General features: G+C 48.5%; 1 protein-coding gene across 1 annotated transcript; it reads left to right on the forward strand.

Annotated features, from left to right (window-relative positions):
* Positions 1-4,088: 4,088 nt before the first annotated feature.
* Positions 4,089-42,526, forward strand: LOC100674203 (actin). The gene is made up of 7 exons (XM_064288944.1): positions 4,089-4,812; positions 13,687-13,797; positions 22,668-22,752; positions 26,266-26,427; positions 33,393-33,581; positions 34,491-34,672; positions 42,383-42,526. Exons 1-7 carry the CDS (start codon positions 4,696-4,698, stop codon positions 42,524-42,526), a joined length of 990 nt encoding a protein of 329 aa, XP_064145014.1. The 5' UTR covers positions 4,089-4,695.
* Positions 42,527-71,680: the final 29,154 nt, after the last annotated feature.

Consider the following 71,680-nt stretch of genomic DNA (forward strand, 5'->3'; position numbering starts at 1 on the left):
TGCCATCGTGTTCATTCTGATTCGTGGCAACCCCATGTGTCTCAGAGAACTGTGCTCCATAGGGTTTCCTCGGCTATAATCTTTCCGGAAGCAGATTGACAGGGCTTTCTTCCACGGTTCTGCCGGGTGTGTTTGAACCACTAATCTTTAGGTTAGTAGCCCAGTGTCAACTGTTTATGCCACCCAGGGACCTTGAGCTCCAAGACAGGGCATGCTACCTCTCTCTTGGCAGCAAGAGTCACTTCCTGCCTGTAGCCCAAGCTGACAGTGACCCCCCTTGAACAGCTCCACAGCATTTCCTGTGTGACAGCGTTCAACAAACTGGCTAGTGGGCGTTATTATTTAGAACCTTCATACGTAGTCACTTGTTGTTGTTTTAGGTGCTGTTGAGTCAGTTCTGACTCATAGCGACCCTGTGCACAACAGAACGAAACACTGCCTGGTCCTGCACCATCCTCACAATCGTTGTTATGCTTAAGCCCATTGTTGCAGCCACTGTGTCGATCTCCTTGAGAGTCTTCCTCTTTTTCTCTATTAATATTGCTTTTCTCTAATCATATTGTTATTATTTAATTAATTATGATTCGTAAATAAAATAAATGCCACTTGTAGGTGACATTTATTTTATTTACGCATCATAATTAATTAAATGATAACAATAATTGTTATTGTTTAGTGAACATGAGCTATGTGCCAGGCGTGCTGCTTACTTAATCCAAAACTCCTCGAGGTATGTGTCGTTATTCACATTTTATAGAGGAGAAAACTAAGGTCTGTGAGGTTCAGCAGCTGCCGCGGAAGTTAACCCTCATCTGCCTGCCTATCAGACCTGGGCTCTTAATGATAACCCTGGGCTCGCTTTCAGAGTAACGTGTTTTTCTCGGTTAAAAAATTCTGCATCTGTGTACAAATTATAACTAGCTTGAGTATTATTGATTGCCCAGTTATCATGACTGTCACTTAATACTGTGCCAGGAATGATGTCATGTGTGTATATATATATATATATATATATATATACACACACGTGTGTGTGTATACACACATATATATAGATGTATGCATATATATATATGCATGTGTGTGTATATATATGAGCCCTGGTGGCTCAGTGGTTAAGGCGCTTGGCTGCTAACTAAAAGCTCTGTGGTTTGAACCCACCAGCTGCTCTACGTGAGAAAGGACCTGCTGATCTGCTTCCATAAATATTATAGCCTAGGAAACCCTATGGCCAGTACTACTCTGTCACATGGGGTTGCTATGAGTTGGAATCGACTCTACAGCGACAGGTTTAGTTTATACACAGAGAGAGAGACAGAGACAGAGAGAGTCCCCTGTGTGATGCACTGGCCGAAAGGAACTGTGATTTTTAAGGGTGCGTGTCAACTTGGCTAGACTGTGATTCTCAGGGTTTGGCAGTTATGTAATGATGTAGTTATCCTCTGTGTTGTGATATGATGTAACCACCTCCATAATGTCATCTGATACAATCAGCCAATCAGTTGTAAGAGGAGTTTCCTCGGGAGAGTGGCCTGCATTCAATATATATGAATGTTCTGGCAAAGCTTGCTGGCTTTTGGCCAGCCTGGATCCTGCATCAGGCTCATCATCATCTGACCTCCGGATCCTGGGACTTGAGCGAGTGGCCTGCCACGTTGCCTGTCAGTTTTGGGATTTGTTGGCTTCCTCAGACTGTGAGGCAACAGCTTGCCATCTGACCTGACGATCTTGGGTGCATCAGCCCCTGCAGCTGTGTGAGTCAGGAGAAGCCTCCTGACTCATGGACTCAGGGCTTGCCAGCCTCTCCAATGGCATGAGCCATTTCCTTGAGATAAGTCTCTCTCTCTGTCTCTCTTTATACATATATATATATACGTATATTTGTACATACACTTCACTGATTTTGCTTCTCTAGAGAACCCTGCCTAAGACAGGAATCTTGGAGGGTGTCTTAGTTTCTTAATGCTGCTGTAACAGAAATGCCGTAAGTGGGTGACTGTAAAGAACAGAAATTGATTCCCTCATACTTCTAGAGGCTAGAAGTCTGAATTTAGGGCACTGGCTCTAGGGGAAGTCTCTCTCTCTGTCAGCTCTGGGGGGAAGATTCTGGTCTCAGCTTCTGTAGTCCAGCATTACTCGGTTCCTTGGCGATCTCCACGTGGCACCTGTCTTCCCTCGTTTATGTCCTCTTCTGCATCTGATCTGCTCTGTTTATAACTCAGAGATGATCAGGGTTAGGACACACCCTAATATGGCCCCAGTGATATAACAAAGAAAACTCTATTCTCAAGTGGGACCATATCCACAGGTACAGGGGTCAGAACTTCAGCTCGTATTTTGGGGGGCACAATTCCACCTGTAATGGAGGGATCCCACCTGGGTTGCAGCCCACCACCAGGTGTCTCCCTGGCTTTAGGACTGTACCCAGCATAGTACCTGAAATGTGCAGTCGATTCAGTCTTTCTCTTCCTTTTGCACACGAGTGGATGTCCTTAAACAATTTCCTCTCTTAATTCACTGCTTTCCTTTTGATACCCTTCACGCTTACCTTAGATTTTTATTTCTGTGCACAGAAGCCAAATATTTTGACCAGTAAGTCAATCCCAGATCAATAATCAATCGGATTAACTAGGAAATCACCCTTTGTCCAATGCGGCCATCCTGGTGCCAGCTGTCTGCTCTGTTCTGAAGGTCAGGCAAGTTCGGGGCGCAGCACATTGCAGGCAACTGCCGCCCCTGCTCTGAACTAGTTTTTAATCCACTCAAGGTGACCAGATGAACACATTCTGGCTCAGGGAGGGTGGTGCAATTACTCATGGCCTCATTTTCCTCCTTTTGCTAAAGAAATTGAAATAGAAGCCAACATTAGATGATGTTCAACAAAGCAAAGGAGAAGCCACGTTTTTTTTTTTTGTCACCAGGGCTAATTTCCCTTAATTCAAATGCTACTGCATGAAACGATGGGTAAAAGGAGCCTGGTAAGCCCCAGCACGAATTCATCTCTGCACCACAAATGAACTGGGCGGTGGTGGAAAGGGAGTCTCCAGGTGGTGCAAATGGCTAAGCGCTCAGCTGCTAACTGGAGGCTTGATGGTTTGAGTCTACCCAGAGGCACCTCAGAAGAAAGGCCTGGCAATCTACTTCTGAAAAATCAGCTGCTGAAAGCCCTATGCAGAGCAGTTTACTCTGACACATATGCGGTCGCCAGGAGCCGGGGTCCACTTTACGGCAGCGGGTTTTGGCTTGATGGCAATAGCACAGGCTTGGATTCCCAGTCCCAGGCCTGCCATTTGCTAACAGGAGACTCAAGGCGAACTTCTTGCCCATCAAGAGGCTATTAGTCTGTGAATGAGCTTCCTGGGGCGGCCATACGAAGTACCACAACCTGTCTGGCTTAAAACAAGACAAACTTATTCTCTCACGTTCTGGTGGCTAGAAGCCTGAATCCAGGGTGTGTGCAGGGCTGTGCTCTCTCTGAAGGCTCTAGGAGAGGGTCCTTTCTTGCCTTCAGCTTCTGTGGCCCCAGGACTCCCTGGCTTATAGGTGCGTCTCCCTGCACATCTTCTCCTTTATAAGGACACCACTCAGATGGGATGGTTGGTGGTGTGTGCCGTTAAGTCTATTCCCACTCAAAGCGGCCCTGCAGGACTCAGTAGGACGGAGCAGAGGTGCCCCCTAGGGTTTCCTAGGCTGTAATCTTTAGAGGAGCAGATCACCAGATCTCTTCTCCTGCAGAGGCACTGGTGAGTTTGAGTGCTTAATCACTGCACCACCAGGGCTCCTTTGGATGTGATTAGGGCCCACCTTAATCCAGTATAAGGAGCCCTGGTGGTGCAGTTTTTAAAAGCTCAGCTGCTAACCAAACGGTCGGTGGCTCGAACCCACCAGCCACTTTGTGGGAGAAGGATGCGGCGGGCTGCTGCTCTAAGGATTACAGCTTTGGAGACCCAGTGAGACAGCTGTGCCCTATCTACGGGGCCGTTTTGAGTTTGGAGACCCAGTGAGACAGCTGTGCCCTATCTACGGGGCCGTTTTGAGTTTGGAGACCCAGTGAGACAGCTGTGCCCTATCTACGGGGCCGTTTTGAGTTTGGAGACCCAGTGAGACAGCTGTGCCCTATCTACGGGGCCGTTTTGAGTTTGGAGACCCAGTGAGACAGCTGTGCCCTATCTACGGGGCCGTTTTGAGTTTGGAGACCCAGTGAGACAGCTGTACCCTATCTACGGGGCCGTTATGAGTCAGAATCGACTGAACAGCAGTGGGTTTGGTTTTGATTTTGACTCAATTAACCTAATAGATAACATCTTCGAAGACTCTATTTCCAAACGAGGTCACATTCACAGGGTTAGGTCTTCAACTTATCCCTTGGAGGGGGGCACCATTTACCCATCACACTGTGACACAGCCTAAACATTGGCCCAAGCCCTTCTCCAGGATGGAGCCATGTGTAACTAGAGGTCTGAACGCCCCATCGCTCCAGGAAACTGCTGGCAGCATCCCCAAAGTGGGCCCAGCTCTGGGTGTGGGTGGCTCCCACTCCACCTGGAGCCAAGCCCACACCCTCCCTCCCAGCAGGAGCACATCCGGGGCCCCTGAGCCCAGCCACATGGCCATGCCCAGCACGGTGCCCATCTTGCAAATGCAACCAGTAACCCTGCCTTCTCTTCTCACAGCCTCCAGGCCCCATTCAGCAGGATGGAGAACACACCCCTCGTAGCTGACTACGGCTCCGGTGTCAGCAAGGTGGGCTTTTCGGGAACGGAAGCCCCGCTGGTGGTGTTCCCAACTATCCTGGGGAAACTGCGGCATGACGTGAGTGATGGGGTGTGCAGCTCAGCCCTGAGGCAGCCAGGGGGCCCAGACAGCCCGCCCCTCTCCCACAGAGCTCCCCAAGTCAGACCGCTGGAGCAGGGGTCCCCAAGCTGACCATGCATTAGGACATGGGGGCACTTGATAAAATGCAGATGGCCAGGCCATAGCCCCAGTTTCTGCTTCAGCGGGTCTGCGGTGGGGCCCAGCAATCTGCATTTGTAGCCGCTTCCCAGGTGATGCTGATGGTGCGGGCTGGAACACAGTGAGAACTACCAGCTTAGATAGGGGTCCTGGGTGGTGCAAACGGTAAGTGCAAGGGGAGAGGTTCAAGTCCACCCAGGGGTGCCTCGGAAGAAAGGGCTGGCAATCTACTCCTGAAAACCCAGCCACTGTAAACCCCATGGAGCACAGTTCTTCTCTGACACACGTGGTTGGGGGGAGGGGTGCCATGAGCCAGAATCGACTTTGGAGAAGGAGGCCTTGGACGAAGCAGGCCGCTTACATAAGTGAGTGCCGTGAGCCAGGTGTGGAGAGTGAATCACATGGAGACCACATACTACATGCATGATTCCATGTACGTCGAGAACGGGCAACTCCGTAGAGACAGAACGGACATTGGTTACTAGGGGCTGGGGGAGGCAGGAACGGGGAGGGACTGCTAATGGGTGTGGGGTTTTCTCTTGGGGGGGGCTGGACATGTTCTAGAATCAGACGGGGCTGGTGGTTGCATAACTTGTGGCCACTTCAGGTGAAAATTTACAGAGCAGTTAGTTTCTCATTAAACAACGAATACGCGGATGGTTTGGTGACATTGGCTGCCAACCCAGCAATGTGTCAACGCTCTCCCCTTTTCCGCCCCAGGTTCCCTGTCGCCATCCGTCCAGTTTTCCTGTCCCTCACTGCCGTCTCATCTTTACCCTTGGGCTGGCGTGCCCATTCAGTCATGTATACGTGCTTGAACTATGAAGCACGTCCCTCACGTGTGTTATTCTTGGCCCTATAGACCTGTCTAATCTTTGGCTAACGGGTGAACCTCAGGAGTGACTTTAGTACTGAGTTAAAAGGGCATCTAGGGGCCATACTCTTGGGGTTTCTTCAGTCTCTGTCAGACCAGCAAGTATGATCTTTTTTTTGTGAATTTGAATTTTGTTCTACATTTTTCTCCCACTCTGTCCAGGACCCTCTACTGTGACCTGTCACAGCAATCCATGGTGGTAGTCAGGCACTATCTAGTTCTTCTGGGCTGGTCTCATGGAGGTTGTGGTAGTTGTGACCCGTTAGTCCTTTGGACTCATCTTTTCCTGTGCCTTTGGTTTTCTTCGTTCTCCTTTGCTCCAGCCAGGGTGGGACCAGTCTGTGTATCCCAGATGGCCACTCACAGCCTTTTAAGACCCCAGACGCTGCTCAGCACGGTTGGATATGGAGCATTTTCTTTATAAACTGTGTTATGCCAGTTGAGCTAGATGTTCCCCGAGACCATGGGCCCCATCCTTCAGCCCAGTAACTTAGCCTCTCAGGGAGTTTGGATGTGTCCGTTGAGCTTCTATGACTTTGCCTTGGTCGAGTTGTGCTGGCTTCTCCAGTATTGTGTACTGTCTTATCCTTCACCAAAGTTACCACTTATCCACCGTCTAGTTAGTGTTTTTCTCTCCACGGGAATAATTTTCAAGTAAACTGATAATCACACTTCAAAAAGGGGCGAGGGGAATGACGTTCCGATACAGCTACAGCGTGGATGACCCTTGAAACCTGATGCTGAGTGAGAGAAGTCGGTCACAGAAGACCGCATTTACTGGGTCCCCTTCACATAAAATGTGCAGAACAGGCAAATCCATAGAGACAGGAAGTGGACGAGTGGTCGCTTAGGGCCCGGGAGGCTGGGGGAAAGTGGTGGGTGACTGCTAACTGGTGTGGGGTTTTCTGAGGGGATAAAATGTTCTCAGATTGGAGGTGTGGTAGTTGCACAACTCTGTGAATACGCCGTTGTGGCTGTTAGTTGCCATCGAGTTGGTTCCAATCCATGGTGACCCTATGTGTGCAGAGTAGAGCTGCTCCTCAGGGTTTTCAAGGCTGTGACCTTACAGAAGCAGATCACCAGGTTTGTCTTCCGGGGTGCCTCTGGGTAGATTTGAACCATCAACCTTTCAGCTAGTAGTCAAGCACTTAACCGTTTGTGCCATCCAGGGACTAAGAAATGTTGAGTTGTGTTTTAAGTGGGTAAATCATATAGTATGTGTATTATGTCTCAATAAAACTGTTTTAAAAAGAGAGAAGAAGTCAAACCTGTTCCATTGTAGCCTCCAGCACAATTAGTATTGGCCCGTGTCAAAGCCAGAAGTGGCCGGGCAGAACACAGATCCTGGCCTTCAATAGCCCATCTTATAGCTATAAGGAATGACAGAGATCTTACACAATGATAGACGATGGACAGATAGATAGATGACAGATAGATTAGATCGATAGATTGGATAGATAGGATAGATAGATAGATGGATGATCAAAACCAAAACCAAGTCCATTACCGTCGAGTAGATTCTGACTCACAGCGACCCTCATAGGGCAGAGTAGAACTGCCCCATAGGGTTTCCAGGACTATAAATCTTTACGGAAATAGACTATCACGTCTTTCTCCCACAGAGCAGCTGGTGGGTTTGAACCGCCAACCTTTCAGTTAACATCTGAGCACTTAACCGCTGTGCCACCGGGGCTCCTCAGATAGATGATAGACAGCTACTGTCAAGTTGACTCCAACTCAAGGCGACCCCACGTGTCACAGAATGAAACGTCGCCTGGTCCTGCGTCATCCCCACAATTGCTGGCATGTTCGAGTCCATCATTGCAGCTGTTGTGCCGATCCATCCCACCAAGGGTCTCTCGCCGTCACTGGCCCCCCACTCCACCAAACACGATGTCCTCCTGCAGCGATTGATCCCTTCGGATGACGTGTCCAACGCAAGCATGTCGGACAATGTCCCGTTGTGCTCCATAGTGTTGTCGTTGGCTGACTTTTCAGAAGTAGATTGCCAGACCTTTCTCTCTAGTCGGTCTTATTCTAGAAGTTCTGCTGAGACCTGTCCACCACGGGTGACTCTGCTGGTATTCAAAATACTGGTGGGAGCATCACAGCAACGTGCTTGCCACCACAGTAGGACAAACTGACAGATGGGTGGCGGACACGCCTATAGCATGTTTGTTATAAAAGGCGCCATGTACTACTTGTATGACCTCAGAATGAAATGCGAGGCTCTGAGTTCCGTTTCTCTCAGAAATCAGAGTGCCCTCTCCCTGCACATCGCACATAAGCACTACGGCTTTCATGTCATGTCCCCGGAAGCTGGAGACCCTAACCAGAGGGTGGTCTTACAGATAACAGCCACCGCTTCTCTGCGTACAAGACATCCGATACATTGAAATTAGGGACTCATTTGAACCAAAAATGGGGAAAAACCACTGTAAAAGAAAGAAAAAAAGATGGACGCCCCACAGGACTGAACACCCCAGGGTGAGCCCTCCTGCGAACCAGGGTTAAGTTAATAACAATGTATCCACATGGAGCCCTGAACTGTAACGAATGTACCACACCAGCGCAAGATGGCAATAACAGGAGAGACTGTGTGTGTGAGAGACGGTATGTGGGAGTTCTTTGTGTTACTCTCTGCACAATTTTTCCGTTAACCTAAAACTGTTCTAAAAAACAACATTTATTTTAAAAATATAGATAAAAAATAGATGCATATCGTAAGAGGCTCCTAACACTTTTTGTGGAATAAATTGTGCCTTTTTGAAGTTGAAAAGAAATCAGTAAGTCATGTGTCTTGTCTGCTTACCACTTTTAAGAGCAGTGTGGATGCTGAGAAGTAGACGTCCAGGGCACTTAGTCCAAGTGCAAGTCCAGTGAAAAATGGGTGTCAATAGGGCAGGGTGAGGCCTGGGGCACATGCCCTGCTCAAGAGGGCAGCTGCTGCTTCCTACAGCTGACTTCCACACAAGTGGACCCAATGTTGCCGGGTTGTCCTGCTTTTCAGAATAATTGAGAATTCATGTTTTTAAATATTAGTTCACATTGTATTAACCCTACACAGACTAAACAAAACCCATCCACAGGCTAGATGTCCCGACTCCTTCTCTGCACCTTATCCTGGTGGAGGGGAAGTGGGGGCTCAATCCAGCTGTACCTGCCTGCATGTCTTCTGCAAGCCACTCGTCTACTTTATTCACAGCTTTTCCGGCAGAAGCAGCTGGAAGGCCTTAGCTCTGCCCTCACTTAATGGCCACAGCTTGCTGGGCTAGCATGGTGGACCGGCAGCCCTATCAGGCACATACTTTGGTCCTTCTTCTCCCTGAAGAAGAACCAGCCATGCCGAGAGGTAACATGTCCACATCCACATGGTGTGGACAGTCAAGGTGAGATTGCTGAGGTCCGTCTGCGTTCCGAGCCCACGCCCTGAATCTTGATGCTTCTCCTTGGGAAGTTTTCTTTATCGATGATGAGGAACATGGTGCATGGATAATAGAGAACGTCACAGTCCCGTGGCGCTCAACCCTGTGCTTTGCAGTGCTTGTGGAAGATCAGGGTGCAAAGAAATTAGCCAACTTTTCTAGTTGTGCAGTTTAGTTTTAAGCTGGCATTTGTACCTGTGGCATGCTGCGGGGCAGAAAGAGAGAATTCCTGCCTTCCACCCCCCGACAAGTGCACGTGAATCTTTGGGAGCCGAATGAATTTGAACTCATAAAACTTTTTTATGTCAAGCAAATATATAGAAACCAAAGATTATTAGTGGTTGCTGGGGGCGGGAGGGAGGAGGAGGGAGAGTTTTTGCTTGGGGGCTTTGAGTTTAATGGTGGTGGAATGACTCAGGAAAGGGTAGCGAGGATGGTCGCACAACCTGAAGAAAGCAATCGATCTCACCGAAGAATTGTACATATAGAAATTGTTTAAAAACTTTGTGTGTCATAAAGTGTTATTCTTTTGATATTTTTGCAACTATTTAAAAACACAAAAGTCATTTTTAGTTCACTGGCTGTACAGAAGGAGGGGCTGGTCCCCATGTGGTGTGAGAGCTGGAGTTTGTGGATTTCTGCCCTGCAAGGCTATGGTTAATGAGGACCTTGAGCCCCCCTGAGCCCCCCTGCAAAGGCCCTCGCCGATGAATCTCACAAATCTCCTAGTCTCTTGCTTTAAGCAGAATACAAGGCATGTTTTCTTGAGGGAAAACACGGTATCGGGATAGGTTGTGCCCCGTTTCAACACCAGCCCATGAAGTAGGGCTCTTCCTGGGAGCTCAGCCGCTCCTGCGTTTGGTGACCCCTCCCCGCCTCCTCCAACAGGTCACATGCAGCGGCCCGCCCTGCAGACCTGACCCGCAGACCAGAAGGAGGCCAGGCCTGAGGGCTGAGAAGAGGCGGATGGGCGGGCCCAAACACACCCAGGGGAACCACTTTGGTCTGTGACCAGTTTCACTTGAAATGAAGCCATTGGCTTCCGAGAAGAAGACCAAAACTAAACCCATGGCCATCGAGTTGATCCTGACTCATAGCGACCCCACAGGACAGAGTAGAAGTGTCCCACGGGGTTTCCAAGGCTGTCGTCTTTACAGAAGCAGGCTGCCACATCTTCCTGCCATGCAGCTGCTGGTGAGTTTGAACCACTGACCCTTCGGATAGCAGCCGAGTGCTTTAACCAGTGTGCCACCAGGGCTCCTCTCTTCCCAGAAGAGCTGCCCCAAACTCCACAAAAAAGCCTCTGTTGCCAGTGGTGGCTGCTGGCTTCCAGTCCTGTGGAGGCCCGGAGTCCTGGAGCAGCGTGAGTGCCGGAGAGGAGAAGACTCTGAGGGAGCCTTAGCGCGGCCCCAGCAGAGTGAGGAGGGCCGTCTCCAGGGGCCGTTCGGTCTCCCTCCGGAGCACAACCAGGCCAGTTGACTCCAACTCGTGATGGCCCCGTGTGTGTCAAAGTAGCATGAATTCTTGCATAATTCAATCCAGCCTGGGTGTCTGTGTTTGCACTAACACATGGGCCATCTGATAAACCCGCTCTGAAGGCCAGGATGAAGAGTTTAATTTGCCATGAGAGTGGCTAGTTAGGCTCATCTTCCTAAAAACTGGCAGAAACAAAACTGAACCGCAGACCTTCCCCACCAACCTTCCAAAGCAAATGGAGAACATGGCTCCTCTTCTCCCCGCGTCCTTCTTCCAACAGCCTCTCCGTTTCCTCAGCTACAGAGCGGGCAAGTCCTTGGGGCACCTTTGACCTGCAGGTCATTTGCCAAGGACAGTCCCTCGGTGGCCCAAGATGTTCGTACTCGGTAACTAACCTGAAGTTTGGTGATTTGAAGCCACCCAGTGGCACCATGGATGAAAGGCTTGGTGATCCGCTTCCATAAAGATTACAGCCTAGAAAACCCTATGGGCCAGTGCTCCTCAGTCACACACAGGGCCTACACGAGTCAGGATCGACTTGACAGCAACTGACAACAATTTTCTAAGACCTATTAGTGACCAAAGAAGAGTTAACGTCTTTGAGTTGTGGTGTTGGCAAAGAATATTGAATACACCATGGACTGCCAGAAGAACGAACAAATCTGCCTTGGAAGAAGTACAGCCAGAATGCTCCTTAGAAGCGAGGATGGTGAGACTTCATCTACTTGGGACGTGTTATCAGGAGGGACCAGTCTCTGGAGAAGGACATCATGCTTGGTAAAGCAGGGGGGTCAGCGAAAAAGAGGAAGACCCTCAATGAGTTGGATTGACACAGTGGCTGCAGCAATGGACTCAAACATAGTAATGATTGTGACGATGGCGCAGGACCGGGCAGCATTCCCTTGTGTTGTACATAGGGTGGCTGTGATTCAGAATTGACTCTTGCACCTAACAACAACATTAGTGACCATAAGGAGTCCTGGTGGCGCAGTAGTTAAGCGCTAGGCTGCTAACTGAAAGGTCAGCGGTTTGAACCCACCAGTCTCTCCACAGGAGAAAGATGTGGCAGTTTGCTCCTATAAAGATTACAGCCTTGGAAACCCTATGGGGCAGTTCTACTCTGTTCCATAGGGTCACTATGAGTTAGAATCAACTCAGTGGTCATTGGGTGTTAGTGGCCATTGATGAAATAGCATAAAGTATTTGAGAAGGTCACAGACACGGTCACTGTCACTTGACACTTCCCCTATAGCCCATGGCTGCTCCCCAAGCCCGTCTCACGCACTGACAAATGAAGACCGAGCGGAGGTGAGTCCAGGCCTCCCCGCTCCAGCCACTTGTAAGAGCTGATGAGTCCTGTCTGGCCTGTGTTTTGTAGAATTCGCTGACAGGAATGGAAAAGAAAGACTGGTTCATAGGGGCTGAAGTGCTGACTAACCGAAGGAACCTCAACCTGCTGAACCCCATCTCCCGGGCAACTGTTACTAGCTGGGACAACATGGAAAAGGTAGGCTGCAGCTTCTGTGGGGATGAGGACTGTCCGCAGGGCCAGGAGGCGTTCCTGCTGCCTTGGTACCCAGGGAAGGAGCTATAGCCGGGCATCAAGGGTTGTACCAGCATCTCTTAGCTCCCAGTCCCTGTAGACGTTGTATCATGGTGCTAACCTTATAGGTTCTGGAGTGGGAAGACCTGGGTCTGAATCCTGTCTCCGGTGCTTATTAGCTCTGGCATTTGGGCAAGTAACTTGGCCTCTCCGACCATCAGTCTCCTCATCTGTAAGATGGGGGTGTAATTGTTCCCACCACATAGGACTGTTCTGTGAATTAAAAGGGCTGGTAGATAAAAAGCCCAACGTGGTGTGGATGTCATTTGTTGTCTTTAGCGGCAGTCGAGTCAGCACCAACTCATGGTGACCATACATACAACAGAATGTAACTTTGCCAGGTTCTGTGCCGTCTTCATGGTTGCTGGTATGTTTGAGTCCGGTGTTCTGGCTATTGTGCCAGTCCACCTCACTGAGGCTTTCCCTCGTTTCCTTGACCTCCTACTTTACCAACCGTGATGTCCTCTCCTAGTCATTGGTCTCTTCTAATGACGTGTCCAAAGTGTGAGCGCTGAAGTCTCACCACCCTCGCTTCTAAGGGACATTCTGGTTCCAGTCGCAATAATTTTTACCAGCTGCTATCAAGTTGATTCTGCCTCACGGTGAGCCCATGTGAGTCAGAGTAGAATTTTGCTCCATAGGGGTCTCAAAGCCGTGACCTTTCAGAAGCAGATCACCAGACCTTTCTTCCAAGGTGTTTTTGGGTGGATTTGAACCACCAACCTTTCAGTTAGCAGTCAAGCACCATCTGAGCCACCCAGGAACTGGGTGCATAAAATAACCCTTGTTTATTGATTACCTGCTGTGTGTCAAGCTCTGTACTAGGCACTTTACACGGGTCATGTTACTTAATCATCATCATCCTCTATGAGACAGGGAATATTTTCTATATGAAAGATGAGGCGACAGGTTGATAAAAGCAAACTGTTTCCCCGGGGTCACAGACCTGTGTAATGGTAGCACTAGGACTAATGCTGGCTCTGCAGACCCAAGCTGTTTCATGTGACACACGGTCTGCCCCGCCTGCGCTGGGACTCACCTGTCTGTACATGGCCGCTCATACCTGTCTCCCAGGCTGACCACGGAGCATGGAGGACAAGGACCATGCCTTTTCCGTCTCTGCCTGCCCCACTTTCTAACTCAAGACCTGGCATATGAATGCAGGTGGTAGGTCTTGTCCAAGGCCACACTCCATCTTTCCTGCTGGTTCATAAATCCAGGATGCCCTAACTGAATCCCCGGCCACGTGTATTACTTAAAATACTGCTTTTTGTGTGGACAGTTCCTGGCCCATTTATAGAAGACATGCTGCTGCTTGAGGAGGAAATGAACCGTGTCAAACCCTCTCTCCTCAGATTTGGCATCACAGCTTCTACCAGATGCTCCGCGTCGCCCCGGAACAGCACCCTCTGATGTTGACAGAACCACCTTTAAGCCCAAACTCCTACAAAGAGAAAGTGTCGCAGGTAATGGGGCCAGGTTGTGGGGAGGGGGCTCAGGAAGCAGGCGACAGGGGGCTCAGCTCTCGGCCCCTCCTTAGCCTCTGGGGTCACCCTCTCCTTGTTCAGCATATAAGGACACGAGGTGGGGGAACGTCCCCTTTGACGTTAACATGAAGAACGAGAGGTCCTTTGGTTAACAGTGATGGCAGAATCACGTTGATTAAGGGTAGGGTTGCACAGCTGGTTATTGTAATTGCTATCGATAACTGGTACACCTGTAAAAAGTGGAATTGGCACAAGTTGTGTGGCAGACATATCTACAACAGTAACAAAAGAATTAGCTGCTGAGGCTTCTGATGTACAGTCAAACATCACATGGGATTTGGTTCCTTGGTTTGGAGGCTCAGGGCCATGTTTTCATGGGACATTCCGGTTAATTGGCGTAATAGTGTGTCTAGTACTTTTGTTCTCCCTCCTAGTTGGTTGCATGGTGCTTGGGGTCTTCAAATCTTACAAGCAGCCATCCAAGGCGCAAAAATTGGTCTTCATTTGCCTGGAGCAACAGAGGCAAGAGGAGAGTCAGGGATAGAAGGAGGAAATGAATGTGTGGCTCGCTGCCACCATGAACAAGTGCCTCCTTTGCCATGAGACCAGAAGAGCTAGATGGTGCCCAACTACCATTACTGAGCATTTTGATCGAAGATTCTACAGAAGAATCCTGATCAAAGAGGGAAAATACAAAACAGAATTTCAAATTCTCATGGACTCCGGACTTTCTGGAGCCATGAGGGCTGGATGAACCCCTGAAACTGTTGCCAGAAGAACTGGATGGTGCTTGCCTGCCCTGAGATAACCTTTAAACCTTAAACCAAAAATATTCCTGAAGTTTTTTTTTTTTTTTTAGTTTTTTATTGTGTTTTAGGTGAAAGTTTACAGAGCAAATAAGTTTCTCGTTGACTAGTTTGAACATAAAATGTTCCATGACACTGGTTGCATTCCCCACAATGTGTCAGCACTCTCCCTATTTCCACCCTGAGTTTACCATTTCCTTTCATCTAGATTTTCTGCCCCTTTTTGCCTTCTCGTCTTAGCTTCTCAGCAGATGTTGCCCTTTTGATCTCATATAACTAATTGTTCTAAGGAGCACGTTCCTCTCACATGTTATTGTTTATTTTATGGACCTGTCTATTGTTTGGCTGAAAGGTGGTCTCTGGTAATGGTTTCAGTTCTAGGACAGAAGGGTGTCTTAGGGCCTTAGTCTTGGAGGTTCCTGCAGTCTCTGTTAGATTAATAAGTCTGGCCTTTTTTGTGAATTTGATTTTTTATTGTACCTTTTTCTCCTGCTCTTTCCGGGACCCTCTGTTGCGATCCCACTTGGAGTGGTCAGTAGTGGTAGCCAGGCACCATCTAGTTCTTCTGGTCTCAGCATTGTGTAGGCTGTGGTTCATGCGGTCTATTTGTCCTTTGGACTAATTGCTGCCTTGAGTCTTTGGTTTTCTTCACTTTCCTTTGCTCCAGATTGGAAGAGACCAATAGTTGTACGTTAGATGGCTGCTTGCAAGCTTTTAAGACCCCAGTCATTACTCATCAGAGTAGGATTCAGAACACTGTCTTTATGAACTACATTGTCCCAATTGATGTAGATGTCCCCTGAGTCTATGGTCTTTCACCTCCAAGCCTACGAACTTTGTCCTGTGAGGTGTTCGCTTATATCTGCAAAGTTTCCATGAGTGTGGCCCTTGTGTGCTCTGTTGTCTCTATTAATATACATGCAGCACCTACAATCCTGTATGTAGAAATATCCACAACCAAACCTATATCTGCAGGTGGGTGCACTCCCTTACACCCTCCCACACCTCTTTAGCATACCTATCTACTTATGCATCCTTTCATAAATTATTGTTTATTAATGCTATTGTTGCAGGATTGTCTATGTTACAGTAATTACCACAGTTGCCCTTTATTTTTGCATTCCTCTCAGTGTCTTCCCATGACCTGGTCATGTTTTGTTGACTTCCACCATATTCTGTATTTCCTTTCCCTTTACAAATACTAACATGTGTCTTCTATCTACTTAATAATTTTCCCTCCCTTCCCCTCACATCCCTAGTAACTATTGAAAAAATTTTTTATTTTTTCTGTGTGTAAACATTTTCTTATTTGTTTTTATGATAGTGGTCTCATACAATATTTGTGCTTTTGTGATGGGCTTATTTCACTCAGCATAATGTCTTCCAAATTCATCTATGTTGTGTGATGTTTCTCAGATTCATCATTACTCTTTATCATTGTGTAGTATTCCATTGTGTGCATATACCACAGTTTGTCTATCCACTCATCCACTGATGGGCACTTGGGTTGTTTCCATCTTTTTGCTGTTGTGAGTAATGCTGCAATGAACTTGAGTGTGCATTTATCTATTTGTGTCACAGCTCTTATTTCTTTAGGGTATGTACGTAGGAATGGGATTGCTGGATCATATGGTATTCCTATTTCTAGCTTTTTAAGGAAGCTCCTTATCATTTTCCATACTGGTTAGACAATTTTACATTCCCACCAGTGGTGTATAAGCATTCCAGTCTCCCCACAACCTTCACAACATTTGTTATTTTCTGTTTTTATTTTTAATGCTATTATTGTCAGAGTGAGATGGCATCACATTGTAGTTTCGATTTGCATCTCAAAAAAAATTTTTTTTTAATGGCTAATGACTCAAAATGAGAAGAAAGAGCCGCAAACATCCATTAATAATCAGAACCTGGAATGTACAAAGTATGAATCTAGGAAAATTGGAAATCGTCAAAAATGAAATGGAACACATAAACATCGATATCCTAGGCATTAGTGAGCTGAAATGGACTGGTATTGGCCATTTTGAATTGGACAATCATATAGTCTACTATGCTGGGAATGACAACTCGAAGAAGAATGGTGTTGCATTCATTGTCAAAAAGAACATTTCAAGATCTATCCTGAAGTACAACTCTGTCAGTGATAGGGTAATATCCATACGCCTACAAGGAAGACCAGTTAGTATGACTATTATTCAAATTTACTCACCAACCACTAGGGCCAAAGATGAAGAAATAAAAGATTTTTATCAGCTGCTGCAGTCTGAAATTGTGGCAGTCTGAAATTGATTGAGCATGCAGTAAAGATGCATTGATAATTACTGGCGACTGGAATGCGAAAGTTGGAAACAAAGAAGGATCAGTAGTTGGAAAATATTGCCTTCATGATAGAAACAATGCCAGAGATTGAGTGATAGAATTTTGCAAGACCAACAACTTCTTCATTGCAAGTACCTTCTTTCACCAACATAAACAGTGACTATACACATGGACCTCACCAGATGGAACACACAGAAATCAAATTAACTACATCTGTGGAAAGAGACATTGGAAAAGCTCAATATCATCAGGCAGAACAAGGCCAAGGGCAGACTGTGGAACAGACCATCAATTGCTCATATGCAAGTTCAAGCTGAAACTGAAGAAAATCAGAGCAAGTCCACGAGAGCCAAAATATGACCTTGAGTATATCCCACCTGAATTTAGAGACCATCTCAAGAATAGATTTGACAGCACTGAACACTAGTGACCACAGACCAGGCAAGTTGTGGAATGACATCAAGGACATCATCCATGAAGAAAGCAAGAGGTCACTGAAAAGACAGGAAAGAAAGAAAAGACCAAGGTGGATGTCAGAGGAGACTCTGAAACTTTCCCTTGAGTGTCGAGCAGCTAAAGCAAAAGGAAGAATCCATGAAGTAAAAGAACTGAACACAAGATTTCAAAGGGCCTCTCGAGAAGACAAAGTAAAGTATTATAATGACATGTGCAAAGAGCTGGAGATGGAAAACCAAAAGGGAAGAACATGCTCAGCATTTCTCAAGCTGAAAGAACTGAATAAAAAATTCAAGCCTCGAGTTTCAATAGTGAAGGATTCTGTGGGGGAAATATTAAACAACGCAGGAAGCATTAAAAGAAGTTGGAAGGAATACACAGAGTCATTATACCAAAAAGAATTAGTCGATATTCAACCATTTCAAGAGGTGGCATATGATCAGGAACCGATGGTACTGAAGGAAGAGTCCAAGCTGCTCTGAAGGCATTGGAGAAAAACAAGGGTCCAGGAATTGACGGAATATCAGTTGAGATGTTTCAACAAACAGATGCAGCACTGGAGGTGCTCACTCGTCTATGCCAAGAAATATGGAATACAGCTTCCTGGTCAACTGATTGGAAGAGATCCATATTTATGCCTATTCCCACGAAAGGTGATCCGACCAAATTTGGAAATTATAGAACAATATCATTAATATCACACACAAGCAAAATTTTGCTGAAGATCTTTCAAAAATGGCTGCAGCAGTATATAGACAGGAAACTGCCAGAAATTCAGGCTGGTTTCAGAAGAGGATGTGGAACCAGGAATATCATTGCTGATGTCAGATGGACCCTGGCTGAAAGCAGAGAATACCAGAAGGATGTTTACCTGTGTTTAATTGACTATGCAAAGGCATTCGACTGTGTGGATCTTAACAAACTCTGGATAACACTGTGAAGAATGGGAATTCCAGAACACTTAATCGTGCTCATGAGGAACCTTTACATAGATCAAGAGGCAGTTGTTCAGACAGAACAAGGGGATACTGACTGGTTTAAAGTCAGGAAAGGTGTGCGTCAGGGTTGTATCCTTTCACCATACCTATTCAATCTGTATGCTGAACAAATAATCCGAGAAGCTGGACTATACGAAGAAGAACGGAGCATCAGGATTGGAGAAAGACTTATTAACAACCTGCATTATGCAGATGACACAACCTTGCTTGCTGAAAGTGAAGAGGACTTGGAGCACTTACTAATGAAGATCAAAGACCACAGCCTTCAGTATGGATTACACCTCAACATAAAGAAAACAAAAATCCTCACCACTGGACCAATGAGCAACATCATGACAAATGGAGAAAAGATTGAAGTTGTCAAGGATTTCATTTTACTTGGATCCACAATCAACAGCCATGGAAGCAGCAGCCAAGAAATCAAAAGGCGCATTGCATTGGGCAAATCTGCTGCAAAGGACCCCTTCAAAGTGTTGAAGAGCAAAGATGTCACCCTGAAGACTAAGGTGTGCCTGACTCAAGCCATAGTATTTTCCATCACATCATATGCCTGTGAAAGCTGGACAATGAATAAGGAAGATCGAAGAAGAATTGATGCCTCTGAATTGTGGTGTTGGCAAAGAATATTTAATATACCATGGACTGCCAAAAGAACGAACAAATCTGTCTCGGAAGAAGTACAACCAGAATGTTCTTTAGAGGCAAGGATGGCGAGACTGCATCTTACATATTTTGGACACGTTGTCGGGAGGGATTAGTCCCTGGAGAAGGACATCACGCTTGGTAAAGTACAGGATCAGCAGAAGAGAGGAAGGCCCTCAATGAGATGGATTGACCCAGTGGCTGCAAGAATGGGCTCAAGCATAATAATGATTGTGAGGATGGTGCAGGATGGAGCAGTGTTTTGTTCTACAGTACATAGGGTCCCTATGAGTCAGAACTGACTTGACAGCCCCTAACAATAACAGCAACAACCCCCTTCAACATTCAATAATTTTCTGCTTTGAATTTTTTTTTTTGGATACCATGTGTTTTCATTAATAGAAGCACGGTGAGTCATGATGTTTCTTTAAATTTTTGATTGGTAATATAGGTTTCGAGAAATATGTGGGAATACATGCTACCATATATCTTGGGCACTATACTTGATGGGCACCCATCTTTCCCACCATACCTGGGTGGCAGGATGTATTGCGGGGCACCTCCCATTGGCGTACATTGTATACCTCTGGTTTTCCAAATATGACACAAAAACAAAGCAAAACAAAACAAAAAAACAAAACCAGGGCTCCCTGACTACCACACAGGAAACCATAAATATGCTTACATGGCTTATCTACCTTTACAAAAGCCAAAAGAGACAAAATTTTTACCCAATCGCACTTCTTGGATTCACTGCCTTGAATTTCAGCCTGCTACTGTAGGGTCACTATGAGTCGGAATTGACTCGATGGCACTGCGTTTTTTTTTTAAATCCCAGCCACTTTGCTTCAATGAATGTTTCTTTTTCCTTTATACAAGTCCCCACTAGGGGGAAGCAAATACTTACATTCCACTGGGAAAAGTAGGGTACCAAGAAACCTGAGAGTTGGAAAAAGTGAGTGGGCAGCCATTATCCCACAGATCCTGAAAGGTCTACCTGGTGTCTATTGAGAGGATGAAATGAGTGAATACTTGGAAAGTGCTTGAAACAGTGCTTAGCACCTGTGTGAGTTTCCTGGGACTGCCATAACAAAGTAAAAAAGTAGATGACTTAAAATGACAAATTTATTCTCTCAATGTTCTGGAGGCCAGAAGTCCAAATTTAGGGTATTGGCAGGGCTGCATTCTCTCAAAAGTCTTTAGGGGAAGGTGTTTCCTTGTCTCTCCCAGCTTCTGGTAGCCCCAGACATTCCTTGATTTATAGATGCATCATCACTCCAATCTCTGCTTCATTGTCATATGTCTATCTTCCGTCTCCCTGCCACTGTGTCTTATCTTTTATAAGGACACCACTCAAATGGAATTAGGACCCACCCTACTTCAGTGTGACCTCATGTTCACATAACTAATAACATCTGCAAAGACCCTAATTCCACAAACAAGGTTACATTCACAGGTACTGGGGTAGGATTTCAACATATTTTGAGGAAGGTTACAGTTCAAGCCTTAACAGCATATACTGAACTTTCAGTAAAAGCTAGCTCTTTTTTTTTCTGGGCCTCGGTTTTCTCATCTGTAAAATAGGAATTTGACCACAGGAACCCTGAAGACCCTTCTGAGCTCTGTGACCTTTTGTTCCCATGACAACTGAGGTTGGTTTTTGTCTTTGTGTTTTTTAAGGTGAGGGGTCTTTGTACTTCTGGATTACAATAGCTAACCTCCCATCTATGGTTCATGCCCTCTTGCTTCTGCTGGGATCAAAATTCCTGGGGCACCTGAGAATAGCTCAAACTCAAAGCCACTGCCGGGTGCCAGCAGCCACACCCACTCTGAGTGTACTGCCAGGTGCCCTGGCTTTCCACCTTTTACAGGTGGCCATCCATTTTCTAGTGAATGGATGCCTGGTTATTTCCAGTTTGGAACTACTACAGATAAAGCTACTGTGAACATCCCTGTACTGGTCTTTGTATGGACATACGTTTCCGCTTCTCTTAGATCAATACCCAAGCCCCATGTGGAATGTTGCCCCCTAGTGAGGATTGTGGTGTTACCCAGCAATGCCACCATGTTTACTAGAATCTGTCTCGCACCCCGCCAACCTCATCCAGGCAGGGCCCTCCCACATTCTGGAGCCCAGAAGCCGGTATTCACCTTTTACCTCTGCCACCTGCTGACTCGCATTCTTGTCCACCAATCTCTCATCTGGACAAAAAGCCAGTTGCATTGAATCAGTCCCAACTCATGGTGACCCCATGTGTGTCAGACTAGAACTGTTTGATAGGATTTTCAGTGGCTGATTTTTCCGAAGTAGATCACCAGGTTTTTCAATATCACACCCTCATGGGGTTCCCCATGGGCAGTAATAGCAAGACTGCATTTTGCTTGTTCACTCCTTTCACCCCAGGGCATATAACAGGGACCCATTAAATATTTCTTGACCAAGCAATGTCTATAAAATGTCTGGTACGTAATAAACAGAATAAATGTTAGCTTTGATTGTTTCCATTATTATGTTGTTACGTGCCATCTAGTCGGTTCTGACTCATAACGACCCTATTTACAACAGAATGAAACACTGCCCGGTCCTCTGCCATCCTCACAATCGTTGCTATGTTTGAGCTCATTGTTGCAGCCACTGTGTCAATCCATCTCATTGAGGGTCTTCCTGTTGTTCGCTGACCCTCTACTTTACCAGTCACGATGTCCTCCAGGGACTGGTCTCTCCTGATAACATGTCCAAAGTACATGAGCCAAAGTCTCACCATCCTCTCTTCCAAGCAGCATTCTGACTGTATTTCTTCCAAAACAAACTCGTTCATTCTTCTGGAGCCCATGGCGTATTCAGTATTCTTTGCCAACACCATAATTCAAAGGCATCAGTTCTTCTCCTGCCTCCCTATTCATTGTCCAGCTTTCTCATGTGTATGAAGCAATTGAAAATATCATGGCTTGGGTCACTCTGAGCCCTCAAAGTGACATCTTTGATTTTCAACATTATTCCATTATTATACAAAAAGTAAATCATCGCAGTGGAAAGTGTCCCCTCACCACACTAGGTTAGAAAGAAGGATGTGTTCAGTGAAAAGTGCAGTGATGGATTTACAGGGAATTCAGCATCATCACCGTCGTGGTAAAGACCCTGGAGGCACCATGAGTAAGTGCTTGGCTGCTCGCTGAAAGGTGGATGGTTGGAACCCATCCAGCAGCTACCCAGAAGAAAGGCCTGGTAATATGCTCCCATAAAAATTACAGCCTAGAAAACCCTGTGGGACAGTTCTATTCTGTCTGTTGGCTTGCTATGAGTTGAAAGTTGCCTCGACGGCACCTAACAACAACCACCATCGTGGTAAGACTATGGTTTACAAGACAATGTTGTACCCCCTAATCAGATTCTTGCTCATCATGTGAGGTAGGTGGGAGGGCGTGAGCCCCATTTTACAGAATGGGGAGCCGAGAAAGTCACAGGGCTAGTTATGGGCCGAGCTGGGGGTAGAAGTGGCATCCTTTCTGACTCCTTGGTCTAGGCCTCTCGGTGGGAGTCAACGTGCCTCTTACTAGTGGAATTCATGTTGTACCGTCTTCTCTCTCTCTGGCCTGGCTGCTAGTGATTGCCATTTTTTCTCTGTAGATTATGTTTGAGACCTTCAATGTACCTGCCCTATATATAGCCAACCAAGGAGTCCTTTCTCTGTACGCCTCTGGTAAAACAACTGGTGAGTGGCCCTGTGTGAACCCTGTCCTCATGAGCTCACACCCTCCGTGTCCCTCTGGCTGGTGGCACTCAGAAAACTCTCCAGCCTTTTTCTAACTACTTTTATCCCCCCTGGTTAAACAATTCACCAACAGGCATTAACTCACTCAACTCAGTTTTTTTCCTAACAGCTTTATTGTGATCCAACTGATGTATAATAAGCTGCACATGTTTAAAGTGTACAGTGTGATGAGTTTTGACATACGTACACCCTTATGAAACCATCACCATGATCAGGATAGGGAACATGTTGTCAACCCCAAGCTTTCCTGTGCCCCTGTGTGGTCCCTTCCATTCAGTATACTCTCCCCCCTTGACTTTGTCCTCAGAAAACTACCCATCTGCTTTCTGTCACTATAGAGTAGTTTTCATTTTCTACAATTTTATGTAAATGGAGCTACACAGTATGTACTCTACTTTTTGAATTTTTTTTTCACTCAGTCTGTTTTTTTGGTGTATCAATTGTTCATTCTTTTTATTGCTGAGTTGTGCAATTGTACCACAATTTTTTTTTTTTTTTGTTTATCCAGCTGCTTGTAAATGGACATTTGGGTTGTTTCTAGTTTTGGGTTATAATAAATAAAGCTGGACATATGTTTTCATTTCTCTTGGAGAAATACCCAGGGGATGGATGGCTGGGTCACATGGTAGGTGCATTTTAACTTTTTAAGAAACTGGCAAACTGTTTTCTAAAGTGGTCACCATTTTATATTCCCACCAGTGGTATATGGGAGTCCCAGTTGTTCCACATCCTCAACAACGCTTAGCATGATCAGTCTTTTTAATGTTAGCTATGCTAATAAGTGTATAATGGTTATCTCACTGTGGATTTGATTTGCGTTTTCCTGATGCTAATGATGGTATGCATTTTTTCATGTGCTTATTTGCCGTCTGTTTATCTTCTTTAGTAAAATATCTGTTCAATGTCTTTGCCTATTTTTTCTTTGGGTTGTTTGTGATTGAGTTTGGAGAATTTTTTTTTTTTTTTATTTCTAGATACAAGTCTTTTACTAGATATATGTTTTGCAAGTAGTTTGTCCCAGTCTCTGGCTTGTCTTTTCATTCTCTTAACATCTTTTGAAGCACATAAGTTTTTAATTTTGATCAAGTTCAATTTATCAATTTGTTCTTTTATAGATCATGCTTTTGTTGTTGTATCTAAGAAACATATGCGTACCTCAAGGTCACAGAGATTTTCTCCTGTTTTCTTCTAAAAGTTTTATAGTTATCATTTTACATTTTAAGTTAATTTTTTAATATGGTGTGAGGTATGGATAGAAATTCATTTATTTTCACGTAGATATCCAGTTGTTCCAGCACCATTGTTTAAAAGGGCTTTCCTTTCTTTGTTGAATTGCCTCTGCACATTTTTTTTTTTAAATCAGTTGTCTACGTATGGGTCTATTTCTGGACTCTATATTCTCTTCAACTGATATGTTTATCTAACCTTTGGTCAATACCATATTATTCTGAATACTGTAGCTTTACAATGAGTCTTGAAATAAGGTAGTGAAAGTTTTTGAAAAATTTTTGGCTATTCTAGGTGCTTTACAATTCCATATGAATTTTAGAATTAGCTTGTCAATTTCTATCAAAGCCTCCTTGATTTTTGATTGGAATTGTATTGAATCTATTGATCAATTTGGGGAGACTGGACATCTCAATAATACTGATTCTTCCAACCCATGAATGTGGTATATCTCAGGCCTTCTTTAATTTCTAGTATAATATTTTGTGGTTTATGTGTACAGGTCTTATGTATTTTTTTTCAGGTTTATCTCTGTATTTCAGTTATTTTGATGCTGTTGTAAATGTTTTTTTTTTTTCAATTTCTGATTGTTCATCGTTGCTATTTAGAAGTACAGTAGATTTTCGCTTATTAGTATTGCAAAAATTGTATCCTGAAGCCTTACTAAGCTCATTTGTTACTGGTGGTGTCTTTTTTGTAGATTCCATCAGATTTCCTACGTAAACAATTGTGTTGTCTATCAATAAACTCAGTTTTACGTCTTTCTTTCCAAATTGGATGCTTTTTATTATTTTTGTTTATGTTTTTTTCTCTCTTCTTGCTGGGTTGAACTGGCTAGGACACCAGGTACAATAGTGAGTGGAAGTGGTGAGAGCAGACATCCATGTCTTGTTCCTGATCTTCGAGGGAGAGAACTCAGACTCTCACCAATAAGTATATGCTTAGCTATAAGTTTTTTACAGACTTTTTTTTTAGTCAATGTAAGCAAGTACTCTTGTATTCTTAGCTTGTAGAGGCCTTTTTTTTTTAATCAGAAATGGATGTTGGATTTTGTTTAACGCATTTTCTGCATCTATTGATTCGATTCTATGGATTGTCTTTTTTAGCTCCATAATACCGTGAATCATATTGATTGACTTTTGAATGTTTAAACAACCTTGCATTCCTGAGATAAGACCAATTTGGTCATAATGTATTATCCTTTTTATATATCGTTGGATTCAATTTACAGAAATTTTGGGTAGGCTGTTTGTATCTATGTCCATGAAGGACAGTGGTCTGTGGTTGTCTTGTGATAGCTCGTCTCTTGTTACCCAACTTTCAATATCTTGAAAAAGCACTGTTGGTTGTATTTGGCCTGGTTTTTCAGGTGTTCCAGGAGGGAGGGGAAATCAGTCTGTTACTCCAGCTTAGCTACAAGAGGAGGTCCTCTAGTCTCACCTTTGCTTCATTTGAAACTTGAAGTTCTTGGTTACCAGCCCAGATTCAACCGGTTAAAGGAAGAACCAACTACCTATACCCCTCATCAACTCTAGAAGGCTGTCATTGCCATCAAGTCGATTCTGACTCATAGTGACCCTATAGAACAGAGTAGAACTGCCCCATAGTGTTTCCAAGGCTGTAAATCTTTACAGAAGCAGACTGCAACATCTTTCTCCCATGGGGCCGCTGGGTGTGTTCCAACCACTGAATTTTCAATTAGGAGCCAAGCGCTTAACCTGTGCACCACCAGGGCTCCTTCTAGAAGGATCTACAGGCTGCTATTTTACACAAAATGAGGCCATACCTTCCCATTACCACCTCACACCCTTCTGGACCAGCACAGGGAGAGCTAGATTGCCTTGGTCACTAAAATGTACAGCTCCTCTCCTGCATCCCAATGCACCTGACGTTGAGTACACCACTCGGAGATTTCTGGTTTTCTCATCAAGGCACAGGCAGCTCCTTAGAGGAAAAGGTGTTAGGAGCCTGGTATTCTTCTTCGTTTACTTCTCTTTGCTAATACCTGTATTTCTGGTTGAATAAGAAAGCCCCCAGGCTTCCTGTGCAAAACAGCCCTTGTTCTGACCCAGAAGCTTCCATCCTAGCACACTCCTCTATGGGGAAAGAAAGCTTTCTCCTCACACCCTTTGCCTGCCCCTCCATTTGTTTCTCCCTCTGCAGACTTAGCCATGGTGGGGGTGCCGTGTACCCTATATCATGATGCTAATATGTCCTTTCATCTAGGAACGACCATTGAATCTGGAGAAGGGATGACCTACTTCGTGCCCATCATTGATGGCTGCCCTTTGCATCAGTCAACCATGCAACTGGACGTCGCCGGCCAAGACCTAACCTTGTACTTCATGCAACTGCTGACAGAAAGTGGGCACTTATTTGTGAGCTCAGGTAGAAAATGCTGTTCCCAGCCATGTAACCCAGTCTTTGGAGTGTAATAGCCTTCTTGGGTTGCAACAACCTACAACTCTCCAATTCATAAAGCCAAGGCAACTTGAACGTTGTCAGAGTTCTGTAAACAGCCTTGCGTATATTTAAGGACGTTGAGTGGATTGACGATGACAATGATGATTGCTATGGGTTGAATTGTGTCTCCCAAAAATATATGTTGTAAAATCCTAACCCCTTGTCTTAGTCACCTAGTGCTGCTATAACAGAAATACCACAAGTGGGTGGCTATAACAAACATAAATTTATTCTCTCACAGTTTAGGAGGCTAGAAGTCCAAATTTAGGGTCCCAGCTCCAGGAAAGGCTTTCTCTCTCTGTCACTTCTGGGGGAAGGTCCTTGTCATCAATCTTCCCCTAGTCTAGGAACTTTGGTTCCAAAGGACGTGCTCTGCTCCTGGCTTTGCTTTCTTGGTGGTATGAGGTCCCCCATCTCTCTGCTTGCTTCTCTCTTTTATATCTCAAAAGAGATTAGCTTAAAACATAACCGAATCCTGTAGATTGAGTCCTGCCTCATTAACATAACTGCCTGTAATCCTGCCTCATTAACATCGTAAAGGTAGGATTTACAACACATAGGAAAATCATATCAGATGGCAAAATGGTGGTCAGTCACACAATACTGGGAATCATGGCCTAGGCAATTTGACACACATTTTGGGGGGACACTATTCAATCCATGACAGCCCTATACCTGTGAGTGTAATCCCATTTGGGAATAGGGTTTTTGTTGTTATGTTAATGAGGCCATATCAGTGTGGGGTATGTGTTAAACCAGTCGCTTTTGGGAAATAAAAGAAGCAGATTAGGCACAAAAGCAAGGAAGCACAGATGGGGGAAGATAGACACCGCACTACACAGCAATCTCCAAAGAACTGAGGAAAAGAAGCTGAAAAGAGACAAGGACCTTCCCGCACAGCCAACAGAGAGAGCAAGCCTTCCGCAGCGAGATCCGCAGAGCACTGTTGCCCCTAGTCCCACAACAAGCCTGCGAGTGATGACTAATCCCAGCTTTGCAAATGAAGAAAGAAGCCCTGGTGGTACAGTGGTTAAGCGCTCCACTGCTAACTGAAAGGTCAGCAGTTTGAGCCCACCAACCTCCCCACAGAAGATGAGGTAGTCCGCTTCCCTAAAGATTACAGCCTTAGAAACCCTATGGGGGCAGGTCTGCTCTGTCCGGTAGGGTCACTATGAGTTGGAATCGACTCAGTGGCAACAGATTTGGGTTTGTGTGTATGTGTGTATTTTGCAAATGAAGAAATGGAAGCCTTCAGAGAACAAGAAACTTGCCAAAAGCTAGGCAGTTGGTAAATGGCAGAGGTGGAGTTTGGACCCAGATTTGTTTGACCAACATGCAAACCAGGTGATGAAGGGGGAAGTGTCAGGAGAGGGCAGTGTCCCAGAAGCCCAGGAGAGAAGCGAGTGGTTAACAGCATCAGTGTTGGCAGCTTTTTGCAACTTGGAGGGTACAACAGACCTAGGAACTGCAGGTTAGGTGGAGGGTGAGGGTAGAAACCAGTGTCAGCAGACAGAACAGTGGGATTTCCAGGCAGGGAGGGGCAGGGGGTTCTTGCTTTAATACACCCCTCTGATCCAAACTCAAGGAGCCCTGGGGGCACAATGGTTATGCACTTGGCTGCTAACCAAAAGGTCTGCAGTTCAAGTCCACCCAGTGGCTCTTCAGGAAGAAGACCTGGTGATCTTCTCCTGTAAAGACTCCTGTCTAGGAAACCCTATGGTGCAGTGCTACTCAGTCACATGGGGTCACTATGAGTCAGAATCAACTTCACAGCACTGAACAATAACAACAACAATCCAAACTCAGAAACAATTTGAGATAAAGTATATAAAACCGTAACACCAAAAGGACATAACAGGATTGACAAACCTGTTGTCAGCTGCCCAGGAAGGGGAGGGAGTGTAATCTCTGGGGCATTTCCAGGTGATAGAGGCTTCGATCAGCTGTGGGCAATTCTCCAGAGAAGGAGAAGCTGGGAACCATTAGGAGTCCACACTTTCAGCACCAGGGGGTGGTTGTACCAATCAAAACCAAACCAAGCCAGTTGCTGGGGAGTTGATTCCGTTTATCAGACTAGAACTGCTCCATAGGGTTTTCTTGGCTGTAATCTTCACAGAAGCAGATTGCCAGACCTTTCTTCCATGGCACTGCTGGGTGGGTTCAAACCACCAACCTTTAGGTTAGTAGTCAGGGAAAATTGTTGGTATCACCCAGAGACCTGTTACGCCAAGAGCTTACGCCTACCATGCTAGTAGAAGGAGTCTCAGGCTGGTGGAAATGGTTGATACACTGGGCTGCTAACTAAAAGGTTGGAGGTTTGAGCCCACCCAGAGATGCCTCAGAAGACAGGCCTGGTTATCTACTGCCAAAAAATCATCCCCTGAAAACCCTGCGGATCAAGGATGTGGGAACATTGGGACATTTATCCATTGCTTCTGGGAATGCAAAATGGTACAGCTGTCGTGGAAAACAGTGTGGCAGTTCCTCAAAAAATTAAAAATAAAACTACCATGTTGTTGTTAGGTGCCGTCGAGTCAGTTCCGACTCATAGCGACCCTATGCACAACAGAACGAAACACTGCCGGGTCCTGCGCCAGCCCTACAACCTCATTGCTATGCTTGAGCCCACTGTTGCAGCCACTGTGTCAATCCATCTCGTTGAGGGCCTTCCCCTTTTACGCTGACCCTGTACTCTGCCAAGCATGATGTCCTTCTCCAGGGACTGATCCCTCCTAACAACACGTCCAAAGTATGTAAGATGCAGTCTCGCCATCCTTGCTTCTAAGGAGCATTCTGGTTGTACTTCCTCCAAGACAGATTTGTTCATTCTTTTGGCAGTCTGTGGTATATTCAATATTCTTCACCAACACCACAGTTCAAAGGCGTCAACTCTTCTTCGGTCTTCCTTATTCATTGTCCAGCTTTCACATGCATATGATGGGATTGAAAATACCATGGCTTGGGTCAGGTGCACCTTAGTCTTCAAGGTGACATCTTTGCTTTTCGACACTTTAAAGAATAGATTTGATGCATTGAACATTAATGACCGAAGACCAGACGAGCTGTGGAATGACGTCAAAGACATCATACATGAAGAAAGCAAGAGGTCATTGAAAAGACAGGGAAGAAAGAAAAGACCAAGATGGATGTCAGAGGAGACTCTGAAACTTTCTTTCAAACACTGAGCAACTAAAGCAAAAGGAAGAAATGATGAAGTAAAAGAACTGAACAGAAGATTTCAAAGGGCAGCTCAAGAAGACGAAGTATTATAATGACATGCGCAAAGAGCTGGAGATAGAAAATCAAAAGGGAAGAACACGCTCTGCGCGTTTCTCAAGCCAAAAGAACTGAAGAAAAAATTCAAGCCTCGAGTTGCAATAGTGAAGGATTCTGTGGGGAAAATATTAAATGACGCAGGAAGAACTACCATATGACCCAGCAATTCCACTGCTAGATATATACCCAAAAGACTTGAAAGCAGAGAATCAAAAAAAGACTTGTACATCAGTGTTCATTGCAGCACTATGCACAATAGCCAAAAGGTGGAAACAATCTAAATGCCCACAACAGGTGAATGGATAAACAAAATGTGGTACATAAATACAATGGAGTACTACTCAGCCAGTAGGAGGAATGAAACCTTGATACATGCTACAATATGGACGAAGCCAGAAGACATTATCCTGAGTGAAATCAGTCAGTCACTAAAGGACAAACATTGTATGACCTCATTTATATAAAAAGCCAAGAACAAAGGTATAGAGGCTAAAGTGTCTTAGTGGTTACCAGGGGTAGGAGGGAAAGGGAAGGGGGTTATTGCTTATGAAGTACTGAGTTTCTGTTTTAGGTGATGGAAAAATTACATTGATTAAGGGTAGGGTTGCACAGCAGATTAATGTAATTGTTATCAATAAAAAGTTGAATTGGGCAAAGTTGTGTGATAGATATATTTACAACAGTGACCAAAAAAAAAAAAGAGTGGCTGCTTATGTACAACCAAACACATCATGGGATTTGATTCCTTGGTTTGGAGGCTTAGAGTCATGGTTTCATGGGACATCCCAGTTAGCTGGTCTAATAACGTGTTTAGTACTTCTATTCTGCCTCCTAATTAGTTCTGTAGTGCCTGGGTTCTTAAAAGCTTGCAAGTGGCCATCCAAAGCACAAGAGTTTGTCTCTATTTGCCTGGAGCAACAGAGAAAGAAGGAGAGTCAGGAATAGAACGTGGAAATGAAATGTGTGGCTGATTGCCTCCATGAACAACCGCTCCTTTGCCATGAGACCAGAAGAAATGGATGGCACCTGGCTACCATTACTGAACATTTTGATCAAAGATTCTATAGAAGAATCCTGATCAAAAGGGGGGAAATATAGAACAGAATTTCAAATTTTCATGGACTTCAGACTTTCTGGAGCCATGGAGACTTGTTGAACCCCTGAAACTATCATATTGAGATAATCTTTAAACCGTAAAATTATCTCTTGAAGTCTTCTTAAAACCAAATAATAGTTTAGCTTAACTAGTAAAAAATATCTGAGCATTATGCTCTTTTGAGAACTATCATATGGGATCGAAGTGACAACAGCAACTTGAAAGATTAGATAGGAATCTTAGGGGGCTGTGAGTTTATGTTAATGAGGGAACAATTCAGAAAAGGAGGGTGAGAATGGTTGCCGAAGTTAAAGAATGTCATCGATGTCACTGAATCGCACATGTAGAAACTTGAATTGGTGTATGTTATTGCTGTGTATAAGGAAACCCTGGTGGCATAGTGGTTAAGTGCTACGGCTGCTAACCAAAGGGTTGGCAGTTCGAATCCGCCAGGCACTCCTTGTAAACTCTACAGGGCAGCTCTACTCTGTCCTATAGAGTCACTATGAGTTGGAATCGACTCGACGGCGCTGGGTTTGGTTTTGTTTGGTTTATTGCTATGTATATTCTCAACAACAACAAGAAAATAAATTTTAAAAAATTAAAGAGAAAATCCTATGGAGAACATAGTTCCACTCTGACACATGTGAGCTCACCGTGAGTTAGAATCAACTTGATGGCCTCTGGTTTAGCATATATATGTAACAATAAAGTTGAGTTTAATTTTCTGTCACAGTGCTGCTGTAACAGAAATACGACAAGTGGATGGCTTTAACAAAGAGAAATGTATTCTCTCACAGTCTAGGAGGCTAGAATTATGAATTTAGAGTGCCATCTCCAGGGGAAGAATTTCTCTTTCTGTCAGCTCTGGAGGAAGGTCCTTGTCATCAGTCTTCCCTGGTCAAGGAACTTCTCAGTGCAGGGACCCCAGGTCCAAAAGACTTGCTAGTCTCCTGACTCTTGTTTCTTGGTGGTATGAGGTCCCCTTGTCTCTCTGCTGGTTTCTCTCTCTTATATCTCAAAAGAGATTGACTTAGAACACAACCTAATCTTACATATTGAGTCCTGCCTCAATAACGTAACTGCCGGTAATCCTACCTCATCAATATCATTAAAAAAAACAAAACAAAACACCAAAAACCCATCGCTGTCGAGTCAATTCATAGCAACCCTATAGGAGAGAGTAGAGGGGCCCCATAGAGTTTCCAGGGAGTGGCTGGTGGATTCAAACTGCCAAACTTTTGGTAGAGGTAGGATTTACAAAAAACAGGAAGATCACATCATATGACAAAATGGTGGACAGTCACACAATACTGGGAATCATGGCCTAGCCAAGTTGACAGACATTTCTGGGGGACACAATTCAATTCATGACAGGTATCGGCTTAGAAAATGAAGAAAATTTTCAATCTTGCATGTTAGGTTACCCGTTGCCATCCAGTCAATTCCGACTCACAGCGACCCTATAGGACAGAGTAGAACTGCCCCATAGTGTTTCCAAGGAGTGGCTGGTAGATTTGAACTGCTGACCTTTTGGTTAGCAGCCCTGCTCTTAACACTGTGCCACCAGGGCCCACTTGTCAGGTTAGGGCATCCCTGTTCTTCCCTTCTCTTCCCCAAACTGAGTCCCCATCATGAAGCAGAGATCAGGAGACAGTAGCGTGTGATGTGAAAGTAGGAACAGCAGCTAAAATGTCACTGCCTCGTCCTCTCCACAAGGACCTGGATCTTTAAAACGATGCTCCCTGCTGTGAACTCACAGACCGACACTCTCTTTTCCTCCAGTGGTGCCACTAGGGTTGGTGTCACCCCCCATACTAATCACCACAATGTTGTAGCTAAAACACCAGAAAAAAATTTTTATTGTATTTTAGATGAGGGTTTACAGAGCAAACTAGTTCCTCGTTTAACAATTAATACACACATTGTTTTGTGACATTGGTTGCCACCCCACGACATGTCAACACTCTGCCCTTCTCGACCTTGGGTTCCCCAGTACCAGCCTTCCTGTCCCCTCCTGCCTTCTCGTCCGTGCCCCTGGGCAGGTGTGCACATTTAGTCTTGTTTTGTTTTATGGATCCGTCTAATCTTTAGCTGAAGAGTAAAACACCAAAAAATTTGACAAAATCAGCGACTATGAGAACGCTGGCAGGAACGAAAACAAGAGCGCAAGCTTGTAGTGCGTGCAGACGAAACCACGTGAGCCGAAGCGTCGTTGTAAATGGGCGATAATGACAGCCCTGAGCAGAGCGCATGAGAAGGTTCAAAAAGCAAATTAGCGTGGAGTTTTAGCCTAGTAGGTGTGTTCGTACACGTAAGCTGGGCTTACAAAGAGTGTTTTTGTTTTTATAGCTAACTGCAGGGATATTTTTATTAAAAAATGATAAATTTCTGCTGAAACACTGCACGAAAATCTTAAAGACAGTCATTTTGGTGTCACCCCTCTGACAGTGTCACCCGGGGCGGTCTGCACCCTCCACATCCCCCAGGGACGCCTCTGTTTTCCTGTCTCCCACAGATGACCGGGAGTATATCCGAGGCATGAAAGAGAAGTGTTGCTATGTGGCTTTGGACTTTGAAAAAGAGCAGGCAAAAGCCGAGTCACCCGCTTTCAAGAGGACATACCAGCTGCCCGACGGTCAGGAGATGGATGTTGGCAGAGAGAGGTTCTTCTGCCCTGAGGCGCTCTTCAACACAAGCCTCATAGGTGGGTCTCCGGGGAGGACAGAGTTAGCCAGACTGGGACAGCTGAGCACCCCGTAAGAGAGGAGGAACAGGCTGGCCTGGAGGGGACTCCATGTCAGCGGCAAATAGGCACCCCATATCAGAAGCTCGGACCGACCAACACTTATTAAGCACCAATGCTATGAGCTGGAATCAACTCGACGGCCACGGGTTTTTCCTGTGTGCCTGTTGGTAGAGCAGTGGTTAAGAGCTTGGCTGCCAACCAAAAGGTCGGCAGTTCAAATCCACCATCCACTCCTTAGAAACCCTACGGGGCAGTTCTACTCTGTCCTATAGAGTCACTGTGAGTCAGAATCGACTCGACGACAACAGGACGTGTCTGTTAGGAGGCAGTGGTGGCTCAGTGGTGGTATTGTCGACCTCCACGCGGGAGACCTGGGTGCCATTCCTGGCCAGCACACCTCATGTGCAGCCAGGCTTGTATGTTGCTAGGGTGCTCAACAGGTTCCCGTGAACTTCCAGACTAAGGTGGACTAGGAAGAAAGGTCTGGCAACTGTCTCCCCAAAATCAGCTAATGAAAAACCTATGGATCACGACAGTCTGATGGGGATGGTGCAAGGCTGGGCAGCATTTGGTTCTGTTGTATATGGGGTCAGCATGAGGCGGGAGCTGACTCCACCACAGCCAAGAAGACCAACATGTCCAAAAAATCTCCCTGTCTTTCTTTCCTCCTCCCTCTGTCTGCCTCTCTCTCCCCACTTCTCTGTCTCTCTTTCACTCTCTCTCCTTCTCCCTCTCTCTGTCTTTCCCTGTGTCTCTCCTGTCTCTCCCCTTCTCTCTCCTGTCTGTCTCTCTCTCCTCCTCTCTCCCCTCCTGCCTCTCTCTGTCTCTCCTCCTCTCTCTCTCTCTCTGTCCCCCCCATCCCCACAGGGAGGAACACCCTGGGCATCCACATGGTCGCCTCCCAGAGTGTCTCCTCCTGCGACCCCACCCTCTGGAAGAACCTCTTCGGCAACATGGTGTTGTCAGGAGGGACTGGCTCCTGCTCCGGCTTGCGGTTCCGGCTGCAGAGAGAAATATCTGACGTGGTTTCCCCTTCCATAAACGTGCAGGTAGGTGCTCCGGAATACCTGGAATGCCTGCAGCCTGCCGGTCAGTCCTGGGTGGGGGTAGGGGGTAGGGGCGGAAGCATCAGGAAACAGGATGGACACAAATCCATGGACCTTCACTCCAGTGGGGAGGCGCAATGAACAGTACAAGTGAAGGATAAAGTGGAGGGTGATTCCACGTTAAAAAAAAAAAAAAATCTATTGCCATCGAGCTAGTTCTGACTCACAGCAACCCTGCAGGACAGAGCAGAGCTGCCCCACAGCGTTTCCAAGGCTATAATATTTATGGGAGTATACGCCAGGTCTTTTTCCTTCAGGGCACCTGGTGGGTTCAAACTGTTGACCTTTTGGTACAGTGAGGGGTCAGGGTGGGCCTCTTCAAGAAGGTGACATTGGAGTAAACACCTGAGGGAGGTGAGAGCGTCATGGATGTCAGGAAGAGTGTTCCAGGCAGAGGGAATGGCCTGTGCAAAGGCCCTGAGGCAGGAGCCTGTCTTGCTTCCTGGAAGAGGGTCAGGGAAGGCTTGCCTGGGGCTGAGTGGGTAAGGACAAGGTATAGATGAGTACAGAGAAGCTGCGTTGGCTTTTACCCTGATCTGAGACAGACTGGAAGCCACCAGGAGGTTTGAGCAGAGCAGTGACACGCTCCAGCCAGATGCTGGAAGGATCTCTCTGGCTGCGTGCAGAAGGCAGACTATGGGATACAGGTGTGGAAGTGCAGTGACCCAGCTGAGAAATCTGGTCGCTCAGAGTAGGCTGGGGAGAGGGTGGGAAGGGTCCCATTTGGACTCTTGCTCAAGGCACAGCCAACAGGATTTGCCGAGGGTGTCAACATAGGGGTAAGAGAGAGGGGAGCCGAGGGGCCCTGAGCAGCTGGGGAGGTGGAGCAGCCATCACTGAGAGGAGGGTTGGCTGGAGGATGGTCTTGGGGGAAAGGGCTGGTGTTTGGACTGGTGTGGTTTGCGATGCCTACAGTGCATCTAAGTGCAGGTGTGAGGGAGGGATCTGTAGAGTTGGGAGAGGGGCTTGGGCTGCAGACACACACTCAGGAGTCTTCAGTAGAGTCCAGAAGGGAGGAGGTGTAGACAGAGAAGAAGACCTGCAGCTAGCATCGTCTTTAATGGGGAAACATAGAACTCACCCCCTAGGGGCATGGACAGGCAGAAATGTCCCGTCACCACTTCTGTTCATCATGACGGTAGACATTCTAGACATTGCAATAAGGTGAGAAAAAGAAATAAAAAGTCATAAGTAAGAGATAAGTAAATTGGCATAATTAGCAGGATTATGGTGGCAAAATGGTTAGTCACTTGGCTGCTAACCAAAAGGTTGGCAGTTGAAACCCTCCCAGCAGCTCCTCAGGACAAAGACCTGGCAACCTGCCCCTGTAAAGATCACAGCCTAGGAAAGCCTATGAGGCAGTTCTACTCTGTCATGTGGGGTGGCCATGAGACGAAGTGGTTAACAGTACCTAATAACACCAACCCATGGAAGCAGTAGTCAGGATTTCAAAAGACGCGTCGCATTGGGCAAATTGGCTGCAAGAGATCTCTTTAAAGTGTTAAAAAGCAAAAATGTTGCCTTGGGGACTAAGGTGCCCCTGACCCAAGCCATGGTGTTTTTAATCTTCTCATATGCATGTGAAAGCTGGACAATGAATAAGGAAGACCAAAGAAGAATTGACGCCTTTGAATTGTGGTGTGGGCGAAGAATATTGAATATACCATGGACTGCCAAAAGAATGAGCAAATCTGTCTTGGAAGAAGTACGACCAGAATATTCCTTAGAAGCAAGGATGTCGAGACTTCTCACGTACTTTGGGTATGTTGTCAGGAGGGACCAGTCCCTGAAGAAGGACATCATGCTTGGTAAATTAGAGAGAGGGTCAGGGAAAAAGAGGAAGACCCTCAACGAGATGGACTGACATAGTGGCTGCAACAATGGGCTTGAGCATGTGAGAATGGCGCGGGACCAGGCAGTGTTTCATTCTGTTGCACGTAGGGCTGCTATGGGTCGGAACCGACTCGATAGCACCTAACAACAACAACAATCTGTACATAGGGCTCAACATGGCAACCCCGATCAATCCAAGGCAGAGAGCCTGGACAGACAGACAGGAGTGGCCAGCAAAGACATGGAGAAGGAGTCATGGAGTAGGGGAGGAAGCTAAGGAAGTAGGTGCCTGGAGGCCAAGTAAGGGGGATTGGAGCAGGAGGGAGTGGCTGACGGGGAAATCCTGCCGCCTCAGTCGAGCATGACTGGACCCAAGAACCACCCACTGGAAAGTCACCACCAGGAGGGTATTGGAGACTTTGGCAATTACTAGCTGCAGCCCAGGAGAGGGAGGCTGTTGGGGGGTGGTGGGGGAGAGGCTTAAGTTTGGCCACAATAAAGAACAAGGAAGTGAGGTGCTGGCTCAGGGGAGGTGGGGTCAGGAGAGCATTGGTGGTCGTGGTTGCTTTAGGACCGGTGGGCGTGTGCCAACCCACAGGGAGAGGGGAGCCAATGATGCACAAGGGGGCAGAGCTGTCCAGGTAGAGAGTGCGGAGTCTTCCCGTCATCCTAGAGCTGGTGCTGCGAAGGCCAGAGCAAACCACAGAGTGGGGGACTTTAAAGAGCAGAACTTCTTGTCTTGAGGTGAGGGTTGCCTGGGTGTAGCCACCCAGGCTATCTGTCCTAGTCTTGAGGCAGTGACCTTTGTGGGAACCCAGATCTTTGGTCAGAAACAGTTGTGTACAAAAGAAACACACTTTACAGAATAGATAGTTTCATCAAACATACGGTACAAATGAGCAATGCCCTTGCAGGGAGCTGCTGCATGGAGACCCCAGACTGCTTGTCTGAGATGTGTAGTCCAGGCTGGGGTTGTCCTACCCCCTTCCCTCAGCCATTTAAGCCTGTCTATTGAAGTGTTTAATAGCCCCTACAGTTTGAGGGTGATACAGGGCATGAAGAGTCCATTTAAGATCCAGTGGAAGCCTCTGTATAGAATAAGAGGCCCCGATATGATTTACCTGCCAAGAATACCCTGGCCAGTTGGCCCAGGAATCTGACCCTGGGCAGATTGTAGCCTTGGCCAGGGTTTTGTTGGCAGGTCAGCTTTTCCATGCGTCTGGCGTCTTCCGATGATTGTGGCAGTCCATGCGTGTAGGCCCGGTCTAGGATGGCGTGAGAATCTCCACGGACCATCCTCTCTTGAATCCAGGAGGTGGTTGGTCGCTCACCTCTTTGCTCTGGGGCAGAGGACGCTTCAGCCTCTGCAGTCAGTTGGCAAGTGCGTCTGCTCGTTGGTTGTTTTCCCCTCTCAGCACAGGAGCCTTTCTGGTGATCACCCACACAGGTAACAAAAGCTTCTCGGGAGCAAAATTGACTTTATTTGTTGTCGTTGTTCAGATGTCTCATCCCCATAGGGCTTGCTTTATATGTCAATCTGAGGGTTGTCAGTGGCCAGATTGAATGGCCAGGTCATTAGCTATAGTCCACGTCATAGTTTCCACGTGCCGCAGTAAAACGGCCCTAACTGCAGTGATTCCCATCAGGACTTGGAGGCGAACGCTTACAGAAGTGTACGTTAATACATAAACTTTATCAATACTTACGGTAGGGGGTTGTGGGGGCCCCGACAGGATTTATCCATAGTCAGGCTTGGGCAAGGATCTCAATGACGGTGACCTCAGACCCAAAAGTTTCCTCGTTTTGGTGTTAGGTGTTATGGAAATCATGGTCACCTGTGCAGTGGTATCTAAAAACCCAAGACATGGAGTTCTTTTCATTTTCTCACTGAACTTTAATTGTAACACAAGGCCTTTGGTCCTCCCTGGTGACAGAGGGACCTCAGCTTAACCCTCAGTCTTAACTATTTCTGAAAGTCAGAAGATCTGGGCAAAGTTGGCAGAGCGCTCGGTCATTTGTGGGGCCATGCCTCCACCACACCAACTGCGAGCCTGGGTTCAGCCCAGTTGCCTGGTAACCGGGAGGCGGGCCGTCCTCTTTTAGCTTCCCCCTCACTACTGCAGCTGAGGCTATGTTGCTGCTCGGTTATATTGGCGGGGGCCATTATCAGAGGATTCCAGAGAGGACCTCGAAGGTCTCTTCGAGGCTGCTTAACACAAGCTATCCTGAAGGCCTTTTTACTCCTTTTTTTCTTTTTCTACTGTTTCAACTCTTGCTTTGTGCTGGGTGTTACAGGGTGTTCTCAGCGCCAGGGATCTGCTTAGCGCCTCCAACTACTTCCTGCCCCATTGTTGGAGGGCTTTGAGCAATGGCAAGGGAATTGTTCCCCAACCCCTGAATCCCCCATCTTTACAAACCTGCAGGCAAACGTTTCTAGTTGCTCATCCTGTTCGCGGATGAAGCTGCTCAGCCCGTCAGTTGTGCCCTCACACGACTGCCACACATCCTTTTCCAACTGTAATTCTCCCTTCAGGGCTCTTACCAGCGCTTCAGCAGCCAGTTGGGCTCCAGTGGCCAGCCGTACCGCCCAGAGCTATGGCCATCCCATGGCCGCTACTACTCTCCCAGCTTTTTTTGCCATACTTACGAAGGCACATATCTGCCTACAACTGGGCTATGTTGCTTGGCGTTTTGGGGACATACCCATACTCAGGTGGCAGTCCACAAGCAGAAAAGCATACGATCTACACCTTCCCATACGGAGGTTACTGGCCAACCTGGGATTTCCTCTACAGAGAATACACAGGCCAGACCTCTCCACATGGAGGTAGCTGGCCAATCAGGATTTCCCTCACAAAAAGGCATACAGGCCAGACCTTCCCACATGAAGGTCACTGGCCAACCTGGGATTTCCCCCACAGATTCTTCACCCCCATTAGTCATTTCCTTGGCCCCCTGCCTGGCTCACCAATTGTCCAGGCATGGACCAGTAACTTAAAATTTGCCTCCAAAAATGGAGGATGCCAAGAGACCAAAAAAAAAAGAGGTCAACTTCAGTATGGTGGCACAGAAGTTTCATTAGAGAGACTTAACATACAACAGCAAGTCCTGGGTGGCTGCAGGACCAAAGCAGATCTCTGCACCCTGCAGTGGGAGGGCAGAGGTTTTATAGTGGTGGTGGGCAATAGTGGCTCCATGCTAGGGACTTACATAAGAATGCAAACTGTAATGAATTAGCAGACCACATGGGGCGCTCATGTTCAGCCTAAAAATTTTGTTTCCCTTTCAGTCCACTCCCCACCTCCAAGGTCAGCTCTTACAATCTGGCACATTTTCTCTGCTGTCCCGTTCCCCCCTTGTGCCGCAGTATGAGCGACCCATTTCCCTCCCCCCCAGAAACAGAAGTGGGGCTGGCCAGGTATGGTGCCTGCACATGTACAAGAGAAAGAGAAAGCTACTGTGTGGCCAGAACAGGGGCAAAGCTTCTCTGATAAGGAGGAGGAACTGGGGGAGAGAAAGTGACTCAATTCCCAGCCTCCTTATCAGAGAATGTTCTGGGCCCAAGGCCTTTACTTAGGCAGCCCAGATGGGAGATGTAGAGACAGACCATTTCCCCAACACCCCCTCTTTCCTCTAACTGAGCTGAATTCATCTTGGCACAAGCCCCAGCCTCTGTCCTGCTGAGGCTGCAGGGTTGAGGCCGCCAAGTCACAGCTTAACTCTGCCACTGCTGAATGGACACCATCTCTTTTGATTATAGAAATGCCTTCTCTTAGGAGGCACCTGGGCTTCTTGTTGTTAGCTACCATTGAGTTAGCCTCAGTTCATGGCATCCCCAAGCACGATGAAATGAAACGCTGCCTGATCCTGCGTCATCACCATGATCGATTTCGGATTGGACTGTTGCGATCCACCACTGCCCTTAATTTTAGAATAATAAACTTGTTACAGTCGGTCTTCTGATTCCACTAGTTCTGCATCCATGGATTCAACCAACCACAGATCAAAAATATTCAGTGGAAAAAAATTCCAAAAAGTGAAGCTTGAATTTGCTGCGCACTGAGCCCTACGCTGAGTCCACGCTAGTGAAGTGTGCAGACATCCCCTGCTGTAGCCTTCCGCCCTTTCACAGATCCTCAGACTCTCTTCAGCACTAGTTGTTTGAGCATTGTTTGCCCCAGTCTTGTTATTATTCCCGAAACAATGTTGTCGTTGTTGTTGTTAGGTGCCGTCGAGTTGGTTCGACTCATAGCAACCCTATGTACTACAGAACGAAATGCTACCCGGTCTTGTGCCATCCTCACAATTGTTTCTATGCTTGAGCCCGTTGTTGCAGCCACTGTGTCAATCCATCTTGTTGGGGGTCTTCCTCTTTTTCACTGACCCTGTACTTTACCAAGCATGGCATCCTTCTCCAGGGACTGGCCCCTCCTGATAACATGTCCAAAGTACGTGAGACATAGTCTGGCCATCCTTGCTTCCAAGGAGCGTTCTGGTTGTACTTCTTCCAAGACAGATTTGTTTGTCCTTTTGGCAGTCGATGGTATATTCAATAGACTGCCGGGTCTTCCTTCCTAGTCTGTCTTAGTCTGGAAGCTCAGCTGAAACCTGTCCACCATGGGTGACCCTGCTGGTATTTTAATACTGGTGGCATAGTGTCCAGCATCACAGCAACACACAAGCCTCCACAGTAGGACAAACTGACAGACGAGTGGGCGCATTCCCTAAACAAGACAGTATAACAGCTATTGACATAGCATTTACATTGTATTATGTATTTTGAGTAATATAAAGATGATTTAAAATATACAGGAGGATACTATGCCATTTTATATAAGGGACTTGAGCATCCATGGATTTTGGTATCTGCGGGGGGGTCCTGGAACCAATCACCCTCAGATACAGAGGGACAACTGTACACTATTAGATACCTAAATGCCCTAAGAAAGGTATGTAATCACGTAAGAAGACAGAAAAGCAAATTTAAAAATGGGGTGAGCTATTACTCTTCCTGCTACAGGTGATATTTGGGGTGCACAGCAGTATCCCCCACCAGTGTCGTGTTGCCCCCAGCTCCCCATGGACACTCTTGCCTGCTTCCTGGGGGTCCTGGGATGATTCATTTTTGCTCTGTCTTCAAGATCCAGCCCCAAACACATGTCTGGTAGATGTCAAATCCTGCCCCTTCCTTCTCTCATCTCCTCTCCCTCACACCCCCGGCCCACCAGGCTGTTGTCTGGGAAATAGAGAGCCCCTGGCCTGTGTCCACCTTTTCCTGGGCTCCTGTCACAGGGTCCCAGCCGAGTGGGCTCTCAGTAAACGATGCGAGTGACAGCCAACTCTCAGACTCTGAGAAGAGGGGTCGTCAGGGTGGGGACACCCTCCTGATTGACTTTTGTAAATGCGTCCCTTTAAAGAGCACCTATCCTGAGGCAGGGTGGCAGGGGACTCATGCCAGGAGGCCTTGAGCAAATGACTCAACCTTCTAGGGCCTCCGTGCTCCTGCCTGAGAAATGGGTGTGTAGATGTGACCTTCTCTCAGCCCAGAGGTACTCTGACTTGGCACACAAAATGCCAGGAATAGGAGCCAGATGAAGCATGGGCTTTATAGGGAATATTTAAAATATTTAAAAGGCAATAATGAATTATATCTGCAAGGGGGAAATGACTGTTGATGGAGTTCTTTTAGGGATATTTCTGCGTTCCTGGTCTACAGCCTTGTTTTGATTCTGGTTTCTTCTCCTTTCTCTGCTCCCTTCCTGGTGCCACCTCCATTCCCTGTCATGCCTTCCTTCCCCCCCCACCCCCAACCCCATCCAGGTGTCCTCCTGCCCGTACTCCATGTACGGCTCTTGGGTTGGGGGCTCCATCCTCTGCTCGCTCTCTACGTTCCAGGACATGTGGATCACCAAGGAAGAGTATGGAGACGTTGGCTCCTCCATCGTCATTAGAAGAAGCTTCTGAGTTGTGGCTTTCTGGAACCCACCCACCACCTGTGCCATCAGCGCCAGCCCCAGGCTCTGGCATCCACTTGGCTGAATTGATGGGAACTCAGAGCCAGCTCAGACACGAGGGCGGCCCTTCCTTCACAGGCTTTAATAAAAAGGGTCATAAGTGCAGCTTCTGCCTCTTCATCAGGGCCGGGCTTGCAGCAGCCTGGGAGGGGCCCACAGGGCACTCCATAGGTTAATGTGGAATAAGGGCTATGTCTTAGTCTCCCAAGGAGCCCTGGTGGCACGATGCTTAAACACTCAGCCGCTAACCAAAAGGTCAACAGTTCAAACCCACCCAGTGGCTCCTTGGGAGAAAGGCCTGCCGATCTGCTCCCATAAGGATGGCAGCCTAGGACACCCTATGGGGCAGTTCTGCTCTGTCACAGGGGTCGCTATGAGTCGGCATCTACTCGACAGTACCCAGCAACAATGACCTAGTCTCCTAGGGCTGCTATAACAGAAATACCACAAGTGGGTGGCTTTAACAAACAGACATTTATTTTCTCTCAGTTTAGGGGGCTAGAAGTACGAATTCAGGGTGTGGGCTCTGGGGGAAGGCTCTCTTTGTCAGCTCTGGAGGAAAGGCTTTGTCCCAGCTTCTCCAGAATCCTTCTCAGCAGGTCCTTGGAGATCTGCATATGGCACCCATCTTTCCCCATTTGTGTTTTCTTCTCTCTGTGTCTAATCTGCTCTTTTTACATCTCAAAAGTCATAGGTTTAGGGCACACCCGCACTAAATGGCCTCTAGAACATAACAAAGAAAACCCTATTCCAAATGGGATTACGTCCACTGGTATACCCGGACCAAACCCACTGCTATGCACTCAATTCTAACTCATAGCACTCCTAGGATGGAGTGGAACTGCCCATAGCGTTTGTTTTTTTTAAATCTTTATAGGGGAGCCCTGGTGGCACAGTGGTTAAGAGCTCGGTTGCTAACAAAATGTCAGCAGTTCAAATCCACTGGCCGCTTGGAATAGACTCAACAGCAATGAGTTCTTGGTTAGCCGCTGGGCGGATTCAAACTACCAACCTTTCTGTTAGCAGCCGAGGGCTTAACCATTGTGCCAGACGGAGTAGAACCCTGTTTGCATAATGCTTAAGCCCTATGGGGCAGTTCTACTCTGTCACATAGGGTTGCAATGAGGTGAAATTGACTCAACGGCACCTAACAACAACATGCTCCCTACCAGGCCAGTCCTGTGCCCACGTATTGTACATTATTGTTGTTGTGTGCCATTGAGTCGCTTCTAACTCACAGGAACCCTATAATATGACAGAGTAGAACAGCCCCGTAGGACTTCCAAGGCTGTAATCGTCACAGAATCAGACTGTCACATTTTTCTCCTGCGGAGCAGCTGGTGGGTTGGAACCACCAACCTTTTCATTAGCCGCCGAGTCCTTAACCACTGCACCACCAGGGCTCCTTTATGGCATGTTATGGTAGCATAATTATTAAGGAGTCCTGGTTGTGCAACGGTTAAGCGCGCTGCTGCTAATAGAAAGGTTGACGATTTGAACCCATCCATTGGCCTACAGGAGAAAAGACCTGGCAATCTGCCCCCATAAAGATCACGGCCTATAAACCCCTATTGGGAAGTTCTACTTTGTCAGATGTGATTGTTATGAGAGCATTGACTTGATGGCACACAACAACAACACACGTAACTTTGATAAAAATATTACGTAAAAAATCTAGTTCAATTAACATAAAAATAACACAGTTTATAAAATGTTCTGTATCCTACTTTGGTGAGTGGTGTCTGGGGTCTTAAAAGCTTGTGAGTGGCCATCTAAGATACATATACTGGTCCCACCCCATCTGGAGCAAGGGAGAATGAAGAAAACTAAAGACACAAGGGAAAGATTAGTCCAAAGGACTAATAGACCGCAACTACCATAGCCTCCACCAGACTGAGTTCAGCACAACTAGACGGTGCCCAGCTATGATCACCGACTGCTCTGACGGGGATCACAATAGAAGGTCCTGGACAGGGCTGGAGAAAAATGTAGAACAAAATTCTAACTCACAAAAAAAATACCAGACTTACTGGTCTGACAGACACTGGAGAAACCCCGAGAGAACAGCCCCAGGATACCCTTTTAACTCAGTACTGAAGTCACTCCTGAGGTTCAGCCTTCAGCCAAAGATTAGACAGGCCCATGAAATAATAACACACACAGCTCAACCATGTGTGTGAGACTAAGTGGGCACACCAGCCCAGGGGCAAGGATGAGAAGGCAGGAGGGGACTGGAAAGCCGGATGAATGGAAATGGGGAACCTGAGGTTGAGAAGGGGAGAGTGTTGACATGTCGTGGGGTCGGCAACTAGTGTCACAAAGCAATATGTGTAGTAATTGTCTAAGGAGAAACTAATTTGCTGTGCCAACCTTCACCTAAAGCACAATTTAAGAAAATTATTTAAAAATTAGTCAAAGAACCAGAAGAAGTTGACAAATCCACAGTCATCACAATTGGAATGTTTAAAACATGTCTCTTGGTGATTGATAAGGCAAATAGGAAAACAAATAAGAATTCAAAAGATTTGAACAACACAGGAATGGCGAGAGTGGTAGCTGTCGACCAGAACTTCTCCCTCCTCTTCCTGGGCACACGGGCAGAGAACGAGTCCCAGTGTCCCAGGCAGTAGGGCGGCCAAGGCCCTGAATTCTAATCAATGGAAGCTGAGGGAGAATGGGACTCCCTTGCTGCAGGGTGGACCCACACACACTGCCCACACTCCATCCCCCTTCCGTACTTTTCTTTCCTGCTGGCTGCATGGGAGACGGCCTCCAGCTGAGCGTGAGAGCCTTGGGTTGATGACAGAAGAGCAACAAGACAGGAGGCTGGGCCCTGGAATTCCCTGCTTGGAGAGTGCTAGGAATTGAATTGCATCCCCCCCAAAATGTGTGTCAACTTGGCTAGGCCGTGAATCCCAGTGTTGTGAGGTTTTCCATCATTTTGTGATCTGATGTGATTATCCTATGTGTTGTAAACCTTAACTCTCTGATGTTAATGAGGCAGGACTCAATCTATGGGTTAGGTTGTATTTTGAGTCAATCTCTTTTGAGATATAAAAGACAGAAGGGAGCAGAGACGAGAGGGACCTCATACCACCAAGAAAGAAGTGTTGGGAGTGGAGCACAGCCTTTGGACCCAGGGTCCCTGTGCTGAGAAGCTCCTAGACCGGGGAAAGATTGCTAACAAGGACCTTCCCCGCAGAGCCTCCAGAGAGAGAAAGCCTTCCCCTGGAGCTAGCACCCTGACTCCAAACTTCTAGCCTCCTCGGCTGTGAGAGAATGAATTTCCGTTTGTTAAAGCCATCCACTGTGGTAGTTCCCTTCTTGCAGCACTAGATAACTGAGGCAGAGAGGAACGACTTAGGCTGTTAACCAAACCGACCAGTTGCCGTCAAGTCCACCTCGACTCACAGCACCCCACAGGTTACAGAGCAGAACTGTGCCCCACTGGTGTTCATGACTGTGACCTTTTTGAAGTAAATCACCAAGCCTTTCTTCCGGGGCACCTCTCGATGGGCTCAAACCCCCAAACTTTCAGTTAACAGCTGAGCGCTAAACCATTTGTGCCACCCAGAGCTTCTGCTTAGATTGGTAGATGCTCAGTAAACAGACTTCTTAATTTTTTCTTTAATTTTTGTGGTAAATATGTATGTAACAAATCGTTTGCCCTTTCAGCATTCTTCACCCGTACGATTCAGCGACATTAGTAATGTTTGTCAAGTTGATCAACCATCACCGTTTTTACTGGGTTAAGCCTCTGAGATTTGAGGGTTATCTGTTAAAGCGGCCAGTGTTTCCTTAACTAATACATCAACAAGCTGGATCTAACTGGCACACACAGGGCCTGCAGCTAACACCGAGAGGAGACACGTATTTTCCCTTTTGTTGTTGTTGTGCCAACAATATTAATCTATTTATTTTATTGTGCTTTAGAGGAAGGTTTACAGAGCAAACAAGTTTCTCATTAAACAACTAATACACATATTGTTTTGTGACATTGGTTGCCAACCCCTCGGTATGTCAACAATCTCCCCTTCGAGACCTTGGGCTCCCCATTTCCATTCATCCGGCTTTCCTGTCCCCTCCTGCCTTCTCGTCTCTGCACCTGGACTGGTGTGCCCATTTAGTCTCCTTTTGTTTTATGGGCCTGTCTAATCTTTGGCTGAAGAGTGAACCTCAGGAGTGACTTCAGTATTGAGTTAAAAGAGTGTCCAGGGGCCACCCGCTCAGGGTTTCTGCAGTCTCTGGCAGGCCAGTAAGTCTTGTCTTTTTTTTGAGAGTTAGAATTTTGTTCTACTTTTTTCTCCAGCTCTGTCTGGGACCCTCTATGGTGAACCCTGTCAGAACAGTTGGTGGTAGTAGCCGGGCACCATCTAGCTGTGCTGGACTCAGTCTGGTGGAGGCTGTGGTAGTTGTGGGGGACACATTTTTTGAGTATTCAGAGAGCCTCTAAAAATTCGTCATGCGATCTGGCCACAGAGCCAGCTTCCTTCCACATGTGCAAAAGAATTGACATCGTAAGACCAAGTCCCTACATGGAACACTGAAGAATGTTTCCCATGTGGAGAGGACAGGAAAAAAAAAAAAAGGGTAAGCATAGGTTCAGTGTCATCATCTGAGCCCCAAATCCAGCCAGGCCTTTTCAGTTTAATAAGATAATAAATCCAACCCCACCCCCCCCTTTCCTCTTTTCTATGTATAAAGTCTGAATTGAGTTTTTTATCACTTGGGAACCAGAATAACCGCGGGATACAACCTACAAAATCCAATTAAAAATAGAAATTGGAAATAAAGTTAACAACAAAAGCTATTAAAACATCTAGAGGGGGGAAACTAACAAGAAACGAGCCCGAGTTTCATTAAGAAAAGCATAAAGGTCTGTGGGAGCACTGAAGAAGGCCCGAGTACAGGCAGAGAAGGAACGTGCGCGAGGATGACGGGACGATAAAGACATCAGCTCTCCCAAAGTTAGCCGAGAAACCCAGTGCAGCCCTAATCACCTCCCACCCGTGGACAGAGTACTAAGACAGGCATCACTGATTGAAAGAATATGAATGAATGACGTGCAACCACAAAATACAGATGGACAAAAATGCAGTGTGTCCCTGGACAGAACGATGGGAGGAAATACGTGTCCGTGATTAAGAGCCAGAGCACAGCATCAGGCTGCCTGTAAAATGAAGGTTACATCCACCTATGTCATGGGTATGTGGTGAAGATACATTCCTTAAATGTGACCACCCCCATCCATCAGTTTGTCCTGCTGTGGTGGCTTGGGTACTGCTGTGATACTGGAAGCTATGCCACAGACGTTTCAAATGCCAGCAGGGTCACCCACAGTGACAGGTTTCAGTGGAGCTTCAAAATTAAGACAGATTAGGAAGAAAGGCCTGATGATCTTCTTTGGAAAATCAGGCAATGAAAACTCTATGGATCACAATAGAACATGCCAGTGATCGTGAGGGCAGCACAGGAGTGGGCGGTGTTTCATTCTATTGTATATAACATCTCCATCAGCTGGAGTCAACATCTATCTATCTATCTGTCTGTCTACCTATCTAGCCACCCATCCATCCAACCACCCATCCATCCACCCATCCGTCCACCCATCTGTCCACCCATCCACCCATCCACCCGCCTACCCGCCCACCCGCCCACCCATCCACCCACCCGCCCATTCGCCCACCCATCCACCCATCCATCCATCTGCCCATCCCTCCTTCACTGTGCTGGAGCAGAATTCAGGGCTGGAGTGATAAGAGTAGGACAGGGATGGGCATAAAGGGAGAAAGGTCTTGAATCAAATACGCCACTAACATTTCAAAACAAACAGAACCGAGTTATAGAAAAAAATGAGACTTCTTCACCTCTAATAACAGTTACTTTATGCCAGCTCTGTCCTAAGCACCCTAGATATGTTACCTCCCGCAGTCCTCACCATGATCATGGAGATGCTGTGATTATACCCATTTTAGAGAACACAAAGGGAAGCATCAAGAGGCTGAGGAACAGGCCTGAGGTCACACAGCTAAGAAGGATGACAGTGGGGACCCAACCCCAGGCAGCTGGCCCTGCCCTTAGCCACCTTTCAGAAGTAACCAGGAGTACCTAAGCTGTGATAGAATCCACGTGAGCTGTCACTCAGGGAGCCTGCTGCCCAGCAGGAAAGAGCAGAATACATGGGGGCCAACAACACAGTCAGAAATATGATCCATGTTTATATCCCAGCGAGTCAAGAGTCCTCAATAACAGGGTTACAAACACACGTGCCCAGAAAACTGGCTCCCCTGGGTTCTCCAAAGCAGTGTCATCGTCAGCGTTCAGCAAGTGATTTACATTAACTACTCAGGAGTGTGCTTCTTCTATTAAGTAAACAACAATTAGTGAGCCTAACAGTCCATTACGACTTAATTGGATGCTGAAAATGGCTTCGTTAACAGCCAATTGTGAGATGGGGTAAATAACTGTAAACTCAACCAACCCCCAGAAGACTTCCTCAAGAACGGGTTCCTATCTTTGGCTGGGCTCCTAACCCCAGCCCCCTAGAGAGTAGCAGCTCAGACCCCAGTGACAATCAATCTCCCCCCATCCCTGGAGGTCAGCCTAACTTCAGGTCTCAGGTTATTGAAATTGTTATTGAATAAGGCAGTGCAAGGGGGGTGGTAGGAAGGCTCCACTGGGGCATTCGCACCCCCAGGACTTCCTGACCCAACTGTGATTTCAACTGCACCACCCCACACCCTTGGCCTGCAGGAGATGCCCCTGAATCTATAGGGTGCCGTTCCTGATCTCAGCCCAGCCTATAGCTAGTGTTTAGTGCTGGCTGCTCAGAAATGTAGAAGCCAGGCTAGAGACAATCCGAGGGTTCACCTTTGTATTCTTTATTTTCACCATCCATCTATCCATCTCTCCATCCATCCACACACCCATCCATCCATCTATCCACAATTCATCCATCCATATATCCCACTGTACATCACTCACCCAACCCATCCACCGACCCATCCGCATCTATCCATACATCCAGCTATCCGTCGGCCATCCATTCATCATTCATCCTTCTATACATCCATCCATCCATCCATCCACACATCCGTCTATCCATCCATCAATGCATATACCCAACTATCCATCAGCCATCCATTCATTCATCCATACATACATCCATCCATAGACCCAACCATTCATTATCCACCAAACCATCCTTCCATCCACACAGCAATTCACACATTTCTGCATCCAACTATCCATCATCCACCCACCCACCCACTCTTCCATCCATCCATCCATCCATCCATCCATCCATCCATCCATCCATCCATCCATCCACCCACCCATCTAACCATCCATCCACACATCCATTCCCACATTCATGTATCTAATTATCCATCACCCTTCCAACCATCCATGCATTTATCTTTCCCTCGTTCATTCCTCAAATACCAGGATTGTACTGCATAGGGTTAAAGGCACAGGTTTGCAATCAAACCACCTGTATTCGAAGCCTGATTCTACCATTAATTAGCTGTGTGACCATAAGCAAGTTGCTTAACCTTCTATATAGTGCAGTTTTCTCATCTTTAAAATGAGTAAAATAGTGTAGTTGCAGTAGATTCAAAGAATGTAAGGGTTTAGAAAAGTACCTTGTGGATTGTTAGCGCTCAGTAAATGTTAGCCACGGTTATTGTTATTATATTATTATTACATACTTGCCTAGACTTATTGTAAACCAGACACTGTGGTTTTGAAGACAGGTCCAGGTACAGCTGTAGCGCCCGGAGAAGTCACCAGGGAAGGTTTCTTGGAGCTGGCGCCACGCTCAGGGCCCGTGTAATACTCAAGATTGTTCAGGCTTCAGGAGAGAAAGAACTTAACTTTGGGACGTGGCAAGTACATTTTCAGAGGAATCCTTTTTAAAAAGCAACATCAAAATAAGGAAAATACGGTCATCTTATTCATATGTTTAATTTCTGTTAAAGTGATTGCTAAGACTTGGTGATTTTTTTTTTTTTTAAAACAAAGCATGACGCAGTGTAAAGCTCATGACAGCCTAGATAAGAAGGCTGGTTTAACATACTGAAAGTGATATTTTAATACCCAAACCAATGGATTTCTAAACATTTAGTGAACAAATACAACTCTCAGTTTCTGCATCTTCAAAAAGACCTGGGCCAGATGACCTTCAAGGGGTCGTCCAGCTCTGGCCACAGTAATTCTGCCAGTGCATCTCTCCAGCATCAAAGCTCGCTAACTTATGGAAGATACCAAAATCTGTGTCTGTACCTGACCTTGAGGAAGGGGTGTAACCTAAAAGGAAAATGGATCCTTTCAAAATAAAAACTATCTAATGCATAGCTGAACTGACTTGGCAAGTATTACTGAAGCCCCCAAGCCTGGCTGCCTGCGTGGTGGACCTGCCCATCAGGCTCAGCAGGCTGGAGGTGGGAGCCGAAGAGGGGCAAAGCCACGGTCTACACCCAGCTTGGGTACACAGAGGTGCAGCATACTCTCCGCGGCCACGGGGTGCTGCCGTCTCAGCCTCATGGTGCCATTTTGCCTTCCGCTAGGTGGGGTGGAACAGTGGTGGTTCAGTGGTAGAGTTTTCGCCTCCCATGCAGGAAACCCAGGTTCGATTCCCAGCCAGTGCACCTCATGTGCAGCCACCACTCGTCCGTCAGTAGAGCCTCACATGTTGCTGTGACGCTGGACAGGTTTCAGCCGAGCTTCCAGGCTAAGATGACTAGGAGGAAAGGGCTGCTGATCTACTTCCAAGTATAAGTGGATGAAAACCCTACAGATCACAAGGGCCTGATCTATAACCGATCCCGAGGATGGCGCAGGACCGGGCAGCATTGCAGTCCATCGCGGGTGGGGTCGCCATGAGTCGGGGCCACTCCACCAAAGGCAGCTAACAGCAAAGACAGAGGTGTGTGGATGCCTGTGCTGAAATGGGAGAGTCTGCCCAGGGCAGGAGTCCTTGGCTCCTCCTCCTTTCTGAAGGAGGACACAGTAATGGAGGAAGGGGCGCCTGCCGTCCAGCCTGGGCTTTGTGACCTGTGACCTCGGGCAAGTCATGTTACCTGAGCTCCCCCGGAGGGCTTCTTAGCACAGATTGCAGGGCCCACGCCCCAGGTTTCTGAATCAGCAAGGCTTGCACTTCTAACGAGTTCGCCGGTGACGCTGATGCTGTTGGTCTAGGGACCACGCTTTGAGAACAGCTGTCGCTAACATCTCTCGTTCATCTCCAGATTGGTCTTTACGGGTTATGCTCAGACAGGCAAACACTTCCTGGTCATCTCCACCCAAAAGTAGGAAATAAATTGTAAAGATTTAGAGATTTTAGAAAATGTTAATTGTCATTATTATGCTATGAAAAGAGAAGTACATACTGTTTCACTGGAGCCATGGTGGCGCAGTGGTTAAGAGCTCATCTGCTAACCAAAAGGTCGGCAGTTCAAATCCACCAGCAGCTCCTTGGAAACCCTATGGGGCAGTTCTACTCTGTACTGTAGGGTTGCTATGAGTCGGAATCAACTCGACGGCATAGGCTTGGCTTGGGTTTTCGATTGTTGTATTTATTTAACAGATGGGTTTACTAAGGTGACTAAAGGCATTTTTAAGGTGCCCAGAGACAAGGTTGGCAGTTCTAGAACTTTCTAAGAAGTTCTCAAGCCTGCCTCTTCCCCCACTCAGTGGAACGTCCCATCCCTGTTTGAACCTGAGCCTAGCAGCCCTGGCCAGCTGTAAGCCTTAGCAAGTGCCCGTTTGCAAAAGCCGTGCATCTGCGCGCTGATTATTATCACTGGCGTATTGTCTGACAACGGGCCCTGGCTCTTTCTTCCTCCCTCCCTCCCTCTGTTCTTCTGGCTAAATTCAGACAAAAGCTCACATCTGCTGGCATTGACACTGTGTGCTGTTTTCTTGGCAAGGCTGTGAGCCACAGCCTGGGAATCTAGGAGGATGATACTCTATGGGAGGGTGAGGAACGAAAACTTAAAAAAATGATAACCTCGACTTCACTCTCTTTAAGAAACTTGAAAACACTGCCAAGTTCAGTCCAAATGATCATAACCTTGCTATATTCTCTGCTCTATCTTAGGAAAGATTGGGCACTGATTTTTAACTCATGAGAACTACTGAATCTAAACGTTGTTGACTTGGGGTTCAAGGAACTCGTCCAAAGCGGATCCACGAAGGGGATGACATTGTTTGGGAAACAGTGAGAGAGAGATAACCAGAGAGAGAGCCGAAAGAAACAGAGACCCAGAGAAAAGAAAAACAGAATCAGAGAGAGAAAGAGTCAGAGAAAGAATCAGAGAGAGAGAGAGAGAACAGTGAGAGAGAAAGAGAACAAGAGAGAACGGGAAAAAGAGAACCAGAGAAAGAAAGAGAGAGGGAACCAGAGAGAGAGAGAGAGAAACAAAGAGAGAAGAGGAGAAAGAGAACCAGAAAGAGAGTGTGAGAACCAGAAAGAGAGTGCGAGAACCAGAGAGAAAAGCGAGAACCAGAGAGATGGAGAGCAAGAGCAATAAAGACAGGCAGAGGGGAGGTTGGAGCTCAGCTTCCACTCTAACATTCTAGGGCTTCCTGTCCTGCTTTTCCCAGATGCCCTTGCAGTGAGCTCCGGTTGTGACTTGGGCGCTACTCATGGGTGCACACGCATGGAATTGGAAGTGCATATAAGGGCCAGGCTCTGCCACCACTGCTTTGGCATTCTTGCTGGCGAGCACCTGTGTGGAGGTCTAGATTTTCTATGGCAGCGCCCCAGTCTTGGTGGTGTCTGAGAGTGGTTGTCTCCTGCCAGCGTCCTCGTCAGGCCAAATGTCCCATCAGGGCGGCGTGGGCCTGGGTCTAGAGCTGGCAGGCATGGCAGCACCACCCTCGTTCACCAGGTGGCTTCTGGTTGGCAAAGAGGAAGCAGCTCCTTGGTTGGCCCAGTTTTGCTTTCCAAGTCCTTTCTGCGTGTTCAGCTCAGGACCTGTTTCTTCAGCTTCCCCAGTGACTCCATCTTTCCTGGAATATTGGGTAATGGATTTCTTTCTGCCTGAACTAGCTGGAGTGGGTCCTGTTCTCTGCACAGTGCAGCTGTGAGTCTTCTGGGGGAGCGTCTCCATCAGTTTCATCAGCTCCTAAGAAGGACTCTGACCCAAGAGGGGCTAAGAACCTGGTCCTTTTGGGATCCTCAGGAAGTCCTGCTCGGTCCCTGGAGGTGTCCCTGAACACGAGTGGAATCAAATCACATTGTACTTGTGGTTTAAGAAAACGCGTCTAAAAAGCCCCACTGCTTTATGTTCCGTCCATCTGGAGATTCAGAGACGCATCTAATTAATACATTGCTCACCTGCAGCCATTTTCACTTTCAATTCTACTCAACGAATTCGGTGACTTGTTTAATAACATTCACTGACTCAGCAGTCACCAGGCCCAACGCCAGGAGCCGGGGAGGCAGATACGCCCACCTTACTTCATGCCCAGAGGAGCTTGGTCTCCCCAGAAACAACCCATTGCAATAATGGGGCCATTATGGCCACAAGCCACCATCCGTCTGTCCATTTGTCGGACTGTGGTGGTGTGAGTGTTGCTGTGATGCTGGAAGGTATGCCACCGGTATTTCAAATACCAGCAAGGTCACCCATGGTGGACAGGTTCAGTAGAGCTTTCAGACTAGGGAGAAAGGTCTGGCAATCCACTTCCAAAAATTAGCCAAAGAAAACCTTGTAGATCCCGACAGAACATTGTCTGATATAGTGCTAGAAGATGAGCTTCCTGGGTTGGAAGGCACCGGGAATACCCTGGCTGGGTCAGGACCAGAGCCCTGGTGGCACAGTGGTTAAGAGCTTGGCTGCTAACCAAAAGGTCGGCAGTTCAAATCCACCAGCTGCTCCTTGGAAACGCTGTCGGGCAGTCCTACTCTGTCCTATAGGGTTGCTGTGAGTCGGAATTGACTCGATGACGACAGGTTTGGTTTTGGTTTGGGGTCAGGACAGAAACCAGCCAAGGAGGCCAGAAAGGCCTGAGCTTCTTCACACACACGTTGAAGGATGCAGGGTGGAGCTTATCCCACTGAATTCAGCAGGGTGCCCCTCGGTGGAGCGGCCAGCTCTGGGTTGCGGGGTGGTCTCTGCAAAGGCTCCCCCCCAGTAAGGCCAGCTGGTAGTGCTGAGAAAAGAACAGGAAGCAAGAGGCCTGAGTTCTCTACCCCACCCCGGTCCCTGGGACCCTTCTAAGACCCACATGCACCCTACGGCCACACTCTGGCTGTCCAGTGGGCCGCGCTGATGGTAGAGCGTCCAGGGTATGTCTGGGAGCCACAGCCGGGAAGTGTCTTTGAAACCTCAGACTCCTCTTTAAAGTGTAAACAGATTAGTGCTTCTCCCCATATTTTACGTTTGTGTTCTGGGAAAGCATTTTAAGTTGCTTACCAACTCAATTACCTAACTCTTCCCCAAAAGAGAAGTCGGAGGAAAACTAGCATTCCGGGAAGTGGTGCCACACAGATCCTCTGAGTTGAGACCCCACTGCCCCCTGTCCCTCCAGAACAAAGGGCCCCCATTTGAGCACAGGAAGGAAGGGCGCAGTGTCTCTGAATGGCCCACCCACTCTGACATTCCATGGTTTGTGTTTAATTTCTGTTTATCGTATATGTTTCGAACCCAGGGCCTGGTCCAGGGTATGGAGAGACTGGGGGATATCACTGGGCATTTCAAGGGTGTTTGGTGTGAGAGATTGGGGGACATGTGCTACGGGAGTGCATGGTCCTGGTCCCCGTGTCCCCCTGTGCTCCTTTCCTCCGCAGACGGCCTTCTTCCCACCCTCCTCCTGTCCACATTGTCCAAGAAAGCCAGGACAGCCAGAACAAAGCGGCCAGGCAGAAGCCTCATCCACAGGTTTCTGCCAGCTGGTGCCCCCGGGTGAGCGAGCGCCTGCGGCCGGCAGCCCACCTGAAGCCACTTACTTCCTTTAGTGAGGGGCCAATTAGGCCCTGAGTGAGCACGGCAGGCAGTCTCCGAGAGAAGCTGCTCAAAATGAAGACACATTCCGTCAAGGGAATTAACCGCAGGCCACCAGCTTACTTCTCTCCTCCGGGCTTTGCCACAGCTTCCTGCAAGCCGGGGGCTGGGAGCCGGGGCCTGGGGGCTGGGAGGTAAGGCAGGGAGGCTGGGCAATGAGGTGCCCTCGCAGAACCTAGAACTGGACCTGGGGACTCAGTGAGCACCAGTCCGGGAGCACCGGCTCAGGGAGCATTGGATGGGGTCTGTCAAGATAGGAACCATCAATGTGGGGAGCACTCTGCTGAGACCACTGAGTCAGGGAGCACCAGGCTAGGAGCACCAGGCTGGGAGCACTGGGCTGGGGTGCACAAGACTGGGGTACACTAGATGGGGACCATTAAGATGTTGTTGTTAGGTGCCGTCGAGTCAGTTCGGACTCATAGCAGCCCTATGTACAACAGAAGGAAACACTCCCAGATCCAGTGCCGTCCTACCATCGTTGTTACACTCGAGCCCACTGTTGCAGCCACCGTGTCAGTCCATCTCATTGAGGGTCTTCCTCTTTTTCACAAACCATCAACGTGGGGAGCACGCTGCCGAAACCACTTGGTTGGGGAGTCCCTACCTGCTGGGCAGCCTCAGGGGACCTGCAGGGTTTCCATTCACCTCTGCGAATGCCTGCCCACCAGGTGCTCTCTGACCTTGATGGTGAGCCCAGAGGATCCCCTACCCCCCATACCCGACCCCTTTACCAGGCTCCTTCTTAGAATCTCCACTTGGCTGGCTCCCTGGTTGCTGTCCATTTGTTGTCACTCACAATTATCAGAGTGACCACCATGGGCCACAGTGGGGGGTGGGGTCTCTGCCCTTTGGGGCACATGCCCTGGTTGGCTCGAAGCCTTCGCCCCAGGGAGGCTGGTGGGTGACCTCCAAGAAGCACAGGCTTCAGGCTCCCCCGCCACGTGAATTCTGAATGTCCACTTCCTGCCTGTGGGACCAAAACAATGATGGACTTGCGTCACTCCTCCCAAATGTCAGCTCCAGGTGGTCCGGCGGGCAGACAACTGCAACACAGCGTCTCTACAGAGCTGCACCCGGCACGGTGGTGTTGATATCGCTGTTGAGTCGATTCTAACTCGTGGCTACCCATGTGTTACAGAGTGGAACGGTGCTCCATGTGTTTTCTTGGCCGTGAACTTTATGGAAGCAAATCGCCAGGACCTTTCTTCTGCAGCATCGCTGGGTGGGTTCGAACCACCAACATTCAGGTTAGCAGTCAAGAGCAAACCATTTGTGCCACCTACGAGCCACCTGGCAGGTAGGGAGATTTAAAGCAAAGTTGCCTGTTGCACACTCCCTCACCCTTGTTCTTAGTGGCCCAGGTAACAGCAGCGCAGTCTCGTCTTGTTCACAGTGCGGTCCTGGCACCTAGCACGGTGCCTGGCTCATGGTGGGCTCTCAGGAAGCGCTTGCCACCAGGCGATTTCTAGCTGGACCAGCCCTGAGTCCAGCCTGGTCCCCAAGGCAGCGTCAGCGTCACCTGCGGGCTGGGTAGTTGTGCAAACTCCTGAGCTCTGGGGGGAGGGTGTTCAGAGCCACCGACAGATGTCGCCCTCACACTAGGTTGGCAGGTCAAGCCTTCCAGCCCGACTTCCAAAGTGGAGGTAGGTGCCAGTGCCTTGTCTGAAGCGTTCTCAGGGAGGGGAGGAGAAGGGGAGGGGAACAGAGGGCACTGTGCCCACCCCTGTCGTCAGCTGGAGCGAGCGTGTGTGTGCGTGAGTGTGTGTGTGTGTGTGTGTGTGAATGTGTAGTGTGTCTGTGTATATGTGAGTGTGTATTTGAGTGGTATGGGTGTGTCTGTGTCTGTGTGTGAGTGTGTTTGTGCATTTAAGAGAGAGAAGGGGGCTAGTTGAGGGTGCCCCTGACAAATATCCTAGGGTCAGGAAACCCCCGGGGGCAGGGCATGGAGAAGAGAGGGGCACTGGGCTGGGGGTCCCAGGACTGGCCTTGGGGTCATTTCACCCCCACCTGCGAGCCATGGGACAGGGGGAGGTCAGCACCTCTTTCCCCCCCACCACGCTGGGGAGGCGTTGGAGCAGGAGCTCAGGGATGGTCTCCAAATCCGCCAGGGGACTGCAGGGCCCTGAGAGCCACCGCCCCCCCCCCCGCCCCCCGACAGCTCTGGCAGCTTCGATGGCTGTGAAGGACCAGGACTGAGTTTTATTTTGAACAACGAGGGTTCCAGTGATTGAAAGGGAGGCAGCCGCTGAGCTGGCTGAGCCCTCGAGGGTTCCTTACTTCCCAGGTGGGGAGCTCCACAGCCTGCAGCCCTTTGTAGCCCCCGCCCTGGAGATGCAGACCCCCAGGTGTGGCGATGAACACAGTCCTGTGTGGCTCAGGAAGCACCTTTCTGGTGCTTTGCACCGTGGGTCCCCTCTACAAGGCAGGCAGAACAGCGACAGGTATGGAACAGGCATGGACATGGGGCAGCACCTCCCGGTCCCCTTAGCCTCCTGGAGCTCCTGTAACACACGTGCCACGGCAATGGCTTTAAAGAACAGGAATTTATTTCCCCACAATTCTGGCAGCTGGCAGTCCAAATTAAGGGCATTGGCCAAGCCACACTCTCACCGAAGGCTCTAGAGGAAAATTCTTCCTCGTCTCTTCCAGCTTCTGTAGCTGTGGGCGTCTCTTGGCGTTCCTGGGTGTGTAGATTTGTCTTCGCTCGGAGTCTGTCTTCTTCCTGTGTTACCCTGCCCCCGTGTCTGTTCTCCACTTTTATAAAACACAAACCCACTGCCGTCAGTCAATTCCGACTCATAGCGACCCTATATGACAGCGGAGCTGCCCCATAGAGCTTCCGAGGCTGTAAATCCTTGTGGAAGCAGACTGCCACATATTTCTCCCGTGGAGCAGCTGGTGAGTTCAGTTAACAGCCGAGGGCTTTAACCACTGCGCCGCCAGGGCTCCCTATAAGGCAGCACCCGGAAGGAATCAGGGCCCACCTTACACCTTCGTGACTTAACTGTAACGTCTTCAAAGAAAGACCCTATTTCCCCAGACAAGGTCACGTTCACAGGTACACAGCTGTGTCTCTTTTACTCCTATGTGGGTATCACCTCCAGGAGCCTCGCCTCTGAGCTCCCATCCTCTCCGAGAGCCCCCTTCATGCTCCCATCCCCTCCAGGAACCCCCTCCTCTGAGCTCCCATCCCTTCCAGGATCCCCTGTGCTCCCATCCCACCCCCAGAACTCCTCATCTGTACTCCCATCCCCTCTGGGAGCTCCCCCCGACGCTCCCATTGCCTCTGGAACCCCCCTCTGTGGCTCCGTATCCTCTGGGAACCCCCCAACACACACTCCCATCTGCTCTGCCCCCCCCATGCTCCCATCCTCTCTGGGACACCCCCTCTGTGCTCCCATTCTCTCTGGGAGCCCCCCCACAACCCCACCCCCTCTGGGACCCCCCCCCCCGTGCTCCCATCCACTCTAGGAGCCCCCCTCTGTGCTCTCATCCCCTCTGGGATTCCCCACCATGGTCCTGGTACCCTCTGGCACCCCGTGTTCACACCACTTCTTTCCTCTGTATCCCAGCCCAGGAGCAGCGACCACGGTAGTCCTGATCTCTGGGCTCCTCACCATCCCCCATCTGCTATTCAGCTTTTCCTGTCCCCTTCGCACTGGCCTCTATCACATTGCTTCCACCGAACTACCTGGCATGGAATCTATCTCCCAGGTGGGACCCCAACTGGCAGACTAGTGCATTGAACACTGTCTATCAGTAGGCAATTCCCCAGGCAGGGAAGGGTAGCTTCAGAGCCTTGGGCTCAACTGGGGGTGGCGTTGCCCCCACCCAGGTGACACTTGGCAATGTGTGGAGACATTTTTGGTTGTTACAACTGGGAGCGCATGTACTGCTGGCATCTACCGGTGACCAGGGATGCTGGTGAACATCCTTCAATGCCCAGCACAGCCCCTACCCCTTCAGCCAAGGATTATCCAGCCAGAACGACCACAGTGCTGAGACGGAGAAGCCCTGCTTTAGAGAGAGGCCAGCTGGACTCTAGCCCAAGCCTCGCCTCCTACCAGTTCTCCTATTGTGGGCAAGACCCCAACCTCTCTGAGCCTCAGATTCCTCGTCTGTGAAATGGGAAGGACAGCAGGGCCTGGCTCTGACCAGGGTGGTTGTGAGGATTAAAGGAGATGCAGGAATTTAAGTGGGGATGTGTGGTCACCTTGCAAAGGTCTCTCTGGTGCCATGTAGATAGTGGGTTCAATTCTCTGTGTACCTCTAAGTGGTGCACAGAGCTGTGTGGCAGAGACTTCCTTAGCAACAGAACCCTGGTTTTACTTGCGGGTGGCAATGTGCCCAGCTGAAAACAGTATCTCCCAGGTTTCCTTGCAGCTCCGTGTGGCCATAGGACTAACTTCTGGCCAGTGAGATAGGTGCAAAAATGCTGCATGTGACTTCTAAGGAGGCCGCTTAAAAAGAGCGAGGTCCTTTTCACCCATCTCCCCCTCTTTCCTCTGGCCTGGAATACAGGTGTGATGGCCAGAGTTCCAGCAGCCCTCTAGGTGGCAGTGAGGGTGGAAGCCAATGCTAGGACAATGGAGAAGACAGAAGGAGACTGGGTCCCAGATGAAAATGGAGCCGTTGGTCCAACCCTGCACTGTCTAACTCCAGAGTTATTTTTTGTGAGAGCGAAATTATGTGTGGTTTTCTCTTCGTGAAGCCAAACCTAATCCTATCTGCAACAATAAATAACGTTTATTGATGGCTTGCTTGGTGCCAGGCACTATCCTAAGAACTTTGCATGTATAAACTCTTTTAATCTATACTAATATATATTTTTTAATATTATTTTAACATTTAATCTATTTTCAAATATTTGCCCCCATTTTACAGATGAGGAAGTTGAGATTCGGGGGGGGGGGTCAAGCAACTTGCCCAGGATAGCACAGAGGCCAAGTGCAGGCTCTCGACCATGACGTTAAACCTAGCTGCCCCGAAGCTAGGGGTTTCTCCTGTGTGTGTCTTGTAAACCCTTGTTTTCTTTTGGCTTCACAGCTTGGGGTCTTGCTGTAAAACTCATGAGAAACTTTTTGCTACAAGATGAGAGCAACCGTGTGAAGCCTCTAAGAGTATTAATTTTTCTTCCGTCCTTGCTTCCTGAGCTTTCCCGCCAAAGATCCTGCATCACTTACATCTTACTTGGGCCTTTGCTGTGCATGGAGTAGGCCACAGCTCCTACCCTGAGAGGCCCCAAAGGCCAGTGAACACCCAGAAGCCTTGTGAGTCCAAAGGAGGCCCAGGAGCTAGTTGCCGTTGGCAGCTCTATATCTGTAGCGTCCCAGCCCAGCCTCACCTGGCCCTCGCCTGCTCCCACCAGTTGTCTTCCCCCCTGGAGAGCTGATGGCCAGGAAACCCCTCCACAATGAGACCAAACCAAACCAAACTCATTGCTGTCAAGTTGATTCTGACTCATAGCGACCCTATTGGACAGAGTAGAACTGCCCCATAAGGTTTCCAAGGAAAACTGGTGGATTTAAACAGCCGAGCTCTTAACCACTGCGCCACCAGGGCTCCAGGGGAGATTTGAAACTCATGCTCAACAACTCGGGCACACAGCCCAAGCGTTTAGCATCCTTCATCCTGGGCAACTGGACTCCTCCTGTTCTCACGCCCCCAGTCTCTCTGATGGCAGAACACCTGAAACTCCACGGCCATTTTATCCAGTCTAGAAGCCTCTTTCCGTCAAGTACTAAGTCATGTCAAAGCTCTCCTGGCTCAGGGCAGGATCTCCCCCTCGGGTCTCCTTTCCTCCTTGGTGAGGTACCAGCTCATCTGTCTCCTACCCCTGTCCTGGGAGTGGGCACCACTGTCCAGGTCCAGGGAAGAGGGCAGCTTGAAGACACACACGTGGGGAGGTCTGCCCCAAAACTCAGGACTCAGGACTGGCAGCCCAGTCCCGTGCTCATGTGCACAGACAGGTGTGCTCGGACGGCGCTCAGCACCTCCACCCACAGAGGAGGCCGGGGCCTTAGACTCAGGGCCGGTGGGAATGGAACGGCCTGAAACCAGCTACTGAGCCTGGGATTTAGGTCGACCCTGGCAACAGGAGGTCAGTGCTGGGCGGCCTCCCTAAACCTGGAAGAAGGCAGGATTAGGAGCTGAGGCGGAGGGGGCAGATGACCGAGAGGTGAGAGATTCGAGGTGGAGTTGGTAGATCTGTAAGTTAAATGATCACCAAATTGCTAAAATATTAATATCGATTGATATTAGATGAGAGACAGGAGCTAGATAGAGATAGATGCTAGATAGATAAATGATAGACAAACAAAAAAAGAAAATGGGAAACCCTGGTGGCGTAGTGGTTAAGTGCTAATGACAGATAAAAAAAAAAAATTTTTTTAATGACAGGTAGATGGTGATAAATAGATGATAGATTGTTAGATGGACAGACAGATAGGGGCAGACAGATGTCCCTTTAGAGGACCCCCCAGGCCTCCCTGGGGCTCTCCGCACACCCAGGCCTTTTCTGCAGACTCAGGATGTTGTGGCCATGCTTCCCTGGTGAGAAATCTCTCTTTATGGCTCTGAATGTGACAACAAGGTGCCGTGGTGGGGCACTAAATAACAGGGCCATGAGCTCACTAACGACGCCCTGCCTCATGCCAGCCTGGAGCTCGCAGGAAGCACGAGCTAAGCAGACAAGTTTTGCCCCCAGGGACCCTGCAGCCGTGGTCCAGCCCAGCGCCCAAGCTGAACGGCTGGACTGGAGCCACACCTGCAGAGCAGCCCGAGTGCCCTGACCAGCGGAGTGACCCAGGGCAGTCGCCCAGCCTCTCTGAGCCTCTGACTCCCATCTGGATATTGGGAAACACCCACTGCACTTCCTGTGTGCCTTGTCAGGAGAAAAGGACCCTCCCCCCCCTCCCCGCCAAAACCCAAGCCCACGGCTGTCCAGTCCCTTCTGACTCATGACTATCCCATGTGTTACAGAGTAGAACTGCTGCATGGAGTTTTCTTGGCTGTGACCTTTACGGAAGCAGCTTGCCAGGCCTTTCTTCTGCAGTGTCACTAGATGGGTTTCAACAGCCAATCCTCAGGTTAGTAGCCAAGCGCAAACTGTTCGTGCCACCCAGGGACCTCATAAAAGTGCCCTCCAAAAAAACCCCAAAACCAAATCCATTGCATCGAGTGGATCCCAACTCATAGCGACCCTGTAAGACAGAGTAGAACTGTCCCATAGGGTTTCCAAGGAGCGACTGGTGGATTCCAGCTGCCGACGTTTTAGTTAGCAGCTGAGCTCTTAACCACTGCACACCAGGGCCCAGTGTTGTGTTCATTATTATCGGCCTGTTCCCAGGTTCAAAGACGGCCCCTCCTCCCGGGTGTGAGAGCTGTGACAATGATGAGGACATTGACAACAACAGTAGTCCCTCCCATTTACTGATGGCACCACGTTTGTGAGGTCTCTGCTGCGTCTTCCGGGTGTTGTTTCATCTGATCCTCCATGTTCCCACAAGGAGATATCGATATCGTCCCACATGCAGATGGGAAAACCAGGCCCCCAGAAGGGACTTCGCCAACTCAGGTCGTTAGGAACAGAGCTCGAGTTTGGCCCTGGAGTCTGCTTGTCTCTAAACCCCTGTGCTCATCCCCACTGCCCTGTCTTTTTTCCTGTCCCCATGACCTCTGTTCCCCAGAGCATCCCGAGGTTGGCCACAGGGCCCCCAGCCCCAGGAAGGCCCAGACTGGAGAGCCCTGCCATCCCACGACTGGGGTCATCTGCTTCTCCCTGGAGAACAGGCCCAGCTCTGGGGTACTGGCAGCATGGGGGGTTGGGGGGGTGCTGTGTCCTGGACGCAATTACAGAGCTTTCTCCTCCAGCACTTCCAAGGCCGTGGGTTCCAGTTCTGGCTCTGCTCCTAATGGCCTGTCCCTCTGCCATTATCTCCCAAACAGGATTCCCAGTCTAGGAGGGCTGGCCCATGTCTCAGGTCTGAACAACCCTCACAGACGTGGGGCTCCGGGCTCGGCCTTGGCAAGGGCGTGCAATCGAGGCTGAGGATGTGGGTGGTCCCATGTGCATGGAGTTGGAGTCCGGAGAACAGACACAGGACTGCTCAGGAAGCAAACAGAGGGCTGTGGGCAGCCCCCTGGGGCCTTCAGGTTGGGAGGTGGGGGGGGTTCAGTGACCTTAGTGTGGGGGACAGAGGGAGGGCACTGCTCAAGGAGAGCCTGGCCTGGCGGAAGGCTGGCAGGGACTGGGAGAGCCCTGGGGTGGCCAATACACTAGCCTTTTCCAGCCGTCCAGGGAACTTGGTTATAACCAGGCCAGAGGAGCTTTCTCCTTCGTTTGCTGGCATTTCCAGCATCTAAAGTAGCGTAAACAGTGAACCTGCTCAGCTGCTAACCGAGAGGTTGGGAGTTTGAGTCCGCCCAAAGGCGCCTCGGAAGAAAGTCTGGCTATCTGCTTCTGAAAAACTAGCCGTTGAGAGCTCCACGGAGCACACCTCCCTCTAACACACACGGGGTCGCCATAAGTCGGGGTCCACTCGACGGCAACTGCTTTGGTTTTGGAAGGTGGGAATCTTGCCTTCGTACTGAGTGTCCCATGTATTCTCCTCTGCTGGAGCCACACAGACGATATACTGCCTAGTGTTCCTCCCCTGGGCACCACCATGGCCCGGCTCTCCATCCACGCTGACCCCCGGAGAGCCCTAGTCCTGGGCTACTGCTGTGGGTGGCCACTCTGCATTGGCGGTGTTTGGGGGGCAGCTTGGGGACCAAGGCCAGTTAAGGGGCATTTTGAGATGGAGAGGTGAATATAGACCTCCTTACAAGTCTTCTGAGGCAGCTGTAACAAAGTACCATGAATTGGGCTGCTTAAAACGACAGAATGTATTCTCCAGCGGCTCTGGAGGCCATAAGTGCAGAATCAAGGTGTTGGCATCGCCACGCTCCCTCTGGAGGCCCCTGGGGAGATTGGGCTCCTTGCTGCTCTCCCAGCTTCTGGTGGCTGCCAGCAATCCTTGGCATCCCTTGGCTTGTAGACACAGCCTCCATTGCCCTATGGCCATCTTCTCTGTCTGTGTCTCTGTGTCACCTTCTCTTCTTACAGGGACATCTGTCGTTGGAGTTAGGCCCACCCATAATCTCAGATGACCTCAATTGAACTACATCTGAAAGGCCCTGTTTCCAAATAAGGTCACATTCTGTGGTCCTGAGTAGACATGAACTTGGGGGAGACACTATCTAACCCACTACACCTCCGACACAATACACCACATGGCCCCCCCAACATGGCCTCCCAATGCAGCTTCAACTTCATGACCCAGGCTCCCCCCTTCCCCGGCTTTGGCATCTCTGGGCATCTCGTCCCCAGGCCAGCTTCTGCCTGGGGCCCTGGGATGGCACCGTGGCCAGCCCTTGTCTCCCCCACCCTTCCAGCTGCAGCAGAGGAACCCCCCAGCAGTGGCTCTGGCTTCCTAGATTGTTCCATTGTTCCATTCCCCAGAGACCAGTGGGCACTGCACAGAGAATCCCATTTCTTTCCGTTCTCAGCCTCAGGATGCTGTCCTTGGAGAGGGAATCCGAAACGGCTGGTCTGAACTCTCTGAAGCCCAGTCCTGGCCTCTCTGCCTCAGCCTGGTGTCTCCTCCCAAGGGCTCTCCAGAAGCTGGACCCCTGTCCTGCTAGGTGAGGCCCACTGACCACAAGTCTGGAAGATTCTCAGCCTTGCTGGTCCCTCATGACCCAGTTGCCTCCTCAGTTCAAAGGCAGAGGAAGGTGAGGTGCCCAGCAAAGGCCACTGTGATTAATGGGTGCACCCAGCTTGTTCCAGAATTAGACAGGAAATGGGTCATTCAGAAGATCTGGGCCATGATGCCCAGTGACACCTCTAAGCCTGCTCATGGCACCACCAATGGGATGAACCTCAGGAAGGTGTCGGGACACAGGTGACCTCAAGAAAGTGACAGCCTAAGGTGGCAGATGGCGGCCATAACCCCCAACATCGCTAGAGAGAGCACAGAGACACAATGAAGATATTACACTCACAGGCACCCACATCTTGGCTAAGATTTTGGGTCTGTCTAAATGTTTTAGTGAATTCAAAAATATATGTATGTAGGTTCAAAAATAGTTTGGGACAAATGTTTGGTCCAGACCCTGGCATAGTTTCTAGGAGGGCATTGAAGGGTAAAGAAAGCATAGATCTTTGTGTTATTTCTTTTGAAAGGGATATAAACCCAACTAAACTGGGCCAAAGTTTAAAAAAAAAAAAAAAAAAAGAGAGAGATTTCTTTGTCTTCCATAACTGAAAAGTGCAGACACAGATCTTGTGTGTTAGTCAGCTTCTGCTGTACGACAAACCAAGAACACCAAACTATTTGCCGTTGAGTCGACTTCAAGTCCTGGCGACCCTACAACCTCACCCTACGAATGCCGGTAAATTTCCATTAATCGGAAAAGACTGCCTTAAACCAGCCCAAGCCAGATTTGGCCCACCCCGCGTGTGCAGAAGGGCAGCTGCGACGCTTAGTTGACCTCAGCATAGGACACAGCAACAAGTGGGATGAATCAGAAGGAAAATCATCACCCAGACCCCATTCCAAAGCGAGAGGCCCGACAGGAACCGCATCACCTCCTGTTTCCTGGTCACCGTAATCTCTGCCACATCTTCCCTACGCGTTCCTTCTAGAGCCTGCCCTCCACAGCACGCCTGCGCGGCTGCCGTCTTACTGCCCCAATCACATATAAGCCCTTCTTCCCTATATTCTGGGGGGCCAGATCTGAGGGACTTCCTCCTGGCTCCTTGCTGTGAGAAGTGCAATGAAGCTACTCTCTTTCTCAACGGCTGGTGTCCACACTATTGGCAGGTCTGAGCAGGCCGGGCAGAACCGCCTTCTAAGGTTCAGCAACAACCTCACGTGTGTCAGAGTGGAACTGTGCTCCGCAGGCTTTTCAATGGCTGTTGGGGGTGGGGGGAGCAGATCACCAGGCCTTTCTTCCAAGGCTCCTCTGGTTAGACTCGAACCTCCAACCTTTTGTTTAGCAAACAAGCATGTTCACCATTTGCACCACCCAGGGAGTCCCATCAGAGCCAGTGAGATACAATTTGGGGACTTTCTTCAGAGTACAGGGAGAGAGAGCCATTCGTTCCGCTGGCCGTGAGCTGGGAGGCTGCAAGCCCAGAGCTGCTGGCAGCCAGCTTACTCCCCTTGAGATGATAGGCTACGTGCACAGGGCTTGGCTCTGGGAGGCTCAGTGCCTTCAATTCCCACCCCTCGGCCACTGGTGAACTGGAGGGCAGGCTGCAGGGGCAGAGTCAGGGACAGCACAAAGCGCTGCCTTTAACCCCCTGCTGCTGAGATCAGGCATGCCTGGGCTGTAGCTGAGCATGAATGCTTTCCGGGGCGTGGTGCTCATCCTGACTCCCCCAGATTTCAGCATAGCCTGGGTCTCAACAGCTGGAGGGGAATTTAGGGGTCATTCATTCTGGGCGGAAACGCCTGGGCTGTCAAAAGATTAACATGCTTGGCTGTTAACGGAAAGGTTGGAGGTTCGAGTCCACCCAGAGGCCCCTCAGAAGAAAGGCCTGGCAATTTACTTCTACAAAAGCAGCCACCGAAAATCGTATGGAGCATAGTTCTACTCTGACATGTGTGCGGTTGTCATGAGTTGAAAGCAACTCGACGGCAGCTGGTTTTGTTTTCCCCTTTGTTTCCTGATAGTCTCTATGGAGTCCCTGGAAGGTGCAGATGGTAATGCGCTTGGCTGCTAACCAAAAGGTTGGAGGTTCGAGTCCACCCAGAGGCCCCTCAGAAGAAAGGCCTGGCAATCTGCTTCCATAAAATAAGCCATTGAAAACTCTGTGGAGCACTGTTCTATTCTGCCACACATGGGGTCGTTGTGAGTCAGAATGGACTCCATGGCAACTGGTTTAAAACTGGTCAGTCTAAGCCCCCAGCCCCTCAGCCAAAGTCAGACCCCTTTGCCACACCCCCAAGTGGCCATCAAGCTCCATTTGATTGCCTCCAGCAACAGGCTGCTCTCTGATCCCCAAGGCAGCTCACACCATCATGGGAGGGGTCCCCTTGGTGGAGAGCCCCAAGTGAAGAAAACAAAGTGCTGTAGGGGTGAGGCAGAGATTTCTCATTACACATTCCACACTAGATAAGAAACCACTCTATGTGTTTTCAAAGTGTACTTACGAATGGGGTGGAAAAGTCTGTATCTTCTTGTTTTAGTCAATGGACTACCCAGGAAAGCCAGCAGCCTCTTTTTTCTCAAGTCCCAGGAGGAGTTCTTTACCCGGATCTGGCCCCAGAGAGACCAGTGATGCTGATGGGCTCCTGGGCCCCTCACATGGACTTGGGCAAAGTGTCGAGTCAAACTGAAAGTTAGACAGGAGCTTGCTGAGACCCGAGGGCCCAAGTGTGCAATCTGGGCCAGGAAGTCCACTCACACACCACCTATTCTGAGAAACGGGGACATCAAAAAATAGAAAGGCCTTAATTCTATAGCCTCATCTAGAGAGCTGGGTAATCAGCAAAGACAGCGGCTTCAATTATATGACATCTTCACAATGGAATCTTCTTTTTTTTTTTTCAGTGCTTCAAAATCTTTGAGAAAACAAATAGCTAAATTGTCTTTAAAGACAGAACAGAATAGAAATTGCCAGCGGCCTTGGGGCAGAACAAACTGGCAAACTCATGAGAGGTGGTTTTGTTTACAATTCCAGGGCAAACTGGCCTCTGTGGGTCCAAGGGAGCCTTACACCCTGAATGCACGTGGCAGCCTATAAAATTGTTAACAGGAGAGGAAGGTTGTCAGGCGAAAATTCGGGCGGAAACAACAAAAGCTGAATATATTTCTACTAGAGCTTTTTCACTGATGTTCCATAGCAAGGCCCCGTCTCTTGCTTCAGACCAGCAATAAATATCCCCAAACCAGAAGGGTTAGCCGTTCCAGAGGAACTCAGCTTTTTTAGTGATTGTTCCTCCTCACTGCAGGCTTTTCCTAGGAGACTTGGTTTTGGCTAAGACTAAATGGACTTGGAGTTGGCACTGATCCAATGAAAGATGTTTGCCCAAATCTTTGAGAATCAGAAGCCTCCTTTTTCTTTGTTTTCTGACTTCTGAAAGTGCTGTCAGGGTGGAGGTTGGCTCTGAAGGTTATTTGCTGTGACGTGCTCGAAGGGTACCAATCATTATCCATGAAATATTTATCAAACCTGGCTTTGGGCAAAGACTTGTGATGAACTTTCTGGGCCTTCTACAGCTCACAGTCCTGAAGGGAAAAGATTGCACGCCGGAAAAGCTGTATCGAGTGGTGCGCAGCCGTGAAACCGCATGGGAGGCAGCAGTTCAGAAGGAATAGCTAGGAGAGAGACAGAAAAGAGGCTGAGGCTCATCTCTCCTGGGAAGGGGGCCCAGGATTTCAGTGGGCAGGCAAGGGGGAAGGGGAAATCCAGGCAGGTGGTGCAGCTCCCGGAAAGGCAGACAGGGGAGGGAGCAAGTGTGTGTGGTGAGGAGCGAGAGGAAGTCAGGAACTGCAGCTGTCTCAGTCACCCGGTGCTGCTGGAACCAAGTCTCAGACTGGGATTCCGGGCTCCCCAGCACTGCTGTAACCAAGTCTCACAGACCGGGTGTCTGGGTCTCCTAGCGCTGCTGTAGCAAAGTCTCACAGTCTAGTCATCTGGGTTCCCCAGCACTGCTGTGACCAAGTCTCACAGACTGGGTACCTGGGTTCCCCAGCACTGCTGTAACCAAGTCTCACAGACCGGGTACCTGGGTTCCCCAGCGCTGCTGTGACCAAGTCTCACAGACCGGGTACCTGGGTTCCCCAGCGCTGCTGTGACCAAGTCTCACAGACCGGGTACCTGGGTTCCCCAGCACTGCTGTGACCAAGTCTCACAGACCGGGTACCTGGGTTCCCCAGCACTGCTGTAACCAAGTCTCACAGACCGGGTACCTGGGTTCCCCAGCACTGCTGTGACCAAGTCTCACAGACCGGGTACCTGGGTTCCCCAGCGCTGCTGTGACCAAGTCTCACAGACCGGGTACCTGGGTTCCCCAGCGCTGCTGTGACCAAGTCTCACAGACCGGGTACCTGGGTTCCCCAGCGCTGCTGTGACCAAGTCTCACAGACCGGGTACCTGGGTTCCCCAGCGCTGCTGTGACCAAGTCTCACAGACCGGGTACCTGGGTTCCCTAGCGCTGCTGTGACCAAGTCTCACAGACCGGGTACCTGGGTTCCCCAGCGCTGCTGTGACCAAGTCTCACAGACCGGGTACCTGGGTTCCCCAGCGCTGCTGTGACCAAGTCTCACAGACCGGGTACCTGGGTTCCCCAGCGCTGCTGTGACCAAGTCTCACAGACCGGGTACCTGGGTTCCCTAGCGCTGCTGTGATCAAGTCTCACAGACCGGGTACCTGGGTTCCCCAGTGCTGCTGTGACCAAGTCTCACAGACCGGGTACCTGGGTTCCCTAGCGCTGCTGTGACCAAGTCTCACAGACCGGGTACCTGGGTTCCCTAGCGCTGCTGTGACCAAGTCTCACAGACCGGGTACCTGGGTTCCCTAGCGCTGCTGTGACCAAGTCTCACAGACCGGGTACCTGGGTTCCCTAGCGCTGCTGTGACCAAGTCTCACAGACCGGGTACCTGGGTTCCCTAGCGCTGCTGTAACCAAGTCTCACAGACCGGGTACCTGGGTTCCCCAGTGCTGCTGTAACCAAGTCTCACAGACTGGGTGTCTGGGTTCCCCAGCGCTGCTGTGACCAAGTCTCACAGACTGGGTACCTGGGTTCCCCAGTGCTGCTGTAACCAAGTCTCACAGACTGGGTGTCTGAGTGTCCTAGAGCTGCTGTAACAGATACTCCACATGTGGGTGGCTTTCAAGAACAGAAATGTATTTTCTCACAATTCAGGAGGCCAGAAGTTCGGCTCTAGGGCACTGGCTCTAGGGGAAGGCTCTTTTTCTGTTGACTCTGCGGGAAAATCTTTGTTTTAGCTTTTCTAGCACCTGCTGTTCCTGAGTTCCTTGGAGATCTCCACGTAGCATCTGTCTTTCCCCATTTGCGGGCGTCTCTGTGACTAATCTGCTCTTTTTATAACTCAGAAGTGATTGGGTTTAGGACACACCCGGCACTGACATGGCCTCATCAACATAACAAAGCCCTGTTCCCAAATGGGATTACACCCACAGGTCTGTATTGTTGTTGTTAGATGTCTTTGCGTCGGTTCCCATGCACAGCGAGCCTCTGTACAACAGAATGATACACTGCCAGGTTGTGAGCCATCCTCACAATCGTTGCTATGCTTGAGCCCACTGTTGCAGCCACTGTGTCAATCCATCTCATTGACGGTCTTCCTCTCTTCCTCTGACCCTCTATTTTACCGAACATGGTGTCCTTCTCCGGGGACTGGTCCTTCCTAATAACACATCCAAAGCACGTGAGACATAGTCTCTCCATTTTCACTTCTAACGAGCATTCTGGCTGTACTTCTTCCAAGATAGATTTGCTCATTCTGCTGGCAATCTACCACATGTCTATAGGGGTTAGAATTCCAACACATATTTTGGGAGGCACAATTCCATCTGTAACTGCAGTCATAGGAAACATACCTTTCACTGTAGTTACTCAGAAAAATACTTACTAGTGCCAGAACTGAACTTGACCAATGGATAAAATACTGTGAAAATCAAACAACACAGCAGGGGTGAACTGATACACTGAAAGCAATAGCTCTGCATAGGGAGTGGGGAGCCCACCCCCCCAACTAAGAATTTCCTTCCTGTCTAGTCTGCTCACCCAGAAAGCAAAGGTCCAGATGGAAGCAGACGGATGGAGGGAGGGATCCTGGGAGAAAGGCTGCAGGGGAAAATTGAACTAGGTTAATGCCATAGTTGTCGGGTGTCTCTGTAACAGATGTACTGCGAGTGATGGCGTTAACAAACAGAAATTCATTCTTTTGGTCTCAGAAGCTAAAAGTTAGAATTCAGGGTACCAGCTCCCTGGGAAGGCTTTCTCTATCCATTTTAGGGGAATGTCATTCTCATCAACCTTCCGCTGGTCTAGGAGCTTCTCAGCACAGGGACC

This window comes from Loxodonta africana, chromosome 7, assembly GCF_030014295.1.
Source record: "Loxodonta africana isolate mLoxAfr1 chromosome 7, mLoxAfr1.hap2, whole genome shotgun sequence".
Classification (NCBI taxonomy): Eukaryota; Metazoa; Chordata; class Mammalia; order Proboscidea; family Elephantidae; genus Loxodonta; species Loxodonta africana.

Coding starts and splice junctions, on each gene's coding strand:
- LOC100674203 (XM_064288944.1), top strand. CDS start 4,696: ATGGAGAACACACCCCTCGTAGCTGACTACGGCTCCGGTGTCAGCAAG. Junction 4,813..13,686: donor TGGGGAAACTGCGGCATGAC/GTGAGTGATGGG, acceptor CTCTCTCCTCAG/ATTTGGCATCACAGCTTCTA. Junction 26,428..33,392: donor GCACTTATTTGTGAGCTCAG/GTAGAAAATGCT, acceptor TGTCTCCCACAG/ATGACCGGGAGTATATCCGA.